Source organism: Apium graveolens, chromosome 5, assembly GCF_009905375.1.
Source record: "Apium graveolens cultivar Ventura chromosome 5, ASM990537v1, whole genome shotgun sequence".
Classification (NCBI taxonomy): domain Eukaryota; kingdom Viridiplantae; phylum Streptophyta; class Magnoliopsida; order Apiales; family Apiaceae; genus Apium; species Apium graveolens.
In genome coordinates, this window is record NC_133651.1 from 2495363 (window position 1) to 2559112 (window position 63750).

Consider the following 63750-nt stretch of genomic DNA (forward strand, 5'->3'; position numbering starts at 1 on the left):
TCGGACTTAGGCGGTGATGTAGGCGTTATTTTTTTTGAAAATCGGGTCAAAATCGGGATTAGGCGGGATTAAACAGTCAAAAATCGGTCTTAGGCGGTTTAAGCGAAAAATAATTAAAAAATCAATTTTTTACGTTTTCAATTCATTAATTTCATAATTTCACACAATATCATGCTAATTTCTAATATAAAATATTGGTAAGAAGTAACAAATAATATAATATATTTATTTTCTCACTTAAAATATAAAAATGACATATTGTAATTAGTTTAGAAGTGTGAATTAAAATATAGTTAATACTGTAAACTCAATAATTAGTACACAATAAATGTCAAATGTGTAGATATTATTTAATATCATTCTAATTTATGTTGTCAAACAAATATTTGACATATTGATCATTATATAATTATAAAAATTAAAGTTAATATTTATATTATTCAGATTAATCTCCGACTTGCCGATTAATCTCTCGAAAGTACTCTCACCGTCCCTGATACGCCTAGCGATTTCTGGAACACTGAATTTTAGCGATCCGAAAAATCGGATATTCGATTTTAATTTTAGTTTCTTGAATTCTATAATAATCTCAGTACTAGGGCGTAGGAGTTTAGGACTTCAACATTTAACTATTTAAGTGAACAAAAGGCTTTTAGACAATTCAAGAAACTGATGTACATGATCATATTTTACAAATGGTCCTTTTTATGAACGGTGGATAATGCAAGCAAATTTGGGTCAACTCTTCCCTACCACAAATTAGGTACAACCATGTCGGGTCCCCACATCCTTGTTTTCTTTCTAGTTCGTTGGACTAGGTTGTCGATTGGCCCACTCAAGAATATTGTTGATTTATATTGTATAGCTTAGTTACATGAAGATTTTTTTTTTTTTAATAAACACGAAGATCATCTTTCATAATGAGATCGCAAATCATTTATACTCTACGAATAAATATTACATAAAAATATATTATAAAATATATAATTTGTGATACACAATTTTCATATATTATTATTGCATTGTTGAAAATTTTATAAGTTCCACAAATATCTTCAGTATGCGGAATATATGTTCAATTCGTAAAAACTATGTATAATGTATTATGTTTGTTGAACATAAATAATTTTCAATAGTTTAACAAATTACATAATATATGTCACAAAATAACGAGTTTCGTTATATTTTTATTGCGGAACATATATGTTGAAGATCTCCAATGGTGAAATAGTGTTTATAGTACATAAAATACGAAAATGAAACGAATGAAAGAAAGAGTTTTGTTAATTACTAAATTTGAGTTAACATTAAATTACCGCGTAAGATTAAATGTTATGTAAATTGTGTAAAGAAAATGGAAAAGTTTATTTTTCATGTAAAAATGGCAAAGTTTAATGATTAAAAGTCCATCGCGTCAACGAGATTATTTGTTATAATTAGAAAAGAAAAACCTGGATTTTATGGGCTTTTTATATTTAGTTCGCATATCCCAGTTGGCCCAGTTAAAGGACAGTAGAAATGGCCCTAAATCTTTGAATGGGCCAATAATCCATTAAAAAGAAAAATGGGTGTTATTCAGTATGGGCCATGAGGTATTCCAAATTGAATGTCAAAAGTCTTTCCTAAATTTCATGGTCATGAATCATCTTCAATCTAGCTATCGATTTTTCCGATCTTGACCGGATTTGTACCGATTTTGACTGGATTTGTATGAATACGTTTTCTTCTCCGATTTGGTGATATCAAATCGGTGATTTGCTTTACGACAATTTGTCGGACAAATCTGCAATTTCTATAATCATCATAGGATTAAGATTAAGATAGTCTTTTATGTCACATCAACCCTAGGGCTGTAATTCGAGTCGGGCGGCTCGCGAGCTTGCCCGGCTCGAACTTGTTTAAGTGGGCCGAGTTCGGACAGAAGTTCCGGCTTGTTTAATTATCCGAGTTGGCTCGACTCGACTCGTGAAATTAAACGAGCCGAGTTCGGGTAGAGTTTTTGGCTCGATTAAGTGTAAAATTAAACGAGCCGGCTCGTTCGACTCGTTAAAACCGACTCGTTTAACGAGCCGGCTCGACTCGACTCGTGAAATTAAACGAGTCGAGTTCGGGTAAGGGTTTAGGCTCGATTAGTTAAACGAGTCGGCTCGGCTCGACTCGATTAATCTCGGCTCGAATTATGCCCGGCTCGAAAGTCGGCTCGCTCGGCCCGAATTACAGCCCTAATCAACCCTGTCTAAATAGTTGTCTTTGTTTTAAAAGTCATCGATTTTATCGATTAATCACCCAATTAATCGTTTTAATATGTTCTACCAATTCAATTTTATAATCCGATTAATCACTGTATAAATTTATTAAATTAATATATTTAATTAAATAAATTAAATATTTTTGTATTTTAAAAAATATCTGATTAGTGTTCTGATTAATTATTGTAACTGATCACCAATTATCCAATTAATAGCTACAAGTTGTCTTTACCGACTTATACCAATTCCCGTCTTGTAAAACAGTGCACATAGCACATCCTTCGGAAGCAAGTAAAGGCTCAGGGCAAGCTCCATGGGGGCTAAGCGCGCATTCAATGTCATCTCTTCCCAAGAGCCTGACTTAAAAAAACTGATTCGTTTCAGTTTAACAAACCTTTTTTTGACTCAATTTATTTACTGTTAAAAAAAATTCTTTCCAAGTTTTTTTACACCACTCGTAACATATTATTTGCGAACTTTTTTTTGAATGAATAGGGACTCCAACGGCAAGCAAGATCCTTGACAACATACGGTAAAAATATAATTTATATTAAATTAAGAGTACGGTTAGAGATCTAAACAAAATATTTAATTTGCTCTATTGATTTTGAGTTTTTAATCCTGACATATTATTATATGAAAAATTATCAATTACTTACTATGGGCATGTTTAGCGGCAAAAAAATAAGTGGTTTATTCACTTATAAGCCCGTAAGTACTTATCGGCGAGTGTTTGTCGACCTAGCTTATAAATCAAATTTACAACTTATATCGACGAGTGTTTATCGACCCAGATTATAAATCAAATTTACAACTTATATTGACGAGTGTTTATCGACCCAGATTATAAATCAAATTTACAACTTATAAGTTGATAAGTTGAATGTTAGTAATGACGTATTTTTTCTCAACTTATTTTTATTTTTCAATTTTTTATTAACTTTTATTTAAAAATTTATGTCTTTATGTGTCTTTCTAATTTAAAATTTACGAATTAAGATAATTGTATTTAAAATTTATTTATTTTAATTTATTTAAGTAAAAATTCTGACGTTTAACCAAACACTTATTTAATTTATAAGTATCTATCTACTTATCACTTATAAGTCCCTTGTTCATTGTGAGTTATAAGTTACTTATTTTAAGATTTCTCGAACGGGCACTATATAAATGACACGTTAAAATAACAATTCCGGGAGTTCTGACAATTTTCCATAAAAATAAACTAATATATCTGAATTAAGTGTATCGACCATGTGTTCCCATTAGACCTGACAATACTGATATACAACACGTGAACACGGTACGAAACGACACGAATAATTAGTGTGTGGGTTCAAAAATTTGGTAGACGAACACAAAAATATACGAATATAATTAGTGTCGGGTTTGGGTTTCCTATCTAGGTACACGACACAGAATAAAAGTACACGGAATAATAAATAATTAAATTTTTTAAAAATATATAATATACACATATATAATACATATCAAAAGTGAATTTACCTATTCTAAATAACATATATATAATGGTAAATACTAAATTATATTTCATTATTTTTTGACTATGTGAGCACTTCACTATTTCACTTTTAAACTTGGGCATTCATGATTTTTAAAACATTTATTATCGGTAAACTCAATTTGTTAATTTCTTTTTAAAACATTTTAATGGTAAACTAAATCTTTGCTATTTTTTTTAGATTCGTGGTTTGTGGATGCAAAAAAAACAAGTAAGATGTGGTTTGACCTTATGTTTTTTTATTTCTTTTGAATGTTGAACAATTTATAGTTTTTTTGTACACAGGAACATTTTCACATGTTTCGTGGTTTTATGCTTTTTTCTTTAGAAACTTTGTTGTTCACTATTCAACACCATTTAATTATCTATTGCATTTTTTAACAAATAATTTTTTTCGTATATAATTTGTGTACTAAAACGGGTAAACACAAATATATTAGTTCTGGGTTAGTGTCATCAAATTGGTACACGAATTCAAATTCGGGTCGGATTCGAGTTTAAGAGTTGGTACACGAAAACACAAAAGTACAAATAATATTTGTACACACGAAACGTTGCCGAGTCTAGTTTCCATCGGAGTGTTCATTAGTTATTCTTTATGTTTCCAATTGCGAAAACTCATCTTATCTTGTCATCTGAAGTCTGGACCCTCTCATCTCTATACTTGATAACGGATCGGATTTAATTAAATTCAAATTTATATCTATTTAAATTTATTGAATTGTATGTAGATAAATTTGCTTTCAGATTTTTAATAACATAATCTACATTCAAATTTATTACTATTTCGGATTATCGGATCAGATATTCGAATTCATTTAAAACTTTTGAGATGAATAATATAAATTTAACACGATTTAGTATAAAATAAATTCAGGCACAAAAAACTATTGTGTATTATAGTAAAAAATGTTGAGAAATTAAAAAAAATTGAAAATAATAAAAATATAATAATGTAATTTGAGAAATTTATGAAAATTAGTCACACATGTTAATTTCATAAATTAAAATAGAAAAAAAATTGTAAATTACAAATAAAACGCTATATATGAAAATAATGGAATATGGGGTGTAAAAGAAATTATAATATGATAAAATAATAGTTTGTGTGAAAATTCAATAAAATAACTTTAAAAATTGATAATATTGAGACATATAATAGTAAATTATATTAATTTAATATAGTTAAACCAGTCAATTAAGCCGCGACTCGCGGCGGCCTTATTTTAAATCTTGAACTAAAATTTAGTGTGCGGACAAAATTATCTTCAATATCATTTCATAAAACTTTGGTACATTAATAAAAAAAACTTCATAAAATTTATAGTCACTTTTTAATAGATTCAAAACTTATTAGATCGAAGTATTAGCAAATCGAATATATTTTTAATCCATCCATATACACCTATTAACATGGACGGAATCAGGAATGCAAAATGGGGCGGACTTGATGTGTCTTTACATGGTTGTAAAAATCGGTAATTCGCATTAATCGGCAAATCGGGGATTAATCGGAACAAAAATCGGATATATTTAAATATTTTAATAATATTTAATATATTTATCTTATTTATTATGAAATATATAATTCAAAAATAATTTATAAATATTAATCGAATTTCAAAAAATAGATCGGCCAAATATTTTTTAAGAATTAATCAGAGATTAATCAGGAATTTTTTAAATATCGGGGATTTTTAGAACAGACTCTTTAGTGAAATTTCACGCATATATCATTTATTTATGTAATCAAATTCATCGGGCATTTTATGTTAGTTTTCTTAACAAATTTTCTCTTTTATATACATAAACATATAATTCATAATCATTTCCGCCAGAGTTTGTGTTCTTGTTATTCAATGAGTGTTTTATTGTTCCTTTTCTTCATACTTAGTAAAGTACTGATAGTTATTATTTTTACCGAGAATTATAAAATTAAAAAATAACATTTAAATTGAACGGGCTTACAATATTTAAGTGGGTAACGGGCTTCATATATAGTTGAGTTTGTCAAATATTAGCAAATGTATAATTGCCAACTTTTTTTTGAAAATCTCCCTCGTATACATCCATCCCGGCCTATTAGGTCTCGGATCGGACCGAATCGACCGGATTGGACCCTTTGCTCCGCGCTACAAACGTTAGAGATATATTGGCTTACGTGCTACCCTCACTCGACCATTATTATTAGTTTGATTTTTATTTTTATTTTGCCAAATTTAAAGCAGATTTCATTAATCACTTGAAAGATATTCAATCAGAACAAACCCCTAACTGATCATGCAACCAACCAGGTTAAAAAACAAATATAGCTAAATAATTAGCCATTTTGTTTCCGGATTGCTTAACAAACTGAATACAAATATTCAGAAAATTAAAAATGAAGGTAATGATTTCCCAGACAATCCAGCACGCATCTCCCCCGAAAACAGTAGCTTCACAATTGACCCTAACATTAATTCAATTGATATTCTAATGTTCAGAAGACTCAGTTGTAACAACGGGGTTTAGAAGCCTCATGTTATGAACAATTATTTTTTGTGAGAGGTGATCACATGTGATTTTCACCACCGCTCCAAACGCACCTCAGCTATCTAATTGTCGGACACCAGCTATACACCTGTCGAAAGTGTTGTTGATGCGAGATATCCAGATCTCCTAATACACCATCCAATTCATTTTCAACACAACCACCAAATCGCACAAAGCGAGACACATCGCATAAAGCGAGACAATCAAACACACAAATAATAACTTAAACAGAACAATACGAAAAAACCCAAAATTCAAAAATCTCGGAATAACACCAAATTGCAATATGTTGTTAGACCAGAGATTTTGAATCCAAAAACCGAATTTTATTATAAAAACCAAACTCTTACCTTAGTAGATCTGAAAACTAAAGTAAATAACTCTAATGGATTTTTCGAGTTTTGTAAAACAAATCTCAATTTTATTAAAGAAAAAGTGAATAAAAGGAAAAGATGAAGATGGGTAAAAAGAGGGAAAAAGAAGTTAGGACGACTAGGGTTAGGTGAAGTTACGGCAGTCCTCTGATGCGAGAGGGAAATTTTTTCTCTTTTCTTTACACGCAAACTATTTTAGTTGTTTATGTTTGATTTTTTTTGTAAAATGTGCTTTCTTAAACTTCATTATATACAAAAGATCATGTCTTATTTTCCTTGGTTTAGCAGCTACTCGGCTTATAGTTATATATGTTTTTGGAGAGCAAATATAATTTTTTTTAAATACAAATAAATTTCGAATTATCATTTCAAATATCTGGTACAATCAAATTTAATTTTTATATTTGTAAAACGTTTTGAGGAACAGAGTTTTTTTTTTTGAAATTGAGGAACATAGTTAATATTATTTTAATTTGTAAAAATTTTGAGGAAGAGAAGTAGTATATTATTTTAATTTAAATAATTGTTGTATGAAACATCACCAATAATATTTGAATTATTCATTCTAGTATTTCAGACTGGACAACTCTTATTAGTTCTTTTTGTTTTATTATTCTGGTAAAGAATTAAACTATTCTATACTTTAGTAATTCAACTTGGAGTATTTCAATTAAACAAATGACTTTAGAAATGTCTTACGTTTTAGTCGTTCCTAGTGATAACATAAATAATATGTCTTCTTTATAATATTAAATAAACATATCTTATGTGAGTTGTTTATGGTAAAGCTAATAATGGATTTGCATGACAAAGTTATCTTCTTTATGATGGCTTAGATCTCTAAGTGGGGCTAAAATCTTAAGTTTGTAGAGGAATGTCAGATTAAATAAATGGGGATTGGAGGACTCGAATTCGAGTCTTTTCCTAAACCGAGCTCTGATATCATGATAATTAACCAGTCCATCTCAAATCTTAAGATGGTAGAAGAATGTCGGAACAAGATTTTATACTCTTTAACAGTTATAATCCCCGAAACAAATATGGCCAGCATGATGCACAAATGTAGTCACTGTGGACTAGTAGGTATAATTTGTTGATTTCTTAAGCTATCAGCTTCATAGTTACCAGGTGGAAATAAAGATAAGAAGTTGCTGTCAAAATAAAGGGGAAAAAAGAAGACAGAAGGATAAGAATATTTTTAAACACGCTCAGTAAGTTGCTTACACGTTGAGGACTTCTTCTGATCTATTAGTAGTTGTTGGTAAGCTGATAATACACTGCTAACCTCTTATAATTGGACACACAGACCCTGGAAATTGTACTTACAGTGAAGCGAAAGACGATGAGTCATTGTTTAAAGAAATAGTCATCAAAATGATGCTGATACTTTGTCAATGAACAGCAGATAGGTTAACATCAGTACTGCTTTTACAGATTACAATTGCTTTAATTTTCTGGTTGTTGATCACAGTCATCTTTGTTAGTTGATTGCAATCGCGGGTGAGATTTCATTAGATGCATCTCGAATATGAGACTGAGGATTACTAAACTTGCGAGTGTTAAGAACCAGTCGATACCATGTTAAGGACTCAGTCGCTCTAAAATCTTAAGGTGTCAAGAGGAACCCGGACATGAGGACATGATCTTATACTCGTTAACGGCGAGTTCATAGACCCGTAACAATGTCTGGTGTCTGGAGTGCTGCTGAGCTACTCTCTCTTTACTTCATTTTTTTGCCAAGTTGCATCGTCTGGCGAACAAATTCTGATTTATGCTGCTAATGGTAGCGACGTGCTGCCATTTGTTCGTTCAAAATCTGATTCGCAAAGTTTATGTAGGAACACACTAATAATTCGTGTTGTTCGTAAACTTGATTAACCATTGTAGAAACTACATCATTAGCCATCTGTTCGATTTTGTCTATGCAGACACTCTCAAGTCTGCACAAACACTGAAGAAAAGAAAACCACTTACCTGTAACAAAACAAGTACTGTCACCTCTTTTACAGAAATCGGCCGATTTTTCAAAAATCGCCGATAAATCGCTCAAAAGTCGGTCAAAAATAAATCGCCGAAAAATTATTCGATTTTTAAAAATTGCCCGATAAAGCGTAAATCAGTACCTCAACCAAATAATTCTGATTTCCGAAATCTATAAATCTATAACAGTGACTATCACTGCTAATTGAAACTCGAAATACCAAACTGTAGGTTCCGTAAAAGCTAGAAAATAAGAGTTGAAATAAAACCGTAAGCATTAGTAATAAACTATCGCTGCTGATTGAAACTCGAAATACAAAACTATAGGTTCTATACAAGCTAGAAAACAAGACTTGAATTAATACAAGCATGTTAGTTAAACTTGTATTCAACACAAATTAACACACGGGTCCTGATTCAAAACAACTATATGCTACAGATTATTTATGATTGACAGTCATTTTCACCTTGCCAGCTCCAAACAATGTCTTTAAGTGCAGGCCTAGCATCCTCCTCACAGAACTTCTTATACTCCAACGTATCACCGGCCATCTTCGAAAACTCTACCACTGCCACTTCCGGCGCCACCTCGTACACCTCGGCCGTCACCGCCAATTTACCTTTTCGCCCCTCGCTTTCCCCTTCCATCTTCAACTTATATTCTTTAGTCCACACAATTCGAAAATTAAACTTTTTCGCGACGTCTTCAAGTGTTGCCATAATCTTCGAACCCGAACACTTTGATGTAAACAAAGACCCTGATTTCCGTTTATTCTCAAATAAATTTGACAAATCAAAACCTGATGACATAGATGAAATAAACTCGAACGCGTTGTAAAACGGTGGCGATGATTTTGTCCGTATGATTTCCGGTCCATCTTCGACATGATCATCTAAAATTGGACACGAAATCGATCTAGTGAAGCCTTTCGAAAACCAGAGCACTCTCATTATTGCCGAAATTGTAATTCTCCTTGCGGGATCCACAACTAACAATTTCGAGATAAGTCTTTTAGCTTCGGGTGAAATCCATGGAGGAAATTCGTATTCGGATTTAAATACTTTGCGATACATTTTCATCATATTTTCAGTCCTGAAATGGCAAAAAACCAGCTAATAAAACATACAAAATTACCCCGCAAGACCAAATATCAGCTTTCTCGCCATCGTAACCTTTTCTCCGTATAACCTCTGGTGCAACATAAGCTGGAGTTCCACACTGCGTGTGTAACAATCCATCGTTCCTCAGCTGCTCAGGCAACGCAGATAACCCGAAATCCGAGACTTTAAGGTCTCCATTTTCATCTAGTAGTAAATTTTCTGGTTTAAGGTCGCGGTGATAGACACCGCGACTATGACAATAATCGACAGCGCTAATCAGTTGCTTGAAAGTACTTTTTCGCGACATCTTCTTTAAGTCTACCTTTCGCGACTCTTGAGAAAAGTTCGCCGCCTTTGATATACTCCATAATGAAAAATATCTTCCGTTTCGTCGCCAAAACTTCTTTCAATTCGACGACGTTGGAGTGTCGAACCAAACGCATGACCGAGATTTCGCGTTGGATTTGATCCATCATGCCTTCTTTCTTGACTTGATCTTTGTTGACCACCTTTATCGCGACACTTTCAGAAGTGTCGACGTTTTTGCCATAATACACTTTAGCGAAAGTGCCTTGGCCTAGTAGCCTCCCCATCTCGTACTTGTTAAATATAATGTTTCGGCTCCCATTTTTGTCATCCATTTACTCAGAAACAAAGAAGGGATTTTAGTGCAGTACAGTATTTGGTTGGGTCAATACTAAAGAGAATATGATGAGTAAAACAGATGTTATATATGTGTACGAGCTCCACAGGTTTCAGTCTAGGTTAGCCCCAATTCCGTAATTCCGTATATGGTGACAAATGTGAGTGGTAGTGGAGAGTGATAATTGAAGGAAAATGAATGAGTGGAGTTAGGGTTGTCGTGTTGTTAACGGAGGACATGGTTTAGGTTTTTTTACAAGTGGCTTGCTCCCGCAGAATAAAATGATGGCCCATTGTAAAATAAATATCTTCGATTTGTTTATATTACATTATAATTAAAGAAATACTGGTTTTGAATATTTGATTGATTTGGTGCAAGTGGGACAATAGAATAATTGATTCATACTCCCTCCGTCCCTAAAAACGTTTCCTATGTTGGATATGTTTGTCAATACACACTTTTAATTGTTAATATCTTTAATTTCGTATTAATATTAAATATAAAAATTTCATTGTATTAAAGTACCCATAAATACGAATCCAACAAAATCACTCATGATGTATGATTTTTATAGATTAGACGTAAATTAGTAATCAAAAGCTTATTTGAACAGTATAAAAAGTCAAAATAAGAAGAATATTTTGGGACAAAAGGAGTATTAGTGATTATTGACTTGCCGTACTTACGCAAGGAAACTTAATTTTTCCTTTTTTGTTCTTACTAAGGAAACTTGTTGGTTTATTAATTTTTGTTTAGGAAAGTTATAATTTAGTTATTTTATTTTAAAAAATTTGGGGAATCTAAAATTTCTCGAAGAATAATTCCCTAATGAACGTAGTCGCAGGTACAATGTACAAAATAGTCATTTCAGCGCTAAACTAAAATTCGTTCAAAGTATTAACACAAAAAAGCGTGTTTTACTTTTGCCTGACAAAATAAAAAGGTGTCAAAATTATTTAATTTTTAACAAACAAATGGAAAGGAGAGAAAATATTTATATTAGAGGTTTCGGGGACCATTGAGGTTTTGGGACCATTGAGATTACACATTTTCGTGTTTTGTAAAGTAGAACCTGACCCGAATTTGTATTTATGTAATTGTGTACTGTATATTTGACATTAATTCGAAATTATTATATTTGTATATATCCGTTTGGTACAATAAGATATACGAATTATGCAATGGGAAAATCAAATCAATTGTTAGAAAATGTATAGGATAATTGAATATTTTAGGATAATGAATATATTAGTCAAATGTAACATATATTTTGTATTTATATTAATTCTATAGAAATAGAATATGTTATTAGTATGTGTTATTTTAGTATAAAATAAGATATATTAAAAATATTATATATTTAACAATTGTCTATTCGTGTATTTTCTTTTGGTACGGTGCACTTATATTGGAAAACTAAACCCGATATTAATTATATTCGTACTTTTTTGGTGTCCGTATACCAATTTTTTCGTAACTAACTACTTAATATTCATATTGTTCTGTATCGTATTCACGTGTTGTATAACAAAATTTTCGGCACTAATCAGATAATCGCGACATCGTGTGGACCAACCAGGGCTCATTTTGTATATTAAAGCCCTCCAAATCAATACCTCTAAAAGTAATTTTTTTAAAATTAAAAAATAGTCATGAGGAGACTTAGTATAAGAATTTAATTAAAAATTCTATCTTGATATTAATATTTTTTTCAAATATTTCGCATAAAGTGATATCTTTAACTAAATACATATTTTTTGTATGCTTTACTCGTGTAAAAAATTGTTTTTATACTAATTTAGGATAAATTATTGGAAAATTACGTAGAAAACCTGTATTTTTAAAAAGAAAATCAAAAATACTATCATTTTCAAAGTTATATTACAACAACACAAAATTATAAGTTTCATTTTCAAAAATACGGTTTGCAATCTCTGCAAACTCTTATACAACTTAATTTTAAATTTTGAAAATATTAATTGTATGGTTGCATTAGTTGCGTTCTAAGTTTATAACTGAATCAACCTTAAAATCAACTTCAGAAAAAATAAAGTAAAAGTTGTATTACATGTTGTTTAAGTTCCAAACTGTAATTTTGAAAATGAAACTTAAAATTGTAGTTTTGAAAATTCTTCTACAAAAAAACATATTTTTGAATTTTTTTTTTAAAATGTAATTTTTATAAAGAAAAACTAAATGTTGGCCTTTTGTATTTTGGAAATAATCACAGTTATTTTATATAATTTTTATTTGAAATAATGCATACATGATATATTTTGGTGGGTAAAAATAAATTTTATTATTTTAAAGTTGGAAAAATATAAACTATGTGATATTCGTCTAAATACATAATTTTTATGGGTGATCCGGTCTTGTTTGATTTAGGTTAGAGGTCAAACCTAAACTGGTGCGATTTTTAAATTTTTCAAGTCAACCCGCAACCCTCAACACATCTAACTCGAACCATGCAATGCGGTTTTAGATAGATTATTCAGATTGTGATCAGTGATATAATGGTTATCGGAAACTACTGATATTACTGGAAAATAAAATAAATTTTTGTCATCTGAATGCATTAGCAGCCTGCCTACAAATTATGATGTATTAATAATTAATGACAAATAGTAGTCTTTCAATAATAATGATAAAAAACTTGTGATAGAAAAATAATAAGTATAAATAAATAATTAAAAGTTTTTCAACAATAATTCAGCGGGATAAGTAATGAAATAATGGTAAACTTGTACTGTTTGTTGAACTAAAATATTATTAAATAAACTTTTGGTAAAGTTAAAGCAGAAAATAATATATGGTACTTTATACATGGGTTGGGTTTGATAGCGGATTGGTTTAAGATAAAATCGGAACTAAATCACAAATCTCGATTTATTAAATTAGGTGAACCGAAATCGGTTCAAATTGGTTTAAAATCGGATTGATTTTTGCGATTTTTATTGTTTAACGGGAATCGTGATCACTCCTAGTAATTTTTTCACTTGTGTCCAGATAGTTAGCATGTACGCAAGCGGCCATTCAAGTAAGCCCAACAATTCATAGTACTTCAATTCGGCCATACAACTAAGCCCAATAGTTGATATTACTATTCCTGCAAAAAGCCCAAAATAGATCAAAACACTGATCTCTTCAACTACTACAAAATACAGATGGACAAGAGAAGCTAAATAAAATTAAATTGGGCCGAAAATGTTTTAGACTTAGTCTATGGAAAACATATATAAATTGTTTTTTTAAATTTTCACTTTAGTGTATTGAACTGGGATTTTAATATATTATATACAATTCATGTATTTTAATGGATTATATCTTATTTTGATTTTATGTGAATAAAATGTCGTAGAGTTGATGAATAGTTTTTAAGATTTAAACACAATCCTTCAAAATCTCATGAATTATGGTTGGATTTCAAAAACCATAAAATATATTGAACAATCCCACAAAATTCATCATTTTATGAAGTCCAAAACATCAGCTTTTAATGGATTTTAAATAATCTCAGTTGAATATCATCATATTTTTAAGCATAATTTAAAATTCTGATTGAATATCACCAGATTTTATAGCATAATTTAAAATCATAGTTGAATAACATAAAATTCTGATATATTTTTTAAAATCCCATTGAATAAATACACCAAAAAAAATCCTTTAAAATCCCAGTTCAATACAATTTCTCACTTTTTTGTAGTTATGTCGAGAATTTAGCTAAATTAAGCTCTATTTGGGAGTGCTATTGAAAACTGCTGTGCACTGAGAAAAAATTCTGGTAAAAAAAATGTTGTTAGAAAAATTAGATGACTGTTTGGTAATTTTTGTAATTTATGCATATTGTGAGATATAATATATAAAAATAATATTTTTTAGAAGGTTTGATGGTGAAGCTGATAGCTACTTTCTGCAAAAGCTGAAAATAGCTTTTTTCAAAAGCATGAGTGACGTGTTTTTACTAACAGTAGCTTTTAGATCAAAACCGATTTTCCAGACATCAAATACCTTTCTGACAGCTTTTCAGCAAAAAGCTGTTGTAATTGTCTGTAACAGCAATATCAAACGTAGCCTTAGAGACAAATTTTATTTATTTAACTGTTCAGCCCGGTGAATATATTGTTTTTCTTAATTATCAAGTACAACGCATCTTTAAAAAAAATTGAATTTCGACCTTTCAGTGACTATGTAAATATACTAGATGAAGAGGTTTTTAATTAAAAAAATGTAATTTCGTAAAATTATATCGTTATGAAATGTACCAAATGGGTGATGTGTCAGGTCAAATTGTTTAAATGTTCAAGTCTGTCCAATTCAACAAAAGGCCCGTCTCTTCAGGCCCTTTACAATTGAACGAAGATGCAATATAAGTTAATTGTCTTTTGGGCCCAGCCCAATATAAGTTAATTGTCTTTTGGGCCCAGCCCAATTTAGGGCTTTGTAATAAACTTGACTACTAAAGTTTACACCTTTTTTTTTTGTTTTGCTAATCAACTAGAGTTTACACTTCAACTTCTGTTATCATTCTTCTAAAGTTGTATCAAAAACCTTAAAATGATGTGCCCTGGGTCCGGATTAATAGGCTAAAATATAATTGAACGACCGCTAACTTGCAGTTACGTAACTGAATTCAAAAAAATTTGCAGTCAACTCATTAAACCGATAAAAACTTGCATTTAGGTAACTGAACTCGAAAAAATTTGAACCAACTCATTACACTAATAAAAATTTGCATTTATGTAACCGACATTAACATACACTAACAGAATAAACGGAAGTTTATTCAAATTTCTTAAATTCTATAATTTATAAATTTATAAATTTTATAAATATCATAAAAATGATAATTTCAAAATCTTTATAAATTTATTAGTATTTTAAAAAAAAGGTACAAATAAATAGGTACAATTGAGGGCTTTGTAATAAACTTGACTACTAAAGTTAATTTAGCAAAAAAAAAAAACTTGACTACCAAAGTTTACACTTTTTGTTTGTTTTGCTAATCAACTAAAGTTTACACTTAAACTTCTGTTGTCATTCTTCTAAAGTTGTACCAAAAACGTTATAATTATGTGCTCTAATTCTAGTCTCAAAAATTAAGTGCGGATAGAACATTATAATTCACTTGCAATTTCGTAATTTTTTGTGTGTTAAACTTAAATATATACACTAAAAACATATGAATATTTTCGTCATTTATCAAGAAACATGATCTAGAACACAATATAGTGTCCGTTTGAGAAATCTTAAAATAAGTAATTTATGACTTAAAATGATTAAGTAACTTATAAGTGATAAGTAGATAAATGCTTAAAAGTTATGTAAATGTTTGAATAATTTTACTTATAAGTAAAAATTTATTTTACTTAAATCAATTAAAATAATTTTTTTTAAAATATAATTATCTTAATTCGTGAATTTTAAGTTAAATTGACATTAAAAAATATATATACTAAACCCAAAGTTAATAAAAAAATTAAAAAATCAAAATAAGTTAAGAAAAAGTACGTCGTTACCAACATTTAACTTATCAACTTATAAGTTATAAATTCAATTTATAAATTAGGTAGACAAACACTCAGCAATAAGTTATAACAAACTTATAAGTAAATAAGCTCAGTAAACGGAATAGCCAAACAGGCTCATAATATGTCATAGCTGATAAGCTACTTATAAGATAAATTTGATTTTAATTCGAGTCGATCAGCTCACGAACTTACTCAGATTAAAATCGTTTAAATCGGCAGAAATTTATACCTGATTAAATAAACGATCCGATTCGGCTCGACTCGATGAATATCAGCTCGAATTATGTCGGCTCAAAACTCTACTCTACTCGCTTGACCGGAGATGCCCATGCGTGTTTGATGTTTCTCACCGAAATATTTAGGCCATTCTGGTAAGTGGATAAGAATTACAAAGAAGTAGAAGACCCATTAAGCATAGAGCTGGCCAAGACAGACAAACACGTGGGGCCCACGGTCTTCCCCTGTTTTGTGTAATGAAGTCTTTACAACCAGAGACGTGTTAGGCAACTGTAATTAATTATCACAGGCAACAACATTAGCTCTACTGTTCATTATTCGGCTAAACTCCACATTCTACATGTTTTTAATTGTTACTCCCTCCGTCCCATATTGTTTTTCCTATTTTGATTTTTTCCCATATTATAGGCTGTAGATATTATATCTCAAAACATGGAAGAAAGTGTTTGATGGTGAAAACAAAAACTGAAAATAATTTTTTCCAAAAATATGGAAGGAAATGTTTTTGCTAACAACCAAACACTTTGTTTACGATTATTTAATAAAAAACTGTTATAAGCTGTAGCTGTCTGGAACAAAAATATTAAACGGGTTCTTAATATATTTACTCCCACAAAGAACATGTATTTTAGCACGAGTCTTAAAGACTTCCAGAGTTGCAAGAATTATCTACAGATCAAGAGTATAACTTATTTTAAAAAAGGACAATTGACATCTTGAATTCAACTTCAAAGTCAACTAATTAACAATTCAAATGATTACATACTCTAATTATGCAATAAGATTGATCATGGTTTGCAATTGAGCTCATGCATGACGACACCATCAACCATCTGCTCACTTCATTGGCCCCTCAGCTGTTTGAATCGTGATAACCGGGTCAGTACCGCAACAAAAACATGCTCAGATCGGTCGTCCCAAAATCTCGCAAATTACGAATACAGAATATAGTACGGGATTCTGATAAGAACAATTTATAGATAAGAATTTAGGATTCACACTCTTTTGAAATTTGAAAATGATATTTTTATATAAATTTATGTTTTTTTTTGCAATTTTGATGCATAATAATATCATTCTCGTTTTTTTCAAGTTTAAAGATGTAACCCTAGAATTACATATTTTTAAATTATGACATAAGAAATTTATACTTGAAAATATTATTTTCAGAGTAACTTTTCAAATTTCCGAATAAAATAAAAGTGAAAAAAACTAAATCTATTATCCTCACAAATATTGCTAATTTATGTGTTTACAAGTCAGTTTTGTTATTTCACTTTGAAGCTAAAATTTAGTTAGGAAGTAATATTTCCCTAATTTGTGAAGGTGTTTAAATGTCATTATTTTTCTCTAACCTTAGGTAATAATATTTATGGTTATTGAAATCGGTCGATTTTTCAAAAAACTTCGGTAAATTGCTTAAAATCAGTAAAAATATTTGTCCGATCAATTTTCGATAATTTGCCGATAAATCATCTAATTTTTTTAAAAATATTTAATAAAACACAAATTAATACCTTAATCGAATAATTTCAATTTTCGAATCTGCAATCACGCTGTGTAGAAATTATGAAAAGAAAAAGGGCCCTAATTTTGTATAGTTTTTTCTTAAGCATGTGATTTGAACGAATGACCACTTGCTTTTGAATTGTGTGTCTCATTTACTTCATAATCCAAATATTATTCTTACGTAATAAATTTCACGTTGAAATCAAAAAAACCGGTTCATTAATGGGGACGCATATAAGATTATTCACAAGCGACTAGTGTTTTGTAATTGAAAAGTCAAGAAAAACCACACCATAATGAACCAATTGGCCAAGTTTGGTAGTTTAGAATTTTAGATAATGTTTTGGTCATGGTCTTTAGTAAACTTGTTTTGTCTTCAATTGATTTTGTCGTTTTACACATTTTTTTATTTTACAAAACTCCACATGGATTTTTTTTAATACCTGATTTTGAAGAATATGTGCTCAAGTGACCATATTTATGTTATGCTAGGACGAGTTTCTTTCTTTAAAACTTAAACTAGCTCTATAACCCGTGCAATACACGGGCATGTTCTAGATTGCACGAATCGATATTATTTTAGTTATACTTTATGATAATATTTCATGTTATCCCTCTCCGAATGTTGATGGATTTATTTGTATATGTGACGCCCTCCAAACCGGGTCAGAAGTTTGAGGTCCACAACATATACACAATATATAATTCTGTAAAAGAGATATTAATTATAATGACCCTGCTTCACAAAATCACGGATCACAACAGGTTAAAGTATGAAAATAAGCCACAACCTTAACTTTTATTACAACGTACCAAATTTCCCTTTAATTTAACTTACAAAAAGTATTCTTACAATTTGACTATTTTTCTACCCCATGAAGCTTCTGCTGGCTCGATCCAACTCAACTGGAACCTTAGCCCGCACTTTGGACTGAGGGACTTTACTATCATCCATATCCTTTTCAACTGTAAAATTTATAAAAGAATCGCAAGGGTGAGCTAACTAGCTCAGCAAGTCATAATAGTGATAACTAAGGTTAAACAATGATCAAATGAGATGATTCAAAGGAATCAAGTTTCTTTTTAACTAATCATTAGAATTGTATATTCATTTTAAGTTTAAAAAAAAACAAGGTTAGGCTGCTGATCAGTCACGCACTAACCCCGAGCAAGCACACAGCACTGCTCTAATTACTGGATCCAAGACACACATTGGCCTAACTTGACCATTGATATGGTCTGACCACGAATCTGGTCCACATATATAAAAACTATCCAATCCTAAAGCAGTTCAATATGATAACAATATGATTCAATAAAACAAGATCATAATCAATGATGGTTAAACATTTGCATAAAAACGTAAGGGAACTCATGGATATCTCAAGGGTATATCAGGGTATGTATAAGAAACGGTTTTCAGTTTGTACAAGGGTCAGGTATCAGACCAGTAATGATTTTTCAGGATATGGTTCTTTGATATTATTAAGAATGATTGGAGTATAAAAGTTTCTATGTTTTCAAATCATTCTCTTTTAGTGTTTGGTGTTTGGTAGTTATATCTTTGGGGAGTAGTATTATATTTGTATGGTTTGGTGTCTGAGGATCAACAAAAGACAGATTACAAAGAATAAGGTTTATGGCTCAAGATCAAGAAAATCAGGGTTCAAGATTAAATGGTTTAAAGCTCTTGCAATATAAAAACATGAGTTATTTTGAATAATGGTGACATGTATAAAACTGTTCAAAAACATTGGTAATATATATCTTGAAGAGAGGTTCAGAAATACTTGCCTTATAAGGCTTTACAACTATTACTGATCAACTCTGAGCCGATTCTGCTGCTCAGGCTCTTAACATCCAACCACTAGATCCCATTGGATTTGACTTCGACACTCAGGTCTTTCTGTTGAGACACTACTGAGCTCATCGACTGACCACTAGGTTATCTTTAGTCCATCGTCCACTTTCAAGTTCCCGACTATAACCGGAAAACAGCCGGAATACGAGCACGGCGGAGACCAGAATCAAGGGAAATAAGGGAGAAACACAGGATTCACAGTAGGGAAAGAGAAAGTGATCGAAAGAGGAAAAAGAAGTAAGGCATAGAGAACAGCGAGAGGGATGAACGGGTGAGGATAGAGTGAGAGAAAAAAAATGGACAGATAGAAATGAGAGTAGAGAGAGACCAGATTTGCTGCAGACACGTGTCTCCAATTATAGATATGTGTCAATTCCTTATGAACTGGAATAACACGCATACAACCAATTAATCGGGCTTTTCAGGTTCGATTTCCCTTGATTTAACGAATTAACCACGCGAAAGAATATACCAAAAATTTACCAAACTAGTTTTAAAATGTTACAAATATCCCGAATTTTATGAAAATATAAATTTTTAAATTTTTAAATAATTTCTAAAACGTAATTTATACCTGCTTTTATCAATTAAACGAAACAACGTGCGGGTGAAATTAATCCCGAAAATTTCCAAAATAATTTTAAAATTCTCAGAATATTCCAAACTTAAATAAATATGAGTTTCATAATTTTTACAGAATTTTAGAATTAAATATGGATTTTACCATTAAACATACTCAGAAAATCATTTAAAGATAAATAACTAATGAAATATTGATTTCTCAATTTTACAAAATCCTAAAAATAATTATTGTAATTATAAAATCATAAAAACAATTTTAGAAACATTCCCAATATTTATGCAAATAAATTTGCACTAAATCCACTTTTGAAAGTGAAAACAATTCAATACGATCCCATAATTAATCGCGCGGACAACCCGGTACACTATAAATCACATATGGATACTAATCAAACAACACATAGCGGTCAAAACCAACACACATATCTTATTTATTTAATAATTTCCATAATTGCACAATTAAATAATTCAAAAAGAATACACGAGTCGTTATATCCTTCCCCCCTTAAAAAGATTCTGTCCTCAGAATCTGGTCTAGTTACACAAGTGAGGATATTTGTCAAGCATATCTCACTTTAATTCCTTAGTAGACCCTTCTACTCGAGGGTTCAAACGTACTCACAATAGGTATGCACTCATTTCCAAGGACTTGCCTTTGACGATCAAGAATTTGGATTGATCACTATATGCTAAATAACTTGAACAAGAGCCCCATTGGCTCCTGGTCAATCATTTAATCCAAACTCAATACATATCACTGTAACATTGACAAGTAAAATACATTAGGTGTACACACAGGTGTGACGGTCATATCATTTAATGAACAACTTTATTTATATTTATCAATACCTCGAATGGTTCACTAATTTTAGGACTTAGCTTGTCCCTTTTATTCAAATTTATCCAATCTTTTTCAAGACGACACTTTTACTAACACTACTGGACCTATTTCTATACTCATATTTTCTCTCAATACAATTTTGTCTTCTTTCTTTGTCTACTCCGAGCTGCTTCAACCAATAGCACTACGCTCTTGGTCTGTCGAATTAACTTTGAATTTGACAACTTCCTTTCTCTCATTTCATCTCAATAAAATGGGGACCTACACTCGCGTTCACATGAAGCTTGGTAAAGTAGCATTCCAAAGCTGACATCGATGATAAATAATTATTCCAGTGTTTTAAAAACTCAATCTCTCAATATATCTTACAGTTCGTGAATCATCTTCGTACTTTGACTCTCCGCATAAGGATGTTAGACGGTGCTCATTTTCCATTTGGTTTCTAAACGTTTAAGCATCTCTTATCATTTTTCATCAGTTAAGGCTGAAAAGTAGTCTTATATATTCACGTATTATCACCTTTAAGTATTTAAGCTTCAGATTCCACTCTTTCCTATTCGTCTATTAATTTCTCGGTGGTCTTAATTACATCCAATCTTCTCTGTCGGCATAATGCATCTGTTACCATACATCTTTGCTTAGGTAGTTGTTAATGGATTAATTCAGAATCTTTTGTTAACCCTAGTCAAAATTTCATTCTTGAAGACTCAACGTATAGTTGTTTTCCTTTTGATTTTTAGAGAAAAATCCTTGGGCATCCCACGCAGACTCTCTTATTCCTTGAGTAGCTGAGGATGTTATCAATGAATACAGTTTACTTATCCAAACACTCCTTATACACCACATTCCTTAATTCCTTATAGCCACTTGATACACTTGTCATTTCACATAATATCATCAGAGCTTGCAATGCTCTGAACTCACTTTAATCGTAATCTCTGATATTTTCTCAGGTCAGATCTTAAGTTAATTCTCAATACATAACACACTTCTTAAATTAGGTCTTATAAGTAATCAATTCTTTATAGGGTCTCACTTCTTCTTATTCATTGTTTTGTTAAACTCCCGATAATCAGTACATACTCTTATAATTTTATTCCTTTTCTTCATGAACATTACTGGTACCTTTCACGATTCACTTCTTGTAAAACCATTCCCTGGGTCTGCCTTATCCATTAGGCCTCCAATAGTTCACCTTAATTCTTTGACGTGTCCAACACTTTCTAATCCATTTTGAAATATCCTTCTTATACCTGGTTATCGCTGTTTTTTCTTTTATTTCCATATATTTTGGCATCTCTTCAATAGAGTATATACTTTATACTATGAATTCCCTGTGGCATCTCATTTCTTAATTCTTCTACTTGTAACTTCCAAGTGCTGGAAGAGAACCTGGGGATATCGTGATCATTCTTCTGGGCGCATAAATTTCCTCTCACTACTGCTAACATCGTGATCCATTATCTTCTTTTGACATCTCCTTATCTTTCTCTTAACAACTTTGACTGAAAGGTCATACTATTCACCCTTGCTCTTGTTTGGATTATAAACTCTGACTCCCAATTCCAACTTCTAAAATTCCATTGAAAATTTTTCCGGTATAGTTTCTATGTCGTTACTGCTTTCCTCTATCTTGGCTTTTCCTCGTAAATACATACTTCAACCTCTTATGGCCCATATAGATCTTACACCTTTCTCCATACATATCATGTTTCCCAAATTTTTCAAAACGAATATTATTACTGTTAATCCCAAATTATGGGTATGATACTTCTGCTCATAAGGTTTCGGTTGTCTGGATGCATATATAATAATTCTATTGTGCTGCATCAACACACATCCTATTCTCTAATGAGAAGCATCACTATAAACTACCAAACCTCCTTGATACTTTTAAATTGATAAAATAGGTGCTGAAACCATTCTTTCATTTAACTCCGGAAAACTTTCCCTTCATCCTTCTCCATTTCACAAAACTTCTTGCTTTTCCTGGTTAGCTTCGTCCAAGATATTGCATCTTTCACGAAATCTTGCACAAATTTCCAATAGTAACCGACCCATGATAAAACTTCTTACTTTTGTTGTTGTTTCTGGTCTCTTTTCATTCATAGTAATTTTAACTTCTGCTGAATCTCTTTTGATCTTCTCTACATTGACTATTTATGCTAAAAACTATATTTCATACAACTTCTTTCTTCTCCAACTTCTCAGTCATCATTAAAGGCTTTGCATGGGCCTCCGTTGATTTTAAGTATCACAACTATAGCTTACTCGGATATTCCTTAAAGATGTTGTCCATCCAGTTCAAGTATTAATGGTATATTGGTTAATACAAATGACAATACGAGAACAGTACTTAGTTCTGAAAATTATCCTTGATACATCCATAGGTTTAATCTTCAATTGGTGAAATACCAAGTCTTAAATCAGTCTTATAAAAGTACTTTGCTTCCTTCGTTTGATTAAACAAATCATTGGGTCAAGGTAACAGATACTTGCTCTTGATAGTAAACTTGTTGAACTCTTGCTAGTCGACGCATACTCACATACTTCCATCTTTCTTATTAACATTTAATATCGGTGCACCTTATGGGGTATACTAGGTCTAATCGCTTCTTTTTCTAGCATTTCTTGCGTTTACTTTGCTAACTCCTTCACTTTAACTGGGGCCATTCTATGCGGGGCCTTGGACACTTGCTTCATTTCATGTACTAAGTCAGTCACGAACTCAATTTCTATATCCGAAGGAAATGTTGATAACTCATCCAAAAACATATCTTGAAACTCCTTAATTACTATAAAATCTTCAAACTTTGTTTGCTTCCGACTTTTATGTATTCCATAATCACCATAATGCTCATATCTTGATCACCGTAATCATCATTAACAAATTCGTTACTTTCTTTCATCTTCTGAACCTCCTCACCTTCTCATTTGGCATCCTCAGAATTATCTTTTCGTTCCGACGGTCTGTCTGGACATCACGCTTTAGTAGTCAATTCATTCCTTAGAATAATATCAAATCCTCTTATCTTCCAGGATATCAATTCTACACAACTTATTGCCAGGAATCTCAATTTCACCATTGGTACTCACTTATTTAACAACTACACGTTCTTGACTTGCTAGTCCTTTAATCACAATCTTATCAATTCAACGGGGTAATTCATCTTATCAACAAAACTTTGAGAGATAAACAATTAAGTTTCCCCCACATCTTTTAATACTTTAACGCATAAGGTATTCACCCTGATCATCCATATCATCATGTCCGTATTCTGAATAACATATTTCACAGGAAAATCGCATATTCTCGTTCTCGAAAACGTATTCCTTATTGGAGTAGATTCCCTTGATTCTTAGTGGCTTCTTCACTGGGACTAGTGATTTGCAATCCTCGACAGGTGCCCTTATTTCCTTCCCATACATAAGATGTAGATGGAACTTCGTCCACTTGATTCAGGATACTTTGATTTCTGTTTGAAAACTTCTTGCAAAGAACGATAGTACAACGAAATGACTAGAAGGATTCAAAATTCAACAAAAATTAGAGTTGAAAAGAAAGAAGAAGTAAGGATTTGAATATGAATGAGACAACCATATTGGTACTTAAGATGACCTGTCTTTCATACCATATGGCATACAACATATGATTAGGTGGCGTCCTACCCGACTCTTCGTCATTCTGACAAAGTGTCTCACCATAACACTGTTTGTCCCAATCAAAAAGCAAAAATTGGGGGAAACAATTAAATTTGAAAGGAATGCAATATCCTCCTTTTCGATATCATAGCAAGGAGTTTATTTAAGAAAAGAAGTTCATACTTATTTAGGAATCAAAAAGGGAATATACGCTGTAATATTGAAGACAAGAACGATACCATTGGTCACCATCCACATTTCACTTGTATTTATCTTTCGAACTTGTTCGATCATATCTCCATTGTTTCATATAATAACTTTAGAAAGTACGTTGAAATGCCTTTGCAAATTAAGCATTATGGTAGATTCTTACTTGTCACGTCTTGCGTCTTTAACATCACACCTCTACATATAATACTTTAACAACTCGATCATAATGACGTCCCTACCAGACAACCTCGAGTTTCCTTTTTCAATTTAGAATAACCCCGAAGCATTCAACATAGCGATCCTTGTGTTAATAATATTCTTCTTTTTAGGAAATCTGGAAATCTTCTCAATCTCCTTCAGTCATACTCAGACTTCTGTTAGATCAGTGAATTCTTTGAACTTGGATAATCCTGTAATTGGATGAGTAATTGCTCTGTACACTAATTCTGTTGTTAATCTTATCAAACAATATTTGTACCTTTCTGTTGAGAATAACCAACTTCTTCATAATCGCGGATCACTTTGTCCTCTGAATTAACAATACTAAGTCTGAAACAGCATTCTTCCAGGTAATCCGGGTTTTCTAACAAACAAGAAACTCAAGTAGTAACTTGACAACCAATGTTTAAAAATCATTTTATTCGAAAAGGCTTTTAGAAATTTGTAAAGGAAAATCTTTTTCGAAAACTTGTTAAAAAAAAAGTTTGGAAAATCACAAACCTGGTTGTCCTTACTATATGAGTTGGTTGTTGTCCTTCCGACCTATAACAAGGTACCATATTAAAGAAACAATTACATAAAATTTCGTTCACTCCAATCTACCTTTTCTCCTTTATCGGGTCCATTTGCCTTCCTTAAACGACGAAAACTTCAATTTTCGTTGCATGTTATCTTATTCGTAGCTTCACATCAAAGCTTCCATACTGGTAATACTCCCGACATTACCGTTGCAGTAGTTAAGTAAAACAGGCTATCCAATAGCCAATAAGTCTATTTCATAGAACAAAGTTTGCTCGTATCACATCACATTACTACTTTACATATCGCATTTATCATATCATCATCATTTAATTTCAAAAAAATCCTAGGTTTATACTTTTCTCTCTTACTTTTTCAAAATTCATCTAGTTCATCCCATACTTATTCACGGGTGGCTTAGTCACTAAGGGCTTCTTTTAACCCGATAACAGCTATCCTCTGAAACACTTAAATCTCCTCTCTAAACTTCATCTCACCTCTATTTATAACTCAAGCGCTCACCATTTACTGTAGCTCTCGAATCCATCCTCGTAGGTACAATCGCTTCATAGGATAAGTTCTAAACTGGGGGTATAGAACTGGATGTAGGGTAAACTAAAGAGTTACGCTCACAGCCGAATGTCCAGTGAAACAATAATAAACAGATGGAGGTTCTTAAATAGGTAATCTCATATCAAAAGGTGGAAAAGTAGCGTAGAATAGCTTGAAGAAGTGCAACCGTTATAACAGAAGGTAGTGCCATTAATACTGGTGGAGGAACAAGGTGCAATTCCAATTTGAGAGAAGATGGCGATCCTCGAATGGAAAGCTCCAAATGATCAAATGACACCGGGAAATCAAGATCTGCCATTGCCGTTGTCTGGAATTCACGTCGCAAGCAGAGAATCCCGAATCGCAACACAAACCGTGCCGAAGACTTACTATATAGTCGCACTCATCCTCACAACGTCTTATCTTTCTGTTTCCTATTCCTAATCCTAACCCTCTACCCAATCCCGACAATCTAGACTTGTTTCAGTGACTTATAACATGTGGCTCTGATACCAACCTGTGACGCCTTCCAAACCCGGGTCAGAAGTTTGGGGTCCACAACACATACACAATATATAATTCTGTAAAAGAGATATTAATTATAATGACCCTACTTCACAAAACCACAGATCAGAACAGGTTAAAGTATGAAAATAAGCCACAACCTTAACTTTTACTACAACGTACCAAATTTCCCTTTAATTTAACTTACAAAAAGTATTCTTACAATTTGACTATTTTTCTACCCCATGAAGCTTCTGCTGGCTCGATCCAACTCAACTGGAACCTTAGCCCACACTTTGGACTGAGGGACTTTACTATCATCCATATCCTTTTCAACTGTAAAATATATAAAAGAATCGCAAGGGTGAGCTAACTAGCTCAGCAAGTCATAATAGTGATAACTAAGGTTAAACAATGATCAAATGAGATGATTCAAATGAATCAAGTTTCTTTTTAACTAATCATTAGAATTGGATATTCATTTTAAGTTTAAAAAAAACCAAGGTTAGGCTGCTGATCAGTCACGCACTAACCCCGAGCAAGCACACAGCACTGCTCTAATTACTGGATCCAAGGCACACATTGGCCTAACTTGACCATTGGTATGGTCTGACCACGAATCTGGTCCACATATATAAAAACTATCCAATCCTAAAGCAGTTCAATATGATAACAATATGATTCAATAAAACAAGATCATAATCAATGATGGTTAAATATTTGCATAAAAACGTAAGGAAACTCATGGATATCTCAAGGGTATATCAGGGTATGTATAAGAAACGGTTTTCAGTTTGTACAAGGGTCAGGTATCAGACCAGTAATGATTTTTCAGGATATGGTTCTTTGATATTATTAAGAATGATTGGAGTATAAAAGTTTTTGTGTTTTCAAATCATTCTCTTTTAGTGTTTGGTGTCTGGTAGTTATATCTTTGGGGAGTAGTATTATATTTGTATGGTTTGGTGTCTGAGGATCAACAAAGAACAGATTACAAAGAATAAGGTTTATGGCTCAAGATCAAGAAAATCAGGGTTCAAGGTTAAATGGTTTAAAGCTCTTGCAATATAAAACATGAGTTATTTTGAATAATAGTGACATGTATAAAACAGTTAAAAACATTGGTAATATATATCTTGAAGAGAGGTCAGAAATACTTGCCTTATAAGGCTTTACAACTATTACTGATCAACTCTGAGCCGATTCTGCTGCTCAGCCTCTTAACATCCAACCACTAGATCCCATTGGATTTGACTTCGACACTCAGGTCTTTCTGTTGAGACACTACTGAGCTCATCGACTGACCACTAGGTTATCTTTAGTCCATCGTCCACTTTCAAGTTCCCGGCTATAACCGGAAAACAGCCGGAATACGAGCACGGCGGAGACCAGAATCAAGGGAAATAAGGGAGAAACACAGGATTTACAGTAGGGAAAGAGAAAGTGATCGAAAGAGGAAAAAGAAGTAAGGCATAGAGAACAGCGAGAGGGATGAACGGGTGAGGATAGAGTGAGAGAAAAAAAAATGGACAGATAGAAATGAGAGTAGAGAGAGACCAGATTTGCTGCAGACACGTATCTCCAATTATAGATACGTGTCAATTCCTTATGAACTGGAATAACACGCATACAACCAATTAATCGGGCTTTTCAGGTTCGATTTCCCTTGATTTAACGAATTAACTACGCGAGAGAATATACCAAAAATTTGCCAAACTAGTTTTAAAATGTTACAAATATCCCGAATTTTATGAAAACATAAATTTTTAAATTTTTAAATAATTTCTAAAATGTAATTTATACCTGCTTTTATCAATTAAACGAAACAACGTGCGGGTGAAATTAATCCCGAAAATTTCTAAAATAATTTTAAAATTCTCAGAATATTCCAAACTTAAATAAATATGAGTTTCATAATTTTTACAGAATTTTAGAATTAAATATGGATTTTACCATTAAACATACTCAGAAAATCATTTAAAGATAAATAACTAATGAAATATTGATTTCTCAATTTTACAAAATCCTAAAAATAATTATTGTAATTATAAAATCATAAAAACAATTTTAGAAACATTCTCAATATTTATGCAAATAAATTTGCACTAAATCCACTTTTGAAATTGAAAACAATTCAATACGATCTCATAATTAATCGCGCGGACAACCCGGTACACTATAAATCACATATGGATACTAATCAAACAACACATAGCGGTCAAAACCAACACACATATCTTATTTATTTAATAATTTCCATAATTGCACAATTAAATAATTCAAAAAGAATACACTAGTCGTTATAGTATATATGAGTAGATTTTTATTGTGATGGCATTGGTGCAATAGTGTTTATCAACAATTGACGTAGAGACCAGTGACATTTTTTGTTTTTCATCGTTAAGGACGTTTTATGGAAGTTTTTTAGAAATTTTAGTAATTACCTAAACTACTGCACGATATAGTTGTTTGTTTACATAAAATTTAATTTTATAATTGTTATTGTTTACATAAAATTTTATTTTATAATTGTTGTTTTAATTTTAGTATTTTTCAATTTGAATTTACGACCTTAGTAACTCTTTCCCCTCTCTCGAAAAATATTAAATTCACATCTCTCGACATACTAGGCGCTTCTTGGTTGTATTTCATACGTAAACTTTAGCAAGATTATGTATTTTAGTTAATATTATTCGTTCACGCCATGATGACGCCGTAAAATACTAATGTAAACCAACATAATCATATATTTTATGAATTATGAAAACTATAAGTTAAAGGTTTTTTGCATAAATTAATATATATATATATTATATACATATATATGTGTGTGTCTATATATATATATATGAAAGTCCTGATTTTTTTTTTGTGTAAATATAAGAATATATATCTATATGTATATATATTATATATACATATATGTGTGTGTGTCTATATATATATATGAAAGTCCTGAATTTAATTTTTTTGTGTAAATATAAGAATATATATATATATATATATTATATATACATATATATGTGTGTGTGTGTGTGTATATATATATATATATGAAAGTCGTGAATTTATTTTTTTGTGTTAATATAAGAATAGAACACTTAAAGTATGACATGATTAAATATAAATATTTATTCAGTTAGAGGTATAAATGGTTGCGATGCACATAATCATATTTAATATATAAGTTTCTCTAGTTGATTTATTTTTAATATTTAATTGACAAATATTTATAGTAGACTATAATGTGATAAATATGGTATATGTCAGTCAACTCTCTGATTAAAGGTGGGTGTGAAGTGGGAGATGAGGGATGTCATAATTGGGGTGCGAAGCGAATGAGCGTTGTGTTGTTTTTCGGGGCGGGGGCAAAGAGAGACGAAATATTCTTTACTTAAGTTTAACCAATTAATATAAATAAATAAATTTTATTTTAATAGTAAGATTTTGAACGTTTTTCGCATATCTTTTTATCTATATATATTTTTTTGTCATTAAGATTAACGACGAACAATAATATTTTGTAAAAATAAATTTTATTATAATTTAAATGTACTACCACTTTTTTTTATAAATAACATGATTTTTTACTCAAGTTTCTCATGTATTAATATTGTTTATTTTTATAATAATAATAATAATAATAATAATAATATATTATTATTATTATTATTATTATTATAATTATTATTATTAGAATTTTTAATATATATGTTTTATAGACATGCTATTCAAATTAAATATTTTTTATTTTTTAATGAAATTTAAAATTATTACTATTACTATTAATAATTATTTTTACTTTATATTCAAAATTCACTTATTTATATTATTAATTTGATAATTAATAATTTAAGTATTCTCATCTTTAGAATTTAACTTATGTTAAAAGTAAGTACAATTTTATTTTTTATAGACAAAAAAAATTGAATCATTAACTAAAAGAGAAATTTCATTTGAATATTAGGTTTTTAATTTTCGAAGCAAATAAAAAGGATAAGACATGACTGCCACATGACAAATAGAAAAACAAACTCAGGGTAATATAATATTTTTATTGTTTTGCTTTGATAATTAAGAAATGCTAAATATAATATCTCTAACTAAATTGTTATATATGTATATAACAATTAGTTAGAGATGTTATATATGTATATAACATACGTACATATATTTGCATGGATATATGTATATATGTATATATGGATACATGCATGCGTGCATGTATTTATATAATAATTAGTTAAATATATATATATATACATATATATATTAAATATGCAATAATAAATCGATATTAGTAAGTCACTTATGGGATAGCTTATGTATTATATGATGCATGCATGTATCTCTATAATAATTAGTTCTAAATAAATATATATACTAAGTATGCAACAAATAATTAATATTAGTAAGTCAATTATGTATTATATGAATTCTTATGCAATGGTTATCATTTAAATTTTTTATATTAATTTTTTTTAATAGAGTATGTAAATTTTATGAAGAAATTATTTTTAATGACTTGCATATTAATGATGTTTTAATTGAGGTAATAAAAATTACATGAATAAATTCGTATTAAATATATAATAATGAATGAGTTGCATATTAATGATATTTTATTTGGGGTAATAAAAATTACACGAATGAATCGGTATTAATTATATAATAATGAATGAGCATTAATGGTTAAAACAAATCATGTATGGATATTAATTACTGTATTTATGATTAAATTTGCTCAGCGAACCCCTGTTGCTGTATTAGATATATAATAGATTAGTTTTATTGAGAAAATGTCATATATTCTCTCCGTTACCCTCATTTCTTTACAATTTTTTTCACATACTTGATACGTATTTTAAGACAATTATAAATTATATTTTCGTATTTTTTTTAAATTATTTTATAAAAATTCGAGCATTATATTTTAATTTAGAAGAAAAAAAAACATGTAACTGAATTTAATAAGAGTATTAAAGTGTGTGCCGAGTCCCCGTCCCCCAATGTAAAAAATTGAGGGTGACGGATGGAGTAACGTTTCGAAAGGAGCAGGGGTAGAGATGTAAAATCGAGTTTAAAAAATAGTTTTAAAATGTTGTGGCAGGGATGATGTATCATTTTAAACTGTTTAATTACTGAAATTGATGTAAATATATGTGATCCATCTTATAATTGTATAAAGAACAATCAGAATATGTGACTTGATATTTTGATCCAGTTTTGAATATCTAGCATTTCTTTTTAAAAAGGATAATTAAATATTAACAAACACATAGAAATATATCAAATCTGTATTTTTTTCATTCAACCTGCGATCATTAAGTAGATTTTTAATTAAGTAGATTTTTAATTGCGAAATATTTCTCGTTTTCATCGCTGAAATATATAGGTTTTTCGGAATAAAAATTAAGGAAGTATTATATTGTTTATTTTTTGTCAAGAAAAAAAACTCAATTTTAGAAGAAAAATTTTGAAAAGAAAAAGTAATGTTCCCGAAAAAAACTCGTAAGCGGGTACTAGTTTGTAACAAATAAATACAACTTTTAAGTATTTTAAATGTTAAAATGATTGTGAAAGGCTAACCAAAATAAGAAAATAATAATTAATTATATTGCATATCATTTATAAAATATTATAAATTAAATTCATACCAAATTAAAAGTTATCGATCATATAAAATTTCGAGTTTTATATCAAATACTATTTCTAGATACTCGAAAACATAATTAATTATCTCGTATAGTATTTATTTATATAATACTTTAAGTTAAATAAATATTAAAATTATACAATTAGTATAATATTATCCAAATTTTTAACCAAGTACTATTTACGAGTACCCCCGAGTACTCGTTACTCCATGTCCTCACCGAGTCGAACAGAGTACCGATTTTTAGAAGACCGAGTTTTTTCAAATAAAAAGAGAGAGAGGTCTCCACCGCCAGGGTCCAGTGAATGAAGTGTAAAAATAAAGCATATAATTTTCAACAAGCAAGTCTTGGGCACATTTTCAAAGTCGGTTTAACGGTGTTTTATTGACTTCAAATTGTGACATTATAGGCCCCGCCGGTTAAGAAATCTTTACACTGAAACTGTATAACTAGTTTTACGTACTCCCTCTATCCCATTGATATCTATACCTTACTTTTCAGTATGTTTTTTAATATTCATTTAAAATATAACTCCACAATATTTTTAAAATTTTTGTTTCTGAATAAAAGTTTCATATTTAAACTTTTATTAAAAAAAAATTAGAAAAAAACATTATCAAACTATACTTTATAGAATACTCGAAATACGTGCAAATAGTAAACGTATAGAATTGAACGGGACGGAGGGAGTATATTTTAACCGGACGGATATTTTGTCCGTATAGTTAGTAATGCAGAGTCGCGGTTTCAAATACCGTGTCTCTGGAAACGAATTAAAGTAAGTAATTTTAGAAAGAGTCTTTTGCATGGTCTTAATTCATAGGCATCTTGTAAAAACTACACTTCAAGTTTCTAGATATTGATTTAAGTTGAAATTAACTAATTTCGTGAAAATACAATTTGGTTAATATCCTAGTTTTTTACCTTTTTAGTTAATTTTTTCGTTGAGAACAATTTTAGTTAATTCGCTATCATAATTTTTTGCATTAAGAAAAGGGAGCTGATACACACCCTTGATGTATAGATGCACACCCTTTATTGAGATAAAACTATAATATACCCGTGCACACGTATAACTCCAACCTCTTTTAATGTTCAATAAGGATAATTTGGCCCTAATTCCAAAAAAAGTATGTGCACGTGATGTATGGATGCTCACCGTTTACTGAGATCGAGACTGTAATATCCCCTGTACACATATAACTGCAACCTCTTTTAATGTTAAATAAGGATAATTTGGTCCTAATTCTAAAAATAAGGTGTGCACGTATAAATAGATGATGTGCATATATCAAACCCCTAAGAAAATAGGTTTCGGTCTCATCCGTTTCTTTACACTTTTCTTTTTGATATTTCTACAATTTTTCACATTTTAAAGTTTTTGAAAAAAATAAAATTTTATAATATAAAAATCAATTAAATCAACGATATTTCTCCACTAACAACCGTTAAATTAAACTTTTTTCTTCCTTTACATCACTAAATTATATTTTTTCCTAAATCTCGTAAACAAAATAACCCATATAAAAAAACGAGTCGAATACGGGAAGAGGTACATATCGACTTAATAGAGAAATGGTAATGAGCACAATTGGGCTGGGCCCAAGCGCAGGCGGTGGTGAGTGGACACTCGCATATGCAGAAGACTGAAGTGGCCAATTTTGACACGTTTGGAACCCCAATTTATTTATATTTATCCCAGCTAGCTTCTCTTTTTTTTTTGGCCTTTAGTGTTCGATAAACAACACCATTTCCTTTGGTCGATTGCCAATAGGAAGATGTGAATAAAAAAATATCAACAATCAATGTGGGCATGTGGGCATGGTTGTAAAAATCGGTAATCGATACTAATCGGTTTAAGTACCGATTAGGGATTAATCGAAAAATTGGGGATTAATCGGAACAAAAATCGAATATATTTAAATATTTTAATAATATTTAATATATTTACCTTATTTATTATGAAATATATAATTTATAAATAATTTATAAATATTAATCGGGGATTTTTACAACAGTGTAGGTCGGTCACTTCGACATGTATTTTAAGACTTTTATTTAATATAGTTGTATAAGTTATATTGATTTTTTTTAAATATAAATTTATATATTTAATATTTATTCACAAAAAAAGTTAAAAATAATTTATCTAAATATATTAGATAAAAATCTTACAATGTTTCATTTCAAATATTAAAGAGACGAAGGGAGTAGTATTCAACTTCATTAACACAAGTACCTATTAAGTAAAATCGCGCTTCGTTGCGGTGTTACATTTTTTTTATAAATTCTAATATGAAATATTTTTATAATTTCAAAATATAAAATTAGTTAGTATGAATAAAAAATTAATGTAAACATATTAATACCTAAATATTTTAGAATTTAATTTTAATTATTTTATTCCAACTCAATTCAAAAGAACTACTTCAAACTAGTGTTGTAAAAATTGGAAATCGGGAAAGATCGGTCGAGCTACCGATTTAGGATTAATTGAAAATCGGGGATTAATCGGGGTAAAAATTAAATATATTATAATATTAAATTATATTTAATATATTATTATAATTATATTAGTTATTTATTAACAAATATATATTTATTATATCATAATTTCTATAATTATTCATATTTAAAATAATATAGTATTTTAATTTTAATAAATAATTATATATACTGTAATAAAGAAAAATTCGTAAAAATAAATCGGATTTCAAAGATTGAATCGTTCGGATACTTTGTAGGGTCTTAATCGATTTTTTTTTTTAAAATCGGAGATTTTTAAAATACCGCTTCAAACTTAAAAATTTCTCCAAACAAACCTTTAAATCGGCCCCGGATTTGTACAATCCATAATCAATAATGCTTAATTATGTCACTGTAGTCTGTAGTATAGCTAAGCACATTTTCTAATGCTTACGAAACCAAGACATAAATACCGGAAAGTTGAAATTTAGTAGAAAGATGCATAATAAAACATTATTTATTTGACCCGAGGTTGGAGCAATCAAACTCATTCATGATAAATTTGAAATGAATATATATAATTTTTTCGTTTCAATTTACTTATTCAGTTTACTTTTACTCAATAATTTGAAATGCATTTGTTTGTGGTTGATCAATTTTTATTTTTTCTGATTTTCAAATATTCTTTTACCTATTGTGAATAAACATTTAAATCTTAAATTTGTATTCATAAAACTAATTTAAAAATAAATATCAAAATTATGCTGTTAATGTAAAAATAAAAATGGACAAATATTATTGGACCCACAAATGTGTACCCCTTCGGGAGATTATAAATTCGACTTCTCGTGTGTGTTTTATTGATCTTAAAAAAGAAAAGAATTATCGGACCAATAGAATATCATAGCTTCATTAAATAATATCTTCATCATTATCGTATTAATTTTTAACTAACATGATAACCCGTGCGAGACAGTAATCTAACAATATCAGAATTTCGTGTATAAAGTTTTAGAATTTTATGAGGAAGGTGAGCATTCTGAAATTTTATAATATTGAAAAATTTAGAATTTTGGGAGAATGGGAATCTGAAATTTGAATAATTTCAACCACATTTGAAGCAAAAACAATTATGTTCGCTCGCTTGAATTCTTGCAATTCAGATAGACAGTGATTGCCGATTTTTTATGTGACTTCTCATTTTTTCAGAAAAATAGTCAATTTTTTTTAAAATCTAGTAAATTATGATGTTAAGTTCAAAATAAACCTAAATATATTGATCTAAATCAAAAATTGAATAAATTTATTAATTATGTGAACATCTAACGCCAATTTGGTCAAATGAATAAAATATAACAGTTTATTTTATTAAAATTATATTATGTATACGTTCTAACAATATAATTTTTATTGAATAAACACGCATTATAAACTTTATTTATTTTTCGTATTAGTGCGAACTTGATTATTTGACATTGTTAATTAATTCTTTTATATAATATCGTAGATTTTAACAAGAGGATTACTTGGAAACATATAACATTATTTACTAAATACATGTTATATCTTAATTTATTTATATTTTTCATATAATGATTATCTTTATATGTTAGATATTGATCGAAATTATTATCTAAATTGTAAATTTAATTATTTAGAAATATATAACTAACTAAATCAGTATACATGAATGGAAAAGCATGACATAAAAATTTATTTCATGAATTGCAATAGTAAACTGGAATTTTACTTTTTAGCGACACACACATATTAAGTATTTGACTAAAAACATAAAAGACATAGTGCCAGTGCCATAGTGATATTGTAGAGTTAAAATTAGGGGTCGTTTGGTTCGAGAAGTGATATGATGTTGAAATTAGGAATCGGGTTAAGATGGTATGAGGTTGAGGTATCATTTATAATATCATGTGTTTGGTTAAATGTTGAAATAAATATTTTAGATTTAAAATATTTTTTAAGTTATTAATTTTAATTAATTTAAATATTATTTTAATAAATTTTAGTTCATTAAATTATTTTGTATTAAACATTTACATTTGATTGCTTAAATAAAGTTGAAATACTATAAACAAAATTGATTTCCCATACAGCTTCCCTATACTCATCTCTCTCCTTCGGTATCAAAAACTCATACCTTGGGGGTTGATGAATGGGTCTGGAGGAAAAAAATTATCAACCAAACATCATGTATGAGGTTATAATGAACGAAATTCATATCTCATACCAGAATGCCTCCAATCAAATGACCCCATTAAATAAATTGTGGTTCAATTACGGCCAACAATAATTTTTTAATTATGATAGATACATGGACAAATCCGTCATTTAACTGATAATAAAAAGACCCGTTAATTTTTTAGTCATGATGTGGCTATTATATATAGAAAAGATGTTTATATAACACATAAAAAACTAAATAGAACCGAGAAAAAGGCGGGCTTGACTTGACCAAAGATTGATTAGATTCACCCCAAATTAGCACGTAGTTCGATTATGTGAATTTTAGAGGATATCATAAAGTTTTGAAATGTAAGCCGACAAAACTCACAAGCTTCTTACATTTTCTTTTACGACTTTGTTGACGCCACCCCACACGCTCTATTCTTTTCTATTACTTGCTACTATAAACACATCTTACTAAACTACTACTCATATCTTGTTTATTTCTCAAGTCTCCTTCCTATTTCTTTCCTTCTACACAAGTTGAAGACAGTTCAATCTTAGCTTTTTCTCGTCAACTCTTAGCTACTTCCCTTTTCTTTATGTTCTAGCTTTCTCTCTATATATACTGGTGTTTCTTCATTTCTGTATTGGAAGTTTTAAATAGCTACTAGTTCTACAACAAGAAAAAAAGATTCATTTGATCAAGAGTATGGAATATACAAACTATGTTAACACCTCCTTGGATCTCAATGCCAACCCTCTTCATATCTTCCCTGTGGTAAGTTCTTGTTTTCAACGTCTGGTCGGTTTGACATATCTTATAAGTAACTTATGTTTTTTGACTTATAAGCTGCTTATATGATTTGCCAAACAGTGTCAGAATTGTAAATTTTGATGTTTGAGGTTCTCAGGTTGAGTGCTTATATTGTTTGTTTTGGCTTTCAGAAACAAGAGTCTCAGAGGAGCTTCATTGATTTTGGATTAAACAGTAGTTCATTACTTCATGACCAGGTTAGTAATTTTATATTTTTCTTAAACTAAAATATGAAGTTTTTTTAGTTGTAAGTTGTAACAAGTTGATCTGCTAACTCCCTCCCCGATTAGTCGAGTTGCGTGTAAGCTGACCCGAACACGTGGTAAAAAAAAGGTTTCTAAAAGTTTGAATTATTTTTGTGATTTAGAGTACTGCTGGGGCATTGGTTGAGGAACTGAACAGAGTGAATGCAGAGAACAAGAAGCTGACAGAAATGTTGACTGTCATGTGTGAGAATTACAATGCTTTGAGAAGCAATTTGACCGAGTACATGAACAGGAATCCAGAAATAACTACTACTGATGACAGTACTACTTCATCCAAGAAAAGAAAGACTACAGAAAACACTATCAACAATAATAATAACAAAAATACTTCAGCTGCTGCAGCTGCTGGAGTTGTGGTTAATAGAAATTCAGCTGAGAGCAGCTCAAGCGAAGAAGAAGACACTGCTTCATTCAAGAAAGCAAGAGAAGAACACATCCAAGCTAAAATATCTAGGGTTTATAAGCGAACCGAACCTTCTGATACCACGGGACTTCTAGTTAAAGATGGATATCAATGGAGGAAATATGGCCAGAAGGTCACAAGGGATAACCCTTGCCCTAGAGCTTACTTCAAATGCTCTTTTGCTCCTACTTGCCCTGTCAAAAAGAAGGTGACCATTTTTTCCTTAAAACAGAACACCGCTTAACGTTGTAACCTCGTAAGCAACGTTGAAGGATGCTAATTTGTTTGTTATTGCCATTTTCCAGGTCCAGAGAAGCGTTGAGGATCAATCTATATTAGTGGCAACATATGAGGGGGAGCACAATCATCCACATCCTGCGAAAGTTGAGGTCAATAGTTCGGGTTCTAATCGAACTGCATCGACACTGAGTGCAGTTCCAGCCTCAGCTTCTCTGAGTACATCAAGACCTGTCAATAATACAATTACACTAGACTTGACAAAATCCAACAAGTCAAACGAAAATGCCAACAAACCCTCTGCACCCAAAGTGGAGTCACCTGAATTTCAGCAGTTCTTGATAGACCACATGGCGTCTTCGTTAACAAAAGACCCGAGTTTCAAAGCAGCGCTTGCCGCGGCAATCTCAGGACAGATTATCCGTCAAAATCAGACTGAGAAATGGTGAAGACAAAGGTTGAGAAGAAAGTTCAGAAAGAGTCATTTCATGTATTTCTTTGAACAATTTTAGAAAGATAGACATGGGCCAACCCATTATTAGTGTATATAGCACATGGAGAAAAAAAAATAGCTGTTGTAAGTCCAAATTGGAGTATGAAAATTTTCACAATTACAGAAGGACAAATTAAATTACAACCAGAAGTTTTAAATGACATATCCGCCTGTTTTCCCCACCAGCTATTCTCAATTGTTCACACACAAAATTCTTCTATGCGTAAATGCTTGACTTCCTCTCTGTTTGTGATACTACGATAACAGCTATAAGAATAATCAAAGATTAACGCATGAAGAAAAATGCACATAACATGTCTAATTCAAGTAGACAAAATGGAAGAAAATTCTGGGTGATTTATCAATGATGTTACTATCTGACATAGGCCTTTCTTTGTAGAGTTAGTACTACTTGGCATAAAAAGACACGATAGAATGAGTCAAGATGATACCTGCATATTCTTATCCATTGGAAGTATGCAATCATGCACACTAACTTGAAACAGCGAAGCTACTAGAAGCCTGAATCAATCTATTATTTCCTCAAGCAGAAGATAATTCATTTTGTTATTATGTCCATTAGTTAACGGAACCTTCCCCGCAGCCAACATCCTAAATTGTTAAGAGATGTTAAACCAAGGGCGGGCCACTAAAACAGTTGGATCAAGCTATACACAAGTTAAGAAGCTAAATATATACAATTACTTAATGACGCCCCATCATCCTTCCTTATATCCAAATTATACTAATGAATCTACAGTGCAATACACAAAAATAATTCATACTCACTATTTGTACATATAATCCCCCTACCTCCCTCCCACCACCCCATTCCTCAAAAGAATGCAACTACCTCTGTTATGAGTGCAGACTACGACTCATTAGTTGGGTATCTTGATTTCACTCCGACGATAGCGTCAAGTCATCTATAGCTAATGCTAAACTAAGGTCATTTGCATCTTCTGGTACTTTACCATTGGCCCTAGCCTCGTAATTATCCTTTGCATTTACTGCAGCTATACACTCCTGGAACCTGAAGCAACTTGTGAGGTGATCATTTGTAATTCCAGCTACTTGCATGAACGAGTACACAACTGTAGGTCCAACACCTCGGAACCCTCTTCTGACGAGGTCTTTGCTTATCATATCAGCCTTTGATGTCTTAATGGGAACTTGACGAGGATATCGGAATTGACCAACTGTAGGCCTATGGTTTACAAAGACCCATATATACTTGTTGAAAGATCCAAATTCTTTGATTATCTGTAACATTATAACAATGTCAATAATTACGATACGAAAATTTCCTAGAGACTGTAAGCAAATAATGGATTGCTTACAAGAAATTGATTGTTTGGGGAAATATTCCTCTGTGTCATTATTATAAAAGATTTCTTCATGGATAGGTAAACTAACAGTTATTCAATTATCTTCTTGTAATATGAGATCAGATCCATGTCACAACTTACAAGCTGTTAACTTAGTTTTACTTCCAGGACAAGTCCTGGGAAATTTGATTAAAGTAATCGGTTTATAGACTGCAGCATACGGAAACAGGTGGAATGTAACTAAATTCCAAAATAATCAGCACTACCATATAATTTATTGAAAATAATAACATTGAATTCACCAACCTACTTAACAGGTCAAATTGCAGCTCTATTAATCAGATTTGATTTAAAATTGCATCAAGCGGAGATAGAGTTCAAGGATCTGCTAGCACTTCTGATCTGTTCCACATGTAGTGCCTTGATTAATTCAACAGGTTTAAGGAGACAAAAATATTGACTCGGGCCCATGTAGTGCGTAAGTTTGGGCGGGTATATTGCTAACAGAAAAGAGAACACATAATAAAAGAAGACAACCAAGGCCATCTTTGCTCAAGGGATTGCAATCCAAAGAATTTCAGCTTGTTTACTCTAAATCCAAAGAACTACTATCCTGTGGACCAGATTCCAGTCATCACTTAGGTTTCATTTCAATAAATTCATAATACCTAGTAGGAGATGGTTCTAAATATCCTCCCAAAATGATCTAGAATGAAGAAAACTTGTTCATGGGATTATTTCAAGGAATTTAGTAAGACAAACGAGTGCAAAATAGTTTTTGCAAACAAACATAACCTAGGCGTACTCAACAGAAGACTATTCCATACTTTCAGCAAAGACAATATTTATTATGGGAAAAACAGCAACATTTGGATCACAATTTAAAGGCTCGTCACTGGGCATGAAACAATATCCAATATTGTTTGCCATAACTGAACATGAAGTTAGCATATATACCTTGCACGCATGACGAGCATTTTCAACAATACCACGTAGTTTCACCTCAGATAGAAGAGAGCTGGCTGAGCTTCCTGGTGTTGCAATCTTCTTCTCATTTATCTTGGAGACACTAATAGGGTCAAAATCCTGAAATACTTCTCTGCATATAAATACATGCCAGGTGGAATTAGTCGCACTAGATCCCGCACAAACAAGCAGCAATAAAATAAAACATCAAAAGCTAATTTAAGGCTATTGCTCAATTTTACCTAAACAAATGCCTTCGACTGAGAATGACTGGCCAAGTAAGTTCGGCTAGTGCAGTTGATAAGCTGAGTAATTCAAACAGTTTTCTGCGAGAGGTTCAGAAAACATAAGTGCACCTATTTTTTATACGAAATTTAGTGTGAGATGAACTAAAAGATACTTATGAAAGGTGTATACAAAACCAAGAGTGAAGGTATTTGCAACATACTTGTCATCGTATACAGGAACTCCCCATTCTTCATCATGAAAAGCAACATAACAAGGATCTTTAAAAAAGTGAAAATAAATTAGTAAATGGAATCCAAAGATAATGTTAGAAAGTAAATGGAACCCTGATAGCAAACAATGATATATAATGCGAAAATATTCCTTATTAAAAAGATGAGGTAAGTTTACTAAAACAGAAAAGGGAAGGGATCGTGAGGGCACATAATCCTCTTGTTCAGTTGTTCCACATAAAGGCCTCACCAATTTTCCACTTGTCACCCTATTTTCCTCAATTTAGTCTCTTTTCTCTATAAACTGTAAATATTCTCAATATGCATATATAATATATGTACATGGGAATAGGTGTGCATCGTGTATGTGTACAGGTGTGTATGTGCATGTTAACAAGACACTGTCATTTTGGGGCCATAATTAATACTCAAATGTTTATAATTGTGATTTATCAATATAAGAAAAAGAAAGTAGTATCACAAAATCTGCAATTAATCTCAATAATAATCTGCTCGGTTACGGAATATAATTAATACTGAATTATATAAATATAGAACACTGCATCCTGTAAAATTAACTCTGTTCTGTAGTTGATGAAGGATATGTTTTACTTTGTAATTATGAAGTTTATGTAGAAGAGATATAAATATACATTGTTCTGTATTTGTTAAAAAAAAAAGGTCATAATGTTCAACTAGGTTACAGCCGTGTTAATGAGTATATAGTTGGCGTGTATAATTAGACATATGTTAGTGGTTGATCCAAATGTTAAAATGACTTTTAATCTAAAGAATATGTTGGGGTTACTTGGTTCCCAAATTAAGTTGGTTCCTCAATGAACCGAGTCTATATATTTATAAAGAGAAGGTAAAAGATAAAAGTATAAAACTATATGAAATTGAATGATAGATAGAACTATGGAAGTAGTACGCCTAAATCCAGATGTAGAACAGACGGGAGAATTGTGACTCTCCTTAATATAATGTTTATTGTTGCAAGAGCTAAGCCAACAGAATTACATTTGTTTGCTAAATCAAAGACTAATTCGAGATACCTCTTCTCATAATTACAAGTTACAACACTCCATAAAATATTTCACAGCTACATACTACGAGAAAATGGACTATATTTTTGCTACCTACAGTAAGCTTCTCCTCCTGATTTCTCTTTTTCCAAGTAAAACACGCAATTATTGTACCAAATATATAAACGGGGTAGAAAAATATCATATTGATCATGCATATAACATCATCTTAAGGCAAGACCTATTTTTCAAATATTACTCTCAGACCAAACCAACCCTATTTGTGTCAAGAGATTCGACAACAATGACTGATAGATGAACTAATCTATTATCAAGATAGAAGCTAATTGTGCGATTAAGTGGATGCTTTAGCTCAAAACCATATAGAGTCAGGTTTAATCCGATGGGAATCCCGAAGTCAAAAATCTCAAGGCGCAGGCTTAATTGTAATAAAACACAGAAAATTAAGGTTTGCGTAATAGGAATTTTTTGGTACTGCTTTCAGGTAATAACTACCGAAAAGAAAATTTATGTCAAATTAAACAAAATTTACTTGCTTTTCCATGAAATTAATTTAATTTGTTTTCTCGTACTAAATAGATAAACTTGTGGAGAGCTTCTATAGACTAGTATGTTTCCCTATTTCCTAACACTATATGAATTTCTAGTTTGTAGAATGTGAAACTCTTACAGATAAGCTTGTTCTTAACTTGAACTTAAAAAGGACTCACAGTTTGCTTGTTAGGGTCATATGTATTCAGGAAGCAATTTTAACAAATTGCAGGCTAAACAAGAACGAGCTCAAACACTACCAGAGTTCATTTTCAAATTGCAATCCTAACCACAAGCGCTCCGATATAGCACATACTATAAGTTAAGTGTTGTAACACAGGTATCAAGTTTACTCCTTTACCTAAATTATGAAGAAAATATATCTGAGAAGCAAACATAATAATATTCAACAACATTTTCCTATTAATCTTGTTCCGTTTTTCTAAAGAAATATCCATATTTGATACATTTAGACTTTACTGTAAGTAGACATAATTTTCCTATGCTAAGAAATGAACTTCAAGAATCAAATTTACACACACACATCATTACATCATACATAAGGTAATACAAAATAAACAAAGCAGATAGATATGGACGAAAAAGCAACATATGCCCCATGTAAAGACCCCAAAACCTGCATTTTGTTAGCTATAACCGACTCGAGACCTATAAATACAATTCCAAAAAATTCAAAAGTAACATAGAACAAACCTAGCATTTCTAAATTTTCTTCACAGTATATTCAGGAAGCAATTAAAAAATATATGTATTGGGATGCGTTTTAAGAGATTCGATAAATTATCGCTTTTTCGAGTACTCATTTTTTAGTCCGACTTCGAGTATATTCAGGAAGCAATTCAAAAAATCATAAATTGCAGACAAACAAGAACGAGCTCAAACACTACCAGAGTTCATTTTCAAATTGCAATCCTAACCACAAGCGCTCCAATATAGCACATACTATAAGTTAAGTGTTGTAACACAGGTATCAAGTTTACTCCTTTACCTAAATTATGAAGAAAATATATCTGAGAAGCAAACATAATAATATTCAACAACAAACATAATAATATTCAACAACATTTTCCTATTAATCTAGTTCCGTTTTTCTAAAGAAATATCCATATTTGATACATTTAGACTTTACTGTAAGTAGACATAATTTTCCTATGCTAAGAAATGAACTTCAAGAATCAAATTTACACACACACGTCATTACATAATACATAAGGTAATACAAAATAAACAAAGCAGATAGATATGGACAAAAAAGCAACATATGCCCCATGTAAAGACCCCAAAACCTGCATTTTGTTAGCTATAACCGACTCGAGACCTATAAATACAATTCCAAAAAATTCAAAAGTAACATAGAACAAACCTAGCATTTCTAAATTTTCTTCACAGTATATTCAGGAAGCAATTAAAAAATATATGTATTGGGATGCGTTTTAAGAGATTCGATAAATTATCGCTTTTTCGAGTACTCATTTTTTAGTCCGACTTCGAGTATATTCAGGAAGCAATTCAAAAAATCATAAATTGCAGACAAACAAGAACGAGCTCAAACACTACCAGAGTTCATTTTCAAATTGCAATCCTAACCACAAGCGCTCCAATATAGCACATACTATAAGTTAAGTGTTGTAACACAGGTATCAAGTTTACTCCTTTACCTAAATTATGAAGAAAATATATCTGAGAAGCAAACATAATAATATTCAACAACAAACATAATAATATTCAACAACATTTTCCTATTAATCTAGTTCCGTTTTTCTAAAGAAATATCCATATTTGATACATTTAGACTTTACTGTAAGTAGACATAATTTTCCTATGCTAAGAAATGAACTTCAAGAATCAAATTTACACACACACGTCATTACATAATACATAAGGTAATACAAAATAAACAAAGCAGATAGATATGGACGAAAAAGCAACATATGCCCCATGTAAAGACCCCAAAACCTGCATTTTGTTAGCTATAACCGACTCGAGACCTATAAATACAATTCCAAAAAATTCAAAAGTAACATTGAACAAACCTAGCATTTCTAAATTTTCTTCATAGTATATTCAGGAAGCAATTAAAAAATATATGTATTGGGATGCGTTTTAAGAGATTCAATAAATTATCGCTTTTTCGAGTACTCATTTTTTAGTCCAACTTCGAGTATATTCAGGAAGCAATTCAAAAAATCATAAATTGCAGGCAAACAAGAACGAGCTCAAACACTACCAGAGTTTATTTCCAAATTGCAATTCTAACCACAGGCTCCAATATACCACATACTATAGGTTAAGTGTCGTACCAAAGGTATAAAGTTTTTTCCTTGACTACAATATGAAGATTACATAGTAATGTACTAATATTCAACAAAATTCTCCTTTTAATCTAGACTATGTTTGCTTAAATAAATCTCTATATTTGATACATATAGACTTTAATGTAAGTAGAGATAATTTTCCGATGCTAAGAAATAAACTTCAAGAATCAAATTCACACACTCAAACACACACTTCATATATAAAGTATATACGCGTATAAACAAAGCAGGAAAAGCCACATATGGCCCTTGTTTAGCTATAACCAACTCGAGACTTATAAATACGATTCCAATAAATTCAACACTAACATAGACAAAGCCTAGCATTTCTAAATTTCCTAACATTCCTAAATTTTCTCCACATTAATAAAAACAGAATCGAAAGCAATCGAGAGCATAAACGAAACGAAAAACATATCGAATCAAAACAAAACAAAACAAAAAAACTCGAGCCTCACCGGTATTCGGAGTAACCCAAGCACATCTCATCTTAACATCATCATCACAATTTCGCTGCTCACTATGATCACCAACAACCACAACCTTATCGACTCTCGACACGCAATGCTTCGTCCGATTCAGCGTCTGAGCAGTGCGTCTACTAATCCTCCCCGTAGAAGCTCTACTCTGAGTCGAATCGGACGAGGCGTCAGAAGAACACGAAGCATTCATGGACGAATTAGACCTCAATAGCTTGTGCACTTGTTGTTTTCTCATTATAGAAGGCATCATCTTGCGCAATGTGGGAGGTGATTTGACTCGGTGGCGAGTTGACTCGGGGAGTGACTCGGCTGTGATGTCGGTGGGAGAGGTGAGTTTATGAGTTGGAGAGAGTGAAAGTATTGAATTTGTGTTGTGTTGTGTTGTGATTGGAAAAGATTTGAATCGAAACCCTAGATTTTGAAATTAATTGGAGAATTAGGGCAAATGGGGTGTGATCAAGTTTAAAGTGTTGGAAGATGTTGCAGATATTCGGTTGCGTTTTAAGAGATTCGATAAATTACCGATTTTTGAGTACTCGTTTTTTAATACGATTTCGAGAAACTTAATGTTCGAAGTGGTTGCAAGTATTATTCTAAAGATTAATAATATATCTAATAAATTAAGTATTTTTATATCCTGTTAAATACATCCGATTAGTGTCACGATTAATTACTCTGATTAATTATCAATTATTCCACTAATTATCATAATACATTTTTATCGACTAATTTTAATTCTCGTCTTTTAAAACACTGTATTGGGCTGTGTTTAAGAGATTCGATAAATTATTAATTTTTCTAACTACTCCTTTTTATCCGAGTCCAGAGTAGCTTAAATCTGAGATGAATAGAAAATAGATGATTGATCTCTGATTTTACGAGTAGTAAACCGATATTTAGAACATGATTGCGAGCACTGTTTTCTTTTTTTCATTTTAATATGGTTGTCGCGTTCTTTGTCTGGGCCTTCTTAGTTTGTTTATTTATTTGTGCCTTTGTCTGTGGGGAAATGTTAACACTTGTTTTTTTTTTAAAAAAATGCATTTGCATATATTAAATCTTGTCAGAAAACAAATTAGATAGAATAAAATCAGGAGCAGTATCCAACCACTCCATCTGATCTGTCATAGAACAAGCAGCATGTGCTAACAAATGGGCTACTGTGTTCGCGGATCGATGATCAAAAACTACTAACACTTCCTGAAAGTGTTTAAGAATGTCACGACAATCCTCTATAATAGTATGAAAATTTGAATTCCCTCCATTGGTATATACTGCTTCAACCACAATCTTGGCGTTCAGCTCAAAAACACACCTAGAGCTTCTCCATTCACGAACCCAGGACAAGGCCTCCTTAAGGCTCAGCGCCTCGGCTTCTCTGGGTTGCCACCCTCCTCGAATCTTAATACTGCGAGCACGGATAAAACGCCCCCTATCATCTCGTACAATACACCCAGCTCCGATATATCCCACCTGATCGTGACACGCAGCGTTAATATTAATTTTCACTCACCCTTCCTGAGGTCTACACCACCGTTTGTTTATACTGCATTTCCTCCCTCTAGCGCCCTGCCCTGTTTCTTGACTCCGTTGCCACTCTTGCACCAGACTCATCACCATCGACTTAACCCCGAAAGTAGATATACTTTTCCTATCCCACACCCATGAGTTCCGACGCCACCATAAACCCCAACAATATACTCCAATCATTACTCGTCTATCCCGACTATATCTGCTAAAAGCTTCCTTCAACACTTGCAGCACCGTTACACCCTCATCTAACGGTATTATCTCCTGCATCCCCACCTGAGCCCATACTTCCCTAGCAAACGGACAAGTAAACACTGTATGAATTGGTGTCTCCACCTGTTCACGACACCACGCACATATGACATCTAAGCTTACTCCTTTCTTGGCTAGCTCCGTAGCTGTAGGAAGCACCCCCTTACACGCTCTCCACACCATATTAACAACCTTACCAGGAAGTTTCAACCCCCAAATCTGCTTCCAAAAACCACCCTCGTCACCTGTACTTTCACCCCAAATTTGTCTGTAGCAGCTCTTCACAGAGAAGTTGCCCCTATCTTCTAAGATCCAGTACCAAGAATCAGGTCGACTATACCTCGGTATGGGCACTTGATGAATCAACATTCTGTCCCGCTCGTTAAATAAGTCACTCAACACTTCCTCGTCCCACATATTTTGACCTTCCATCATAAGATTATGCACCAGTGTTTCCTGCAACTCTACATGAGCCTCACTACTCAAATACCCATTGTTTTTGCAAGGTAACCAAGGTATCTGCCACACCTTAGTCGACTTACCATCCCCAATTTTTCTCCTACACCCCTGCTTAATTATTTCCTGCGAAGCCATAATACTACGCCACATGTAGGATGGGTTTACACCCAAACTAGCTTCCAAAAAACTCGTGTGAGCATAATACTTAGCCTGCATAATACTCGTAACTAGTGGATTAACATTATTTAATAGTCGTCATGCCTGCTTTGCGAGCATGGCAACATTAAACTCACTAAGTTTACGAAAACCCAACCCTCCCATCTCCTTCACCTCACATAAACGCTCCCACCTCATCCACTTAATCCCCTTCCTCTCCCCTCCCCCACCCCACCAGTAGGCGTTCATGGCCTTTTCAATCTTATCACAAATCTCCCTTGGGACTAACAACAAATTCATCCAAAAATTAGCAATCGATTGAGCTGACGTTTTAAGAAGAGTCACTTTGCCCGCTTTCGATATATTCTGAGCAGTCCATGCCTGTAGTTTCTGCTGCACCCTATCTGCCAGGAAACCAAACACAACTGACCTGTTACTTCCTATCCGCATTGGCATACCCAAATACTTGTCTGGCTCATCCTTTTCCTGTACTCCCAACTGCGTACTCACCTCACTTCGCTGCTCAGACTTTGTATTAGTGGAGAACGTAATAGCTGACTTATTAAAATTAATCAACTGCCCCGACATCTCTGCATATCTATTCAAAATTCTTTTCATTGTCTGTGCTTCTGTTTTAGTGGCCTTGAAAAATAAATAACAGTCATCGGCGAACAACAAGTGTGAGATTCTCGGTGCACCTCGAGCTACTCGACAGCCATGTATCATGCCAGCTTCTTCATTTCGCCGAATAATTGCACTGAGCCCCTCCGCACACATTATATAAATATAAGAAGAAATCGGATCCCCTTGACGGATCCCACGACCTGGTGTAATATTCCCAAACACCTCGCCATCATGAATAAAACTATACTTGGCCGATTCGATATAATACATCACCCTATCAATCCACAATTGACCAAACCCAAACTTACGCATCATGTTTCTAATAAAACCCCATTCCAACCTATCGTACGCTTTCGATATATCAATTTTGAGGCCTGCAATACCGTTCTTACCCTGGGTTTTCCTCTTCATAAAATGATTAACTTCGAATGCAATAAGCGCATTATCTGTCAACAACCTGCCTTCAATAAACGCACTCTGCTTGTCCGATATTATAGACCCCAGACATTTCTTAAGTCTATTTGACAACACTTTCGACAAAATTCGAACAAGTACGTTACATAACGAGATAGGTCGCAAGTCCCCCATTGTTTGTGATTTCTTAATTTTAGGAATTAAACAAACCATAGCATCATTGATCCCCTCAGGTAGTCTCCCAGTACACATAAACTCATGACAGAAATTCACCACATCCACCTGAATAATGTCCCAAAATGCCTGATAAAAAGCGGGGTTGAAACCATCAGGTCCGCTTGCCTTATCCGCGTGCATTGAAAAAACTGCAGTCTTAACTTCAGTAACACTAATGTCTGCTATGAGCTCCCTATTCTCCTCGTCTGATAGTGTATTAACCTGTTCGTACTCAGACAAACACCCAAATGTTAACACTTGTTTGTTGTTTGCCGATTGGTTTATTATCATTAATCATGTTTTGTCTTTTGAATTGTTTTGCTCTTATAAAATAGAAATTAGAGTACTTTTTTTCTATCGTATTTTTTATATTGTACATCAAGACTTCAAATAGCTAAATTATTACTGTTGATGTAATTATTTGAGCTATTCAACTCTATTCAGTTGTTTATTTTATTAAATAGCCAATAGCCGTGTTTATTTTTGTTCCTTAATTAATTATACAACAAGTTATTAGTTATACTCCCTCTGTATTTTTTATTTGTCATTTGACTTTTTTGCATACAATTCTAAGTCCATTGACCGTATATATAAAATAATATTTTTTAAAATTTTCTTTTTATAAATTAAAATTTTAGTTATATATTTTTATTTACAAAAAGAAAAATTAAAAATTATTATTCTAACTATGCAGTCAAATCACTTAAAAGTGCGTGTATAAAAGTCAAACGTCATATAATAAAAAACTGAGGGAGTACTCGAAACTAATGTAGGTGAAAATGGAATACATCATATTCGATGTTTTTGTCTGTGTTAAAATTTAAACTTAGTGCAATAACTTGTTACTCATATTCGGCCGTACAACCAAGTTTCAGGGCCGGCCCTTGGGTAAGGCGACCAAGGCGGCCGCCTAGGGCACCACCGCGCACAGGGGTACCAAAATATTTCAATAACATATGTATACACTTTGTTTTCATCTTTAACACAGCGATGGGAAATTCTCAAGAAATTTGTTAACGGCCTAACATTAAAGCCACTGTGTGCAACAAGATGGGAAAGTCACATCGAAAGCGTGAGAGCGGTAAGATTTCAGACTTCTAAACTAAGAGATGCATTGGTTCATCTTAGTAATGTAACTCAAGACTCTATGATAAGGTGTGAAGCTAGAAGTTTAGTTGAAAATGAAATTGAGAGTTTTGAGTTTCTATTTTCTATGTGCATCTGGTTTAACTTGTTAAATATCATTAATGCAGTTAGTAAGTTCTTATAATTTGAAGATATTGATATTGATATTGCATTGTCAAGATTGGAAGAACTTATAAATTTTTTTAATGAGTTTAGAGAAACTGGTTATGACTCTTGCAAGAAGGAGGCAAAAGAGTTAGATTTGGAGTTGGATGTGGAGCCTGTGTTTCTTGAAAAGCGAAAAATTCGTAGGCTTGTTCATTTTAATGATCTTGGGGCTATTGCAGCTGATGATGATCAGAACTTGATCAGAACTTGAGTGCTGAACAAAAATTCAGAAGGTATTATTTCTTGTATATTGTTGATCAAGGTGTTTTTCAACTCAAAGAACGATTTAAACAGTTTCAAGATTATAAGGAAAAATTTGGGTTTTTATTTAACCTGAAGAAGCATTTATCTGGTGATGATGAGGGGTTAAAATCTTGTTGCATGAAGTTTGAGGGATTTCTTAGACATGATATGCGATATGATATTGTTGGCGCAAAGTTGTTTAACGAGTTACTAGTGCTTCGAATTACCCGATGAGATAACAAAAACAAAGGCAATAGATGTGCTTAATTATTTAAGTTCTAGTTCAAGACAAATAAATTATCCAAATGTTTGGATAGCTTATAGAATCGTTGTGACCATTCCTGTTACAGTGGTAGAGGCGGAAAAGACATTTTCTAGATTGAAACTGATCAAATCTTATCTCCGCTCTTCGATGTCTCAAGATAGACTTAATGGATTGGCTTTATTGTCTATTGAAAGTGAGCTGGCGAGTTTTCTAGATTATAGCAAAATCATAGAGAGATTCACATCTCAAAAGCCTAGAAAAAAGTTTCAAAATCAATAAAGGTAAACTCATTTTTATAACTTTATTTTGACATTGTTGTGTACTAGTAATGATGATTGTTCTATATTCATGATACTACATCAGTGGCTTGCAGGAGATTATTGCAGGAGGTTGAAAACTTGGATATTTAGCGTACAAGAAATTCATTATATTCACTTGTTACTTTAGATTCAAGTAAGTTTTCTTTTATATAATCAATATATCTTATTGTGATTTTTTGGTTATGAATATGGGGCACCATTTTTAAATCCCGCCTAGGGCACCCAAATACATAGGGTCGGCCCTGCCAAGTTCCGCAACCTCACTCTTACATTTTGTGAAGTATTACAGATATTATTTAAAAAATTGTCATTTTTAATGATACTTTCTCATTAGTTATAATTTTTGTCAACTTATTTATATTTGCTATATTTGTCGAACCTATATAAACCTGTAGTAAATTACAAATTATCTATTAACATAGTAAAATAAGATATTTTATTTATAATAACTTTAAGGAATAACAATATACTATTTTTTAAAAATAACCGATGGTTATAGCCAACTCCGTCGGAACTTACAGGTTCAGTAGATTTTACATAATCATTATTTTATTTATTTTAACCAATCATTTTAACTTGTAGCTAACACCAGTTGGAGATACTCTTAATATAGTAACAAACAACTTATTCAATGTCAATTTTTGTAAGTTTGGCTCTAATTATATCATTATATACCCGATTCTATTTAAAAAAATACTAGATCTTGGTGTGTATTACTGAGAGCATGTCCAATGGTGTTGGTTATAATTGGCTGGCTAAATCGGATCTGTAAGACAATATGTAAAATTTGTTGAATATGTAAGACATTGTATTTCAATGGTATTGGCTATATTGGTTAGCTATATTTTAAAAATAGTATGTTATTAAAATTTTATGTTGTTATAAATAGAATATATTACTTCAGTATGGTAATAAATGATTTGAATTTTTTTTTTACAGATTTTTTAAACCGGTTCAACAAATATAGCCAACATCAAGATATTGACTATATTTATAGATAAGGGGAATATACCATTGGAGATTGATTTTTTATTTTTTTATTTATAATATGTATTAATGATTTTTAGCGAATGTTCTACATGGTTGTAGATGCGCCGACTACCTAATGTTATGCAGATATAAATCAATAATATTTCATGGAAAGTACAAGTTCATTATGTAAAGTTTAAGATTAATGTTTTAACGGAAATTTGCATCATATCCAACTATTGGTCTTGTAAATCATCCACATTTAAAACCAAAATAAATTAAAATCAACTCATAATGTTTTTTACACTTGATTTCAAATAACTGAATACATCCAGACAGTACTGAGTTGTTTTGCACAACTGGCTAAACAATGATACCACAAGCTTTTCAAACTCAACTACTGATAATGGACCCTCCCATATTCAAACCCGTCCCAAATCCATGTGACTAGCATCATCACAGGCAACAATGCGAGAGATCCACCACCCATCAATGACAAAGATGCAGCAGAAGCTTCGGAGGAGCTCTCGGTGGTAGAGTTTTTGGCTGCTGATGGAAGAGGATGAACAACAACAGTAACTTTCATTCCATTAAAACAACCACCAGTTCCGCAAATGAAGAAGTAACGCTTGGCCTTTGTGAGCATAATGAAATCTTTACCGCTTGTCCAGTTCCCCGTTGCTCCTTCTATCGTGCAGTTATCGTAGCCTGTTTGGTTCACCTCGAACACATTGTACTGGTTTTTCTGGTACCTGAATGCTGAAACAAGTAATGTGTTAGTAATAGATAGAAAAAAAATGTTTACATTATGTGTAACGACTAACGAGACATACAAATGTAGTCGCCAACAAGAAATGTGTGGTTGTTGGCCCAAAGAGTGTAGTTAATTCCAGGGTTCCATCCGCGATTAGCGCCGACAATGTGGTCTGTGGCGGAGACGACGGCAACAAGGAGGAAGAGAAACAAGGAGACAATTGTTGCTGATGATGATGATGAGCAGGCCATGTTGTGAATTTCGGTATCACTACTGACTGGTATATATTCTATTACACAGAAACTAGATAAGGATAGCAGATATACTATTTTTCTTGCTAATTTATAACACACGCAACACACACCAGAGGTGGAACAGGGTACAAGAGTTCAACTACTGCATCAACGTTTCGTTAGCCAAATATAGTTATTAACTATAATAAACCTAATAATAGTGGAGTAGGTAGGCCAGTAGCTATTCAACACAAGCACAGAGGCAAAACATAACGGATCTATTCCATGAAATGGAGTTTGAATGGTGTTACTAAATTGGTGCCAATCTGTCTTTACAGCTCATTTGTTAGCCCTACTAAATAATGTTAAAGGCTGTCCATGAAAAAGATAGTGGATGAAGTATTATTTATTCTTTTTATAGAAGGTTTGTTTTGTTTTGTTTGTAAAATTTGGAAAACTTACCTACTAGACTTTGTTTATAATTTTTATCAAGTATTAGAACGTGTTTTACAGGTTTTCGATCATCAATGTGATCATCAATGTGTAATAACTAATAACTATCAATGTAATAAAAATAATCCGTGAATGCAGTTAAACCGAGCAATGACGTTAGATTGTATTATATTACACGGAGCTTAAGATTCCAATAATTTTGCGTCTTTTTAGTTGTTTTCATGGTTGTTACATAATAGATACGGTAGGGGCATTAAAATAATTATTAATGAAAACATATAAAAACCTTTGATTTATTTTCTTGAGTTATTTGAGCTAATGGACATGATTAAAGAGTATGTAGTGACTAGTTTTATGTACTTTTAACCTCATAATTGATGATTATATGCCACTATTATTAAAATAAAACGAAAAAAATGTGATTGAAATGATTATTTATGGTGTACTGAATGCAAGCAAAATGTGTTATATACAGTGAACTTGTATACAGGAATATATTCAGATGCTATGCAAGATAAAATACACAATGTAACTAAAAGTTGCACAAAAGTTATGAAAGGAGATGACGCAGAAATCAGATAAAGATGGAGAAGGAAACGGATGCATCATAATTTGCATGAAACTCTGAGGATGAAGTAATATGTGCAAGGATGAAACTGAAGAGCTTGGCCAGATCACTGCAAGTACATGAAAAAAAACGAAAAAGAAAAAGAAAGAGTTAGCCCAAACGGAGGCAAATTATGGAAATTAAGAGTTGAAACCAAAAGATGAAACTGCAAATGGAGGATTTAGGCCACCGCCACGGGGATAGATTTCCAAATAGAATCTGTAATTAAGGAGCATACCTTGCACTTGAGGAGCAGATGTTTAGCAACGATTACAATGTAGATATCAGTACCTGAAGAGAAATTAAGTTACGCATTTCAGTGCCAATTTATTTTGGTTAAGAAGACAGTTGATGATGACTGAATATCGTACTATGACAGCACTGGTACTGCTAAGGTGATGTAATGGTATATTCTATATTCGTATGGTTTGGTACTTAGATCGACAATGTAATGATTTAATAGGGCACTTTTTTTGACAGTTCTATAGAAAAGTTGGTTTAAATGTTTAAAAATATTCATTTGACAAATGACAAGTACGTTCCACAAATACAAGCATGCGCAAAACTACATTCAAAACTGAATCTTGACTCACCTTATGTTTGTAGTATTTTATTCTTGCCTCTGGACCGATACAACATTTTTCTTAGAAACACATTGCTAGAGAAAACAGTAATAACCAGCAAACACAGAAATAAGAGTCCCTCCCTTACAATCTTCACCCTTCGTGCATTAGTACACTCTTTCGTTAATTCTTCACTTTGTTCATCAACCTCTGATCAGTCTTTGATCTGCCATATAAACCCTGAGGCCTGAACTCCATTTCAATCAAAAAATCGTGGCTGAATCCATTTAAGGAAACTAGATTCTTGATCCTGCTTAATCAAAATAAATAAAATTTAACCAAATTTTTAAAAATCCAGATTTGAGAGTTAGGGAATCAGGGATTAAGCACGTTACCTCTTTGCTACCACATATAAAAACTTGACATCCAGGATATAATGAGGTCCATAAAGGCCTTGGAAAAATTGACAACACAGACAAAAGTCGCAAATGGTCAACCTTGACAGTTACACTGAGATGAAGAAGAATAAGTTAGTTTCACGAAGCAGGCAAGTACATGAAAAAGTGTTCCTAATATGGCTTTTCATCTGGGTGTAGCAAGTAGTGACTACTGATCTGGAAGTAGCAAGTAGCGAGCATGTGACAAAGAAGTTTGGGGAATATGGCTTTTCAATCCCTCGCTTGTCAAAAACAAGGTGGTAGTGTGAGTGTGTTTAATAATAATAAAAATATATGGCTTTTTGAACCGAAGTTAATACTTAAAATAAACAGAAAACTGGGCCTGAGGGTGTCCTCGGGCAAATTACCCGAGGTTAAGACATTTCGTAATGTAAAATTTTAATGGCAAATCTGTAAATATATAACACTTGCACAACCCCCCTGTATTCACAAAACTACCCCTATGCTACACTTATTTTCTTTTAACCTCAGGCATGGCATGTCCCCTGAGGTTATCCTCAGGCCCAGCAATCCCTAAAATAAATTATGTTAGCCAATTTAGCAATTTCACATGAATCTCTCTCAATTTTTGCAAGCTCTTTTGGTTAATCTGCAAATTGAAAACATCACTGAAGTAAATTTGAATAAGACGCGTTCTATTCTCTTTAGGCAAATACCATTCCTACATTCTATACTCAACATGGTTTACCTTGCTGTATAGTCCCAATTATTTCCATGTACTACAACCTTTTGAAGTTTGTAAAAATTCTGTAATATACTATTAGTAGTGTGCTCTATGAATCTACCTATGCTCAATTTTTAGGTATAGATTTACTATCCTAGGGAAAGAAGGATTGCTTTGATATATGCATAAGCCCCAAAGATTAAGTAACAGCATACCTCTCATCGGCAGCGGAATTTATAATTAAGCACCAGGACACTGTACCTCCACTCTCGAGTAAGTATAGACTGCAGCTTGCAGCAGATAGGCTTCAGATTTCAAGTAAATTTATAGTTCATTCAAGTTTGTTTCTTTCTTAGCTGCTTACTCGATCTTCTATGACCCACTTGGGTAGGTTTCTTGACGTGTCTCGCATGTTTCATTTGCCTCTCTCCTTGGTGACTACTATTATGTCCTGGTAGCTTCAGGAGATTCTTGAGTTTAGGATCGTCTCTGATTCCATTAAATATCATTTCAGCATAGAACTCCCTAGCTTTGCCTAAAAGTCCGAGCCTTGCCAAACCTTCTATCAATATGCTATAATGTGTAGAATCAGGTACTACCTTGTAATGCTTCATTTCCACCCATATCTTCAATGCAGACTCTGGATGCTCCTTTTTGAAGAACTTGGCGAGAATTGTGAGGAAGGTTGCACATGTTGGACCAAGACAAGCTTTGCTCATATGGTTAAGAACTTCGAGAGTTCCTTCTAAACTAGTACCATCAAGGAACGCATGATAAGTTTCGATGGACGGGCTTACGTTCTCTGAAACCATTCTAGCCAAGACTTTTTTTGCTTCGTCCAGCTTTGTTGCTTCACATAGAGGACATATCATTGAGTTGTAAGTTGTAGAATCAGGTTGCAAACCCAGCTCTTTCATTTTCTCCAAAATTTTATAAGCTTCATTTAAGCAATTTTCATGAGACAATACGTATATTAAAGAATTATAAACCTCAAGCCCTGGAACCCAATCCCTTTTCTTCATCTCATCATACAGCCTGAGTGAGTCAAATAGATTTCCCATCTTTGAAAAGCAAGAAATCATGCAAGTGTAAGTAGTTTCATTGGGCAATATGCAGCATTTGGACATTTCTCTCCAAACTCGCTTCGCTTCAAATACATCAAGGGAAATATTACACCAACCATTTAAAATAATGTTAAAGCCTTCAACCTCCAATGGAAAGAGCTTCTTATTCAGGAGCATAAACTCTTCAGCCTCTTCAATATTCCCATTTTTACAAAGATAATACAAAAGCGTATAAAGTGCTTCCTTGTCAGGAGTCATTCGAAATTTTTCCATTAACTTGAATGCTTCAATGGCCTTGACTGGTTCATTCGCAGCAGCATATCTATTAGAAAACAATATGTAAAATATTGAAATGACAAACAGATTACGAATCCTAGCATAAAGTTGAAACTAAAGAATCGTAATAAACCTAATGAGTACTTTGTCTGATTCATGCTAAGCAGCTTAGCATTTTTCTGATTAAGCAGCTGTTGAAAACACCACAATTGAAACTTACTGCATGATTCAGTATTTTTAGCCCCGAAACTGTTACTAAATAAAGACGATCAACACTTTTATATTTTTGCTTCACAGTTAAATAATACGGATAAATATCAGATAATCTGTAAGATGATCTAAACAATTTCTTTTGCTAATTTTTTAAAATCATATTCAATACTTTTAAGTATTGTAATTTCTTCTCATCCGAGAATTAACATTGAATTATTAGAAGCCGGGAAATACCTATCGATCATGATCAGCATTGCTTTTCTGGTATCCAACGAAGACCGATACATATCGCGAATCAAACACCAGGCAATATTAAACTTTTTATGATTACCCAAAACCCATATAATCAACCTCCAATTTTCCCCACCATTGCAATTCCATTTCTCACCCCACTTAAACACCAAAATCGATACCTTCCAATCCTCTCTTAATTCCCAAATCATCGAATAAACCAAACCATCATTCGCCTCGACACCGGAACCATCAAGTAAAGTTAAACCTTCCTCTTCAGAAGGTAAGCCACTGAACTGTTTCATCAAATTACGCAATTTCTCGACATCAGATGGATGACACGCGCGGCTCTCAGTTACAATGTGAGTAAAATTGGATACTTCGTAAACACTAGGAGTGGTGTTTGATACTTGGCGTGTACTGAAATGAATAGTTCTAGTACAAAAACGAGAACGCAGTAAAGGTGTTTGATGAAATGCCTGAATGAAAAAACAGTTTGAAAAAGTGATTAAAGGTGAAATATTATGGGGTTTTAGTGGGTTTAGGATGTGAGAGTGAAAGAAGTGTGATTGGGTTCTTTGAAGCCTCCGTATAAGGTTAAGCAATGCCATTAACTTCTGCTAAATATGTTCAACAACAGTGTCAGGCGGGCAGTCTTTAGACCCAGTAGTCTAGAAGCTTACAAAATAGTCGATCAAACTCGTATACAATCTGCAATTCACCTATGTATTTTTGTAAATATTTTCATAAAAAGTGTTATTTTTGGTAAATCCCCAATATAATAGTTCCCGTCTCTCCCAATTGTTATCATTTCTGGGAGATTGTTATTATTTCTGTGAGAGTGTCTTTGACGAACAGGACAAAGAACCTTTTTTCTGACACACATTTTAAGATGAACAGAAAATATAGTTTTATAACTTTTTTTAAAAATTTTCTTTTTCTGAATAAAAATACAATGTTTAAGCTTGTATTCAGAAAATAATTTTTTTAAAAAAAGTTAAAGAAAAATACAATCTTTTCATCTTAAAATGCGTGCTGGACACTCTTCCACAAACGATAACAATTGGGAGGGACGAATGAGCTATACAACTTTTTAAGTAAAGATGAATTTGAATAAAATTGAAATTATATGATTAAAAAGTTTGAGCATTTTTTTTAGAAATAAAAAAAATTTGAGCTTGAAAATAATGAATAATTAAGCGGGTTATTGGTATCAGAATTGAAAAAAAAAGAGTTTTTGAATGCCAATTTATGTGGAAAATGTGCTGTGATGGAATGTCAATTCATACCAGGGGAGAATGTCGATTCATAGCTGATACTTGGTGTGCATTGAAATGATTTAAAATGAATAGTTGATTTATAATTGATAAGTTGATGAATAATTATAAATTAAATAAATGTTTGAATAATTTTATTTATAGGTCAAAATTTTATTTACTTAAAAAAACTAAAATAAATAATTTTAAATACAATAATCATATTTCGCGAATTTTAAATTAGAAAAATGTTTTAATACATAATAAATTTTAAAATAAAAATTATTAAAAAGGCGAAAAATCAAAATAAATTGAGAAAAAAAGTATGTCGTTGTTAAGATTCAACTTATCACTTTATAAGCCACAAATTCAACCTATTAATTAATTGAGTCAACAAACATTCGTCAATATATAATTTCGGAAGTAACTTAAATCTTGTCCGCCAAACAACCCAATGTAACCTTTTATGTCCCTCACAACATCTTCAACAGCTTACTAGTTCATTCCCTAAAATTAATATAAAATATTAGATTTTAGTAACTTAAGACATCAATAGTTGTTCTAACCTACAACAACATTCCCTATAATAATTCCTTATATAATATTTTATCATTAAAAAAGTATCATTATTACATAAATTGAATAAAGAGAAAGTATTTCTTTCAAATATATATTATTAAATAAAAATTAGAAGAGAAGAGAATTTAGCTAAAAATAAGAAATTGGAATAAGAGCTAGTACACCGGCTTCTTTAAACAAACTCTTAAGTCCAAATATAAGTAATATTTCATAAAAGTGCACTCCAACACTGTCTTAAATTTCTTATATCACTAAAACATCTCTCTCATACCTTATTTTTAGGTAATCACAATTCATCCCTTATATTATTTTTATAAATAAAAAATTGATTTATCAATCTTCTTTTTAGTTATTTTCTCTCTCTTCTTTTAATATCTCATTCAAATTTATTATTATTATAATAATATGGAACCAAGATAAGGAACATTGTTACTTCTAGTTGAAATTCAAAACTATATCTTAAATCACTAAGAGTAATATTTTATAATATTTATAAAAAACCTGACGCTGTTGGACTTGCATTAAGATTTTAGTGAATTTTAGTAATTTAAAAAATCACTGTAACACTGTTGTAGTAGTTTTTTTTCATATTTTTTTTATTGAAATTCTAACAGTTGAGCTCTTGGAGTTACTCCTAACCTTAGCTTTTATCTTATAACTTAGAATAAGATATTTTTACCGGGATCCATTTCACCATCATTTTTTTAAAAAAAACACGCTACAACTTTATGAGAGTTATGTTGGACAAACTTAGTATTTTAGACTAAGTTATGAATCATTTTGAGACTCTATATGAGTGAGACACATTATGTGTTAGTGGTGTGTATTTATTGGAACGTATTCTCCTCATCGTGGGGATTCCAACGCATATTTACACGCTCAAAATGAGTAAAAGGTGAATGAGAACTGATGTTCCAAAGTTTTATCTTTTAATATGAAAAGTGATTTTGTACCACATCGAGAGTCGCACAAACATATTCCTTAGTTTTTCTTATAAATACCATGTACCACATCGAAAAGAAAAACAAGTCATTTCAAGTCTCTCTTTATAAATAGAGTCTTAGGGTACCAGTTTTATCAAGTCGAGGAAATAATAGTCATCTCTTTCATTCTCGGTCTCTTTAGTCTTAAATTTTTCCAATATTCCGGTGATAGTTCTCGGGCTCAGTTCAAGTTCGCTGAGAGTATATTCGATCTATCGATTATACTAGTATCTCGTTTTATCCTGGGAAGCAGGTCGCTAAACACGGATAGTGCAGGGCGAAACTGCTTTAAGGAGACAGTTTTCTGGACTCGAGATTAAATCCAATCTCTGTTTGTTTTCTTAAATCCTTCTCCTAATTTAATTGTTAATTTTCATATTCTTATGTGATTTAAGAATTAGCAATGTTCTTGTGAAGTAGTTATATATTCAATATATGTATATAATAATAATGTCTTTATCGTACAAGATTGATAACAATCTTAAAGCAGTTTTTTTCAATTTTCATACTTTCTTGTGAGTAGACGCAAAAGTCAATTTGATTGTTTAAATTGAATTTATTTATGGGTATATGAGTGACCATTATTTGCCTCATTAATTAAATTAAATTTAGTGCGTTAATTTCTTTGATCACTTGTTGCCATGTGCTTGAAATTAATATAAATTTGATTTTAAGTGGTACTTTGTTTAAGCATAAAAGGTACGAGGCAAAAGTAAGCACAAAGTTGTTGGATAATTGGTTTCTTATAAGGCTATTGATGCATTAATGGTTATTGATTTATGATCAACTTATATTCAAGTGGACATATTTGGTGACATCTCTCTCAGGTTGATCATTATGAATTGGTAGATTAAACCAAATTTATAATTCGTCCATGTTTTCGCTATTAATGGATAGCTTATTATTTTTGTTTAATTAACATGGTGATTGGTAATATATATGAGCTAGAGTTTCTTAATTCTGAATTGATTTCGGAATTATTAGTATACCGATACAAGAATCATATATGTTATAGTTTACATGCGTGTTTGCAAGTTCATAACATGATATTGCTATGCAATTAAATGATATGGCTACATAAATGTGACCCTTCATGATGTAACTTGATTATTTGATGATTAATTTTTTAATCATTGTTGAGTGATGATAAGGCATCAATTATTATTGTTTAATATTTAATAATGGAGTTATATCACAAACCTGTTATACTGGATAAATAGAGGTCTTACCATGTATCTATTTAATTGGAGAAAATACATTGCAAGCATAGGTTGGTGACAATAAACGTGATGCAAACTATGTAGTTCTAAACATCTTATTTTAATAGATTTATTTGTTAACAAAATACTTTTAGTCTATGTGGAGGCTTTGGAAAACTATTAAAGGAGGCATAAGTTGCTTTATTATATAACGTGTCGCGTTAGTTAACATTAGTTTGACTGGTAAAATTTGTTCTAGTACTTTCACTTGTGCTGGACTGGATAGAATGCAGTAATATGTTTGTTGTTAAATAATGTGACGAGTTGTGCAGCTGAAGTGAACCAGATTTACAATTGCTCAAGATTCTCCACATTAAAAAACCTAATGGGCCTGGAGTACAGGTTATGGGTCGGCACATAAATTATATTTTTCTGGTTGGATTTTTCCTCCAGTTAAATAGTAATTTCACGTGTTGGTGTCGGTCTGCTGCGGCAGTGACACACGAGCTTATTATAGTGATCCATGTGATACTTAATACGGTGAATATTGATATCAGTATATATGTTGAACTTCGGAGAGAATCCGAAAAGTTGTTAAACCTAACGCATCAGTTGATCAAGGATCACTGAATGCGGGGTTATTGAAGATTTATGTTCTTCCTTGGGCCTTTTCTGGTTGTACCAGTAGGTGAGTCATAAATGTAGGTTCATGTGAACCATGTAAATATTTTAGAGAAATTCGGTAATTGAATTTTTAATGATAAGAACCACATGAAGTTCTTTAAACATGATATTAAAATCTTATAGGTTTTAATGAATGACGTAAAACCTGCTCAGATGAGAGGTAGTGACACGATACGTGTTTACTGTGTTAGTGTAGGTGCCCTAGAGGCAATACATTATTCTTTTAAATTTTTATGTCAGTTGATCATTCAATAAATGTATTTATTATGACCTTAATTACTGCGATATTTTGTTAGCATAATAAATGTCCTTAGAATCATGATACACATTGTATAGTTTAAGTACATGACTTGAACTTGAGATTATATAATATATCATATTCTTAAAGTTCCCTAGTCGAGTATTATTATATAGGATAATAATAATACATAGATAGACTAGTATGTTGTTTGACAAGATAACCACATCTCATTGGTTATAAGTATGGGGATACTAAAGTCAATACATAGGTACATGT

At 31.8% G+C, this 63750-nt stretch overlaps 5 protein-coding genes across 6 annotated transcripts; 1 reads left to right on the forward strand and 4 right to left on the reverse strand.

Moving 5' to 3' along the window:
• Nucleotides 1-8914: 8914 nt before the first annotated feature.
• LOC141661951 (CBL-interacting serine/threonine-protein kinase 25-like) lies at nt 8915-10666 on the reverse strand. Its single transcript, XM_074468985.1, is given in 3 exon segments — nt 8915-9746; nt 9748-10041; nt 10043-10666. Coding segments are annotated over 3 exon segments (1296 nt in total). The 5' UTR covers nt 10400-10666; the 3' UTR covers nt 8915-9101.
• A 26773-nt stretch (nt 10667-37439) lies between these two features.
• Nucleotides 37440-39291, forward strand: LOC141661952 (putative WRKY transcription factor 40). The gene is made up of 4 exons (XM_074468986.1): nt 37440-37693; nt 37861-37926; nt 38097-38606; nt 38704-39291. Exons 1-4 carry the CDS (start codon nt 37625-37627, stop codon nt 39082-39084), a joined length of 1026 nt encoding a protein of 341 aa, XP_074325087.1. The 5' UTR covers nt 37440-37624; the 3' UTR covers nt 39085-39291.
• A 387-nt stretch (nt 39292-39678) lies between these two features.
• Nucleotides 39679-46771, reverse strand: LOC141661953 (uncharacterized). The gene is made up of 5 exons (XM_074468987.1): nt 46252-46771; nt 41871-41928; nt 41665-41748; nt 41414-41555; nt 39679-40391 (listed from the first exon to the last, which is right to left on the reverse strand). Exons 1-5 carry the CDS (start codon nt 46523-46525, stop codon nt 40029-40031), a joined length of 921 nt encoding a protein of 306 aa, XP_074325088.1. The 5' UTR covers nt 46526-46771; the 3' UTR covers nt 39679-40028.
• A 6488-nt stretch (nt 46772-53259) lies between these two features.
• LOC141661955 (early nodulin-like protein 19) lies at nt 53260-54162 on the reverse strand. Its single transcript, XM_074468990.1, has 2 exons — nt 53850-54162; nt 53260-53775 (listed from the first exon to the last, which is right to left on the reverse strand). The coding sequence occupies exons 1-2, from the start codon at nt 54019-54021 to the stop codon at nt 53414-53416; spliced, it is 534 nt and encodes a 177-aa protein (XP_074325091.1). The 5' UTR covers nt 54022-54162; the 3' UTR covers nt 53260-53413.
• A 205-nt stretch (nt 54163-54367) lies between these two features.
• On the reverse strand, nt 54368-59264 carry LOC141661954 (pentatricopeptide repeat-containing protein At1g80880, mitochondrial). 2 transcript variants are annotated; one of them, XM_074468988.1, is made up of 6 exons: nt 58536-59264; nt 56964-58134; nt 56022-56136; nt 55657-55936; nt 55302-55354; nt 54368-55133 (listed from the first exon to the last, which is right to left on the reverse strand). In XM_074468988.1, the coding sequence occupies exons 1-2, from the start codon at nt 59141-59143 to the stop codon at nt 57084-57086; spliced, it is 1659 nt and encodes a 552-aa protein (XP_074325089.1). In that variant the 5' UTR covers nt 59144-59264; the 3' UTR covers nt 54368-55133; nt 55302-55354; nt 55657-55936; nt 56022-56136; nt 56964-57083. The 2 variants fall into 2 exon arrangements, with proteins under 2 accessions (XP_074325089.1, XP_074325090.1); XM_074468989.1 differs by lacking the exon at nt 54368-55133 and having other exon boundaries at nt 55239-55354.
• Between the last annotated feature and the right edge of the window lie 4486 nt (nt 59265-63750).

Coding starts and splice junctions, on each gene's coding strand:
- LOC141661952 (XM_074468986.1), top strand. CDS start 37,625: ATGGAATATACAAACTATGTTAACACCTCCTTGGATCTCAATGCCAAC. Junction 37,694..37,860: donor CTCTTCATATCTTCCCTGTG/GTAAGTTCTTGT, acceptor TTTGGCTTTCAG/AAACAAGAGTCTCAGAGGAG. Junction 38,607..38,703: donor CTTGCCCTGTCAAAAAGAAG/GTGACCATTTTT, acceptor GCCATTTTCCAG/GTCCAGAGAAGCGTTGAGGA.
- LOC141661953 (XM_074468987.1), bottom strand. CDS start 46,525: ATGATGCCTTCTATAATGAGAAAACAACAAGTGCACAAGCTATTGAGG. Junction 41,929..46,251: donor TTGGGTTACTCCGAATACCG/GTGAGGCTCGAG, acceptor ACTTTTTTAAAG/ATCCTTGTTATGTTGCTTTT. Junction 41,749..41,870: donor GTTCCTGTATACGATGACAA/GTATGTTGCAAA, acceptor AACCTCTCGCAG/AAAACTGTTTGAATTACTCA.
- LOC141661955 (XM_074468990.1), bottom strand. CDS start 54,021: ATGGCCTGCTCATCATCATCATCAGCAACAATTGTCTCCTTGTTTCTC. Junction 53,776..53,849: donor TCTTGTTGGCGACTACATTT/GTATGTCTCGTT, acceptor TACTTGTTTCAG/CATTCAGGTACCAGAAAAAC.
- LOC141661954 (XM_074468988.1), bottom strand. CDS start 59,143: ATGGCATTGCTTAACCTTATACGGAGGCTTCAAAGAACCCAATCACAC. Junction 58,135..58,535: donor ATGCTGATCATGATCGATAG/GTATTTCCCGGC, acceptor GTTTTCTAATAG/ATATGCTGCTGCGAATGAAC.